The sequence below is a fragment of the Microtus oregoni genome, unplaced genomic scaffold (genome assembly GCF_018167655.1).
Source record: "Microtus oregoni isolate MIOR12 unplaced genomic scaffold, Mior012 000043F_ref0000047, whole genome shotgun sequence".
NCBI classification, from domain to species: domain Eukaryota; kingdom Metazoa; phylum Chordata; class Mammalia; order Rodentia; family Cricetidae; genus Microtus; species Microtus oregoni.
The window spans coordinates 116,874-187,426 of record NW_024543210.1 but is presented as its reverse complement, the minus strand read 5'-3'; the positions used below and the strand labels follow the sequence as shown (position 1 = coordinate 187,426).

The 70,553-nt window shown below is 48.5% G+C and overlaps 3 protein-coding genes across 5 annotated transcripts in view; 1 reads left to right on the top strand and 2 right to left on the bottom strand.

The window, feature by feature from the left end:
- Positions 1 to 1,051, bottom strand: part of Nudt14 (nudix hydrolase 14) — a 6,801-nt gene extending 5,750 nt beyond the window's left edge. Inside the window, exon 1 of the mRNA XM_041633333.1 lies at positions 900 to 1,051. Within this exon, the coding sequence (XP_041489267.1) occupies positions 900 to 980 (81 nt within the window). The 5' untranslated portion in view covers positions 981 to 1,051. The remainder of the gene's footprint in view (positions 1 to 899) is intronic.
- A 16,512-nt stretch (positions 1,052 to 17,563) lies between these two features.
- On the bottom strand, positions 17,564 to 70,006 carry Brf1 (BRF1 RNA polymerase III transcription initiation factor subunit). 3 transcript variants are annotated; one of them, XM_041633064.1, is made up of 18 exons: positions 69,492 to 70,006; positions 63,144 to 63,224; positions 56,318 to 56,491; positions 50,138 to 50,169; positions 46,393 to 46,465; positions 39,609 to 39,758; positions 38,431 to 38,524; positions 35,573 to 35,699; positions 34,951 to 34,990; positions 34,775 to 34,867; positions 28,107 to 28,370; positions 26,622 to 26,683; positions 25,917 to 25,998; positions 25,783 to 25,838; positions 24,746 to 25,002; positions 21,900 to 21,951; positions 21,240 to 21,411; positions 17,564 to 20,687 (listed from the first exon to the last, which is right to left on the bottom strand). In XM_041633064.1, the coding sequence occupies exons 1-18, from the start codon at positions 69,673 to 69,675 to the stop codon at positions 20,650 to 20,652; spliced, it is 2,031 nt and encodes a 676-aa protein (XP_041488998.1). In that variant the 5' UTR covers positions 69,676 to 70,006; the 3' UTR covers positions 17,564 to 20,649. The 3 variants fall into 3 exon arrangements, with proteins under 3 accessions (XP_041488998.1, XP_041489000.1, XP_041489001.1); XM_041633066.1 differs by having other exon boundaries at positions 26,622 to 26,680; XM_041633067.1 differs by lacking the exons at positions 46,393 to 46,465; positions 50,138 to 50,169; positions 56,318 to 56,491; positions 63,144 to 63,224; positions 69,492 to 70,006 and adding an exon at positions 42,913 to 43,135.
- Positions 43,109 to 46,480, top strand: Btbd6 (BTB domain containing 6). The gene is made up of 4 exons (XM_041633068.1): positions 43,109 to 43,485; positions 43,570 to 43,660; positions 43,766 to 43,884; positions 44,042 to 46,480. The coding sequence occupies exons 1-4, from the start codon at positions 43,109 to 43,111 to the stop codon at positions 45,072 to 45,074; spliced, it is 1,620 nt and encodes a 539-aa protein (XP_041489002.1). The 3' UTR covers positions 45,075 to 46,480.
- Positions 70,007 to 70,553: the final 547 nt, after the last annotated feature.

The window sequence follows — 70,553 nt, the reverse complement described above, 5'->3', positions numbered from 1 at the left end:
GGAGAGGAACTCTATGCCCTTGGGTGGATGGGTGGGGGGTACCCGTGCACAGCAAACACGAGAGGGCCAAGAGGATCTTCAAGGCTGGAAGCCACCACGCTGGTGAGAGGGACAGGTGTAACAGGGAGGTTTGGGGGTGGGGTGCTGGGCACACACCAAGCCCTGGGTGGTTTGACCTGGGCTGAAACCCCTGGCAGGGTTACATTGATTAGGTCAGGAAAGCGGTGTGTATCGGACAGCACAGAGAACGGAAACAGGCAGTGTGCCAAAAGCAGAGGTCTGTTAGAAAGGGGCATGCTGAGTAGAGGAAAAGGACCACCTCACTGGAAGATCACAGGGCGAGAGAAGAGAGAGATGGCAGCGACTAAGCTCAACAAATGTTTTCTGTGGGCCAAGTGAGACAGCTATCTACTGTCCCTGTTACTCTGAAAGCTGGGAAAGGTTGAGCGAGCTGGGAGGTTTCTGGGAGGCAGAAGCTTTTCCACTAAGGCTTGAAGGAGGAGCTGAAAGGAAGGCGCAAAGGAGGGTGTCTCCCATCCCAAGGTGGGCTTCTTTTCCCAGAGTCCTTCCTGCCCCAATATCCAGGGTAATCAATAGGTCCAACTGCATAAAAGCATCGATGGACGGTCAGAAATGGAAGGTCAGTCAATCTGCCTTAGAGGGAAGAGAGGTTATCCTCGAATGTCCTTTCCTGGTCATTCCGGGTTGACTAGAGTCTGAAAACCGGCGGTCAGGACAGCAAAGGGGCGGAGCTCGTGCTCAGAGAACCCACTCGGGGCAGAGGCGTGAGCCCGGGGGGCGGAGCCTAACCCTGGGGGGCGGGATCGCATTGCGGGCCTGTGGCGGGTTGGGGGCCTTGGAGGGAGTGAGCGCGGAAATACGCGCGCAGGGCGGATCACCTGGCGGTAATGCAGCGTGAGAGGCCGCAGGTAGGGCGAGCGGGAACAGAGGCCCACGGTCACCCCCTCGATGCGCTCCATGAGTGGCGTAGGGGAGAGTCTTCCGCAGACCAGAGCTGTCGGGTTTGTCTACGCACTTCTGGGCATGCCCAGTTCGCGCGGAGGGCGGGCCGGAGGGCGGGCCGCCGTGCCCAGGTAGCACCTGCAGAGTGCAGTGCGCAAAGGAGGAGCTGTCAGACTGGTCTCCAAGCCTGCATAAAGGGGGATGAGAACTGGGTAGAGTAGAGGAGAGCTTCATGGTACATGAAGCCTCCAACGAGTAGGAATCAAAGGAGATCACGCGGTAGATGAGCCGAGTGGGTGCCTGTCTGTCCCTGGTTAGTAACAACCCCCCTCTCCCCAAGCCTTGGGAACCAGGGCCGTCACTGGGGACAGTAGGAAGACTTATCTCAGAAAAAGTCAGCAGAGAAAAGGCTGGGGAAGGAAGGCCAGAGGAAGGGCCCCAGCCCAGGCAGAGGCTTGACTTGGCCTGGACTGCCCCCTTTGCTCCCCCGACCCCGTGACCCCGTCGGTTTGAGAGAAAGTGAGACTTGTCTCTGACGGTTGCTCTTCACAGATGCCATTCTGATCCTTACCACACTGCACACATTCTCCCAGCCAGCCAGGGCTTCAGACCTACTCCATTGCAATGTCAAAGTCCCAGGCCCCTCCAGACTCAAGGGGAGGGGAATTCACATTATGGAGTACATGGTTCACAGGAACCATTCTTGAAGACTAGCCAACACACACACACACACACACACACACACACACACACACCTACCTCTCCTAAAGAAAGCACTGTCCTTTCCAGCGTTAGCCTGTCCACAAAGCTCCCTGGAGCTCTGAGTGACCACCAACCAGGAGTCCCTCTAGAAGCTGGCCCCAGCCAAAGGTGTCTTCCTGCTTCAGAGGCCTCCTTGCAGATGGTCCTCCCTAGAGTGTGTGAGGATCAGTCACAGACTCACCGGTGTCACCAGCAGTTCAGGCAAAGGTGGAAGTTAGAGGGCCTAGTGTCATTGGCTGGGGGCACCCACCCTGGCCCCTGGGCCTGCCCTGCAAGAAAATAGGAAGACCCTGCAACTCCACAGAGCCTTCTGTCGCTTCTGGTGGGGAAATCACTTTTTCCTGTTAGCATAGACTGAGGTGGCTAGGGTTTCTGAGATCCCTGGGTCACAGCAAATGGTTACCTATGTGGAGGAGCAAGAAACACATCTGTCCCCGGGATTTTGGCCAGGGTCAAGAGTGGTGCTGATAGATGGGTGGTCATAGTCTCCTTGGGAGCAATGCAGGAGCCTGGATAAAGAGGGGTTTGTCAAGAGAGGGAACACGAGAAGACACCATGCCGCCTGTGTCCCAAGACAAGAGAAGCCACCTCTGAGTCTGGCAAGCCTCTTCCAAGAGTTCCAAAGCTCCCATTGAGCGCATGCCCAGACAGTGCAGATAGCACAAGACACAAGATCACGAGCCAGTGTCATGCCCTTACATCTGCTGGCTTTCCGCAAGACAGACTTCTACAAGGTCATCTCGGGATGCCCCTGGCCAAGGTTCAGGTGTCTCCAGGCTTGTGCCTTCAGGTACCAAAAAGGCCCACACTGTGGTATGTAGTATGTGTCCTCCCTTCCATTTCTGTCCCTGGTCTCTGCACTCTAACCCTTGCGTTCCCAGCTTCTCAGGACAATACAGTCACATCTGGGGCCCCTGGTAACTGAGGCCACTCTCACCTCAGGGTCTTGAAGCAGCCACAAATACAAAGTTCTCTTTGCCACTTTAAGCCCCAATGTGAACACAAAGCGGGCACACAGTAGGACATGTCCTGTGCCCAGGGAGCTGTAGGACACAGATGGTCTGCCCACTGCTGGCTTGAGGATGGGAGCTGCTCTTGGACAGTTTCCATCACCTGGATATGTCTAGGTAGGTGCCGGGTTCTACCAGGGTTCTGTGTTTTTCTAATGGGGTGACAGGCAGCCTATAGCTCTGGAGACATAAGAATCCCATACAGTGATACAGTGTGAGGATTCTAAGAGACAGAGTGGCTGGAAGGATTATGTCAAGGCTGGGAGACCAGGTAACTCTGGAACACAAAGGCCTTTTATTTCCAGTAACCTGACAGAGCTGAGGTCCTGCCCCTATCTTTCTGTGTCAGCTGTGGCAGAGCAGACAGATCTGGGAGAAATATTCACCCTCAGCTCTCTCCATGCCACCCCCATTCCAAGCAGAAGTCACACCTAGCACCCCTTGTTGGATGTGCTTATTCCACATAGAAGGGTGGCTGTAGTCGGGTACAAAACCCTAGCTGGGAGACGCACAGAGGCGGAGCGGCAAGGCGGCCAGACTCGGCTGCGCGGCAGCCAGACCAGCGGAGCGCACCGCATTCAGGAAGAGGCTTTGGGGGACCGGCGCGGAGGCAGAGGCAAGCGGCGGGGACAGGCATGCAATAAGGAGAGCAGATCGCCCTACTACAATTAAATCAAAGAGGTAGGCCTTTGGTTGGCCAGGTCACTGGCACACGGGGAGCCTGGTCCTGTCCTGAAGACCCTTCGGAGGGGTGAGAGGGTTCTTGGCCTGCGGCAGGAACCAGGAAACAGAGCGAGGGCATTTTGTAAGTGGAGCCCTTGGCCAGCAGGGAAACCTGATCCGGTTTTTAAAAGACCCATTAGATAGGATCAATAGGAGGAGATGGGCAGGCGCCAAGGCAAGAATTCACCCAATAATCTGAAAAACCCTAGCTGGGATTAGCTTCTTCCAGCACTAGGGTTGTTTGCTGTCTGATGATCTCCAGGGGCTATTTCCAGCCACCTGTAGGCCGCAGAGGCCTTTGTGGGACTCACTTCTGCCTGCTTCCCTTGTGCTGGACAAGAGCCTGCGTGCTGTGTTGGCCAGACCTTCCAAGTGCCTGTGTATTTGCTTGGGGCGGCTAGCTAGAGTTGCCAAGGAGCTGGGGATATAGGCCAAAGTCAAAGTGACTTCTAGGATAGAGACAAAGCAGTGCTGGCCCTGGTGGGTGGGGCTAAGGCTAGTGAAGTTCTCTACATGTCTGTCTTTTTCTGCATTTGTTTTTTTTCCAAATCAGATTCCACCCCACCCGCACTTCTCAGTGATTTTGAGGGTCTTGCTGTGTAGCCCAACCCCACATCACCTGACTGCGGCCTCTCAAGTGTTGGGATTACTGCTGTGAGTCACCACACTGGACTCGGAGCAGAGAAAGTTGTTCACTGTTCGATGCTGCAAGCCTGATGACCTGAGCTAAATCTCCGAACCCACGTCACAGTAGGCGAGAACTGACTCTCAATAGTTGTCGTCTATGTGATGACACCAGCACCCCTGTGGCCAACATCATACACGCTGTGTGTATGAATATACATGCCGCTCATAGTTGTTGGGCATCTTCCTCTCCCTCTGTCTACCTCCCCAAGGGCTGAGATTACAGACATGCACCCTGGTCTTTTTTGGGTGCTGGGATCTGAATGCAGGTCCTCACGCTTGTGTAGCAAGTGCTTTGCCCACGGAACCTTCTCTTTAGCCCCTCAGAATAGATTTCCAGAGGAACAGGTTCCACACTAGCAGCTGTGACCTCAGCCATCCCGAGCACATCTTGGGCATGCTCTTTGGAGAGTTGTGGCAGGCTTCTGTGCAGTTAAAAGGAGAGGGCACAGAGTCAGGATATTGCCCAGGTTTTCTGGCCCAAGCAGCTGGAAGGTCAGACGAGCAAAAGCAGGTTGTGGCGTTTTGCTGTGGTGTGGAGATTGGGTTTGGGCCTCTTCTGTGAGGCATCTCAGGGGACATGGGTGTCTATAGCAAAAGAATGGAGTTGGAGCCTTGCCAGGTACCAAACACAAAATTAATTCAAATGAATCAGAGGCTTGGATATAAGAACCAAAGTTTAAAACTCCAAGGGGGAAAAATGGGGGCAGAGACTCATGACGTTCAACTTGTTAGTGACAGCCAAAGGGAAGCAGTCAGATGGACTTCATGAAAATGCGAGGTCTTGTCGGGCCAGTGGTGGTGCACAGCTTTAATCCCAGCACTTGTGAGGCAGAGGCAAGTGAATCTCTGAGTTCAAGGCCAGCCTGAACTGAACTGCAGAGCGAGTTCCAGGTTAGCCAGGGCTACACAGAGAAAACTTGTCCAAAAAGAAGAAGGAAGAAGGAAGAAGGAAGAAGGAGGAGGAGGAGGAGGAGGAGGAGGAGGAGGAGGAGGAGGAGGAGAAGAAGAAGAAGAAGAAGAAGAAGAAGAAGAAGAAGAAGAAGAAGAAGAAGAAATAAAATCTTTGTGCACTGTGGAGCTAGGCGGTGGTGGCACACGCCTTTAATTCCAGCACTTGGGAGGCAGAGGCAGGTGGATCTCTGTGAGTTCAAGGGCCAGCCTGGTCTACAGAGCTAGTTCCAGGACAGGCTCCAAAGCCTGTCTCGAAAAACCAAAAAAAAAAATGAATATGATGTGGATAGATGAATGAATATACAGATGTATACTCTGCCATGCTATGGATTGTTGCTAAGCCATAAGAGGAAACTGTGGCACATGTTACAAATGATGAGCCTAAAGTAAACCAGTCAGAAGAACCATGTGCTTCCACTCATGTGAGGTTCTGGAGTGGTCAGACTCACAGATGCAGGAGATTGCCTGGGAGGAGTTGGGGAGTTGCATAGTGGGGACAAGATTTTACTTTGGGATGATGACAATGTTCTGGAATGAGCATAATGACAGCGAGCTTAATGCCACTGAACTATACACTTAATACAATTGCTACAATGGCCAGCAGTGGTGGCACTAACCTTTAATCCTAGCACTTGGGAGACAGAAGCAGCACATCTCCGTGAGTTCAGGCCAGCCTGGTCTACAAAGGGAGTTTCAAGACTGCCAGGGCTACACAGAGAAACCCTGTCTTGAAAACAAACAACAAAGTGGTTACAATGGAGCCTGTAACCCCACTGAAGGGGTGGAGGAGGCAGGAGTTCAAAGCCCCCATCTGCCACAAAACACTGTCTTAAAACAAGAACAAAAAAAATGATTACAACAGTAAATGTTGGGTGTACTTTAAGAAAAAAAACTCTCAAAGTTAGCCTTGAACTTTCACCAATCCTCCTGTCTCAGACTTCCAAATTTAAGTGCTGGGATAATAAGTATACACCACACAGACCTCATCACCAGTGGGGAAGCAACTGAAGGAGGCCCCAGCTGTGCTCTTTACTGTACACAGAGAGCACTCCTTTGACTTGGCTGGGCATGTGTTACCTCTTCAACTAAGAATCATTTAAAATGGTTAAGATGGTAAATGTATTTTATGTATTTTTACTCCCATTGCAACATTGAGGATGTGAGATGTGTGTGGCAGGGTGGGTTCTGTGTCAGAGGTGAGTGGGGGAACTGTTCAGAGAGATGTAGGGAGAGGTGGCCAGAAAGGGGCATGAGCAACATATCTCACGGCCTTTGTTCGTGGCCCCTCTAGAGGTACGGTGAGGCTGCTAAGGCCTCCCCATCATATCCGTGGGACTTCATGGCTGCCCCCATTCTCCTAATCTGTGCCAGGAGGCTCTCTTTGGGCAGGTATAGCTCTGAGTCACTCCTCAGGGCCACCTCTCATGTTGGATCTTTCCCTAGATGTCTAATCTTCTAATGCATGCTGCTGCCCCAGGATCCCTTTCAGGCCCCTCCAGGACACAGGACATGCTCCTGCTTTCTTCACTAGGACTGGGCTCTGCCCAGTGACCGCCTGTTCCTGTGAGTTGATCTCCCCACATGCCACTGTAGACTGGGTCTCCAGGAGACAGCTGTGTTGTAGATGGGGAACCAGGAGCCTCAGGTCTCCCTGCATGCTATCAGGCTGTGGACAGTTCTCACCTGCCCTCATTGGCTCTGTTGCTCTGTCCAAGGAAATGTGGTGACACCGAGTGGTCTAAGAGTATGTGTGCCCATATACAGGCCTGCACAAGTTAAGCCAAGCCTGTGAGTCTGTGTATGGTGCTGAAAATGAGCAGAGCTCTTGTGCTACTGACATCTTTGACCTGCAACCAAGGCCGTCCCGGCTCCCCCTAGCCAGCGTCGGAGAGTCCGCAGATGGGCAAGGATAGTATGAATACTGCAGACAAGTGGCCAGGATCTGGGCTGCAAGTGAAGCTTGGGGCATAAAACTCAAAAAGATTGCTCCCTCACTCTGCTGGGCTGCCCAGACACTCCAGAGCATGTCCAGCCAGAGAAGAGGTGTGGGGGCAAGGGACCAGCCCATTTGCCTCACTTGCTACTTCTATACTGCACTGTCCTAAGGGTGTTGACAGGGGGCGCTAGCATCCCCAACTTCCTATGAAGGGCCTTGTGTCTTAGGCCCTCTGTCAGGAAGTGCAGTCCTCAGTCGCAGGTGAGCATCTGAGGACCAGGTGACACTACCCTACCCTGCCCCTCTCCACCTTTGTGCCCAACCCCGACCCCCAGCCATTACAGGGCCACCTCTTGCCACAGGGCATATACTGACTCAGAACCAAAGTAATCAGAGGGCTGGGGTCTGCAAGACTTGCTGGAGTGGGCAGCTGCTGGACGAGCTACATGGTATGGGGGACAGCGGTCAGCCCTTGCTTCCCCTTCACTCCTGACCTCCACTCCCATGTGTAAGCAGCAAAATGCCTAGCTGATCTAGCCCCCACCCCCCTAGAGTACCCCTCTTGTGGACCTGCTCCTGTCACCTCAGACTAGTGGCTGGACCAGGGCCCCACATTCTTAACCTCCAGGCGCCCCTGGGTCTCAAAGGGAAGCAGTTCAGCCCAGGGCCCTAGCCTCCTGGTTTCTGCAGGAGCCCACCCGGAAAGCCCTGGTCGCGAACAATGCCTGCGTGTGACGGGCTTTCCCTCTGTGAGAGAAAATAGTTCCATAGAATGGCAGTTTCCTGCATTTGTGCCTGGGTCTTAAGGGGTGACTCATGCTTAGACCTCCCAGAAAGAAATGGCCCCAGAGCCCCTCCCCACCCCCAGCCCTCTTTCCCTGCAGCCCCTGCCCTCTTGGGCTTTGGGTCCCATCTCAGCACCACCATCACCTGGGCTAACAGAGGACATGGGAGCTTCCTACTGGAAGCCTAGATTCAAGTGCCAAGCGCTGCATGGAACCAGTAGGGAGATGCAGATAGATTACCAGGGACCAGAGAAGAGAGGCCAGTGGCTCCTGGCCCTGATAAGGCCACTGTTCTTTGGATGGAGCCCTGTGATGAGGACTGGCCACTGTCTGCGTGAGAGAGAATAAGGAGGGTCATAGGGGTGTGGACATCCCTCGACATGGGAAGGGTGAGCAGTGGCAGCCAGGTAGGATCCCATGAAGGGTCAAGTCACTATGAGTGGCATGTAGCCCTGGGAGACCTAGGTATAGTGAGTACAGCCTCGGGAAAGCGGGGGCTATGAAGTGGAGTCTTTTCAGACCGGAACTGTGAAGATAGAGCATGTCAGGGTACCTGGTTCTTCCAGCCTACAGCTGACACTGGGCAGCACACCTTACATCCCGACATACCAATGTGCTCCAGGAGACCACTGTCCTGGTTCAGTCTTCAGCCCACCAGGCTGCCTTTCCAGGTCTGTTTCTAATGTAGTGTAGTCTGCAGGAGGGTAAGGGACCCATGCTGCTCACTTCTAGCCTATTGTCCCTGTCGGGCCAGTCCTACCTGACCACCTATCTCTTAGGGCCTCTGGAACCTCACATAGCCCTCCCTTTCTTCCTTTTTTTAAAAATTTATTTATTATGTATACAGTGTTCTGCCGGAACACATACCTGCACACCGGAAGAGAGCACTAGATTTATTATTATTATTATTATTATAGATGGTTGTGAACCACCATGCTGGGAATTGAACTCAGGACCTCTGGAAGAGCAGTCAGTGCTCAACCCCTGAGTCATCTCTCCAGCCCAGTCCTCCCTTTCTTCCCAATTCTTGCCTTCTCCTAGGGGCACCGCAGTACTCAGAAATGATGCTTCCAGCCTCTTCTGGGCTGACTGTGGTCCCCTGTCATGCTACTGCCACTCTCATTTCCAAGGTCCCTGATTCAGGCAGGGCTCACCCTACCCTTTCCTAAATGCACATCTTGACTTAACTTGAAGGAACACAGAAGGTTCGAGCTCAGGCCTAACTGCTTTCCTCTCCCAGACCTTGTGACCTCTGGCTGCTCACGGGCTTCCATCCCTAGAGGACCCCGGCCTCTGAGAGTGCCTGCTGCTTTCGAAGGGCCACTAGGCTCTGTCATGTGGGATGCTGTCCGCCCATGCCTTCTTTCGTCAGCACAAACTTCACATCATGGCTAGAAAAGACTCAACAGACAAGACATGCCCAAGAGGCAAGGAGCTGGTTGGATGCCCATCAACTCACCTCGAACACTCTTGGCCCCACTCTGCACTGAGGAGAGTGCAGGGAATCTCTTCTCGACCCAGGGCAGCCTGATATCCCCAGCCACTTAGTTTGTGATGTCCTAACATCCAGGACAGGTTCGGGTACTCTGGGCAGCTCTGCCCACTTGCCTAAACCTTTTATTGCCAACTCCTTGTAGTATCAGCATCTATAGTATCAGCATGAGACCCAAGTTTTTGACAGGGGAGGGCAAGAACTGTTTTGCTCTATATTAGGTGGTCCTGGGTAGCTGGGTAAGCACCGCGGTGGACCGGTGGACTGTGGACCAGAGAGGGTGGATTCCCACAATGCTCAGGTGAGCAACAAGACAATGCTCAGGTGAGCAACAAGAGGACTCACACAGTCCATGGCATAGTTGAGTCCCAATGATTATTCTTGAGGGGAGGCAATGGGAACGGAGTTTACACGTCCAGACATGAGTTCCATCCAAAATGGCGGTTCTTCTCTGAGCCGGTGACCCTGTGGCCGGCATCAGGAGGAGGCACAGACCTGGAAAGGGCACCGCAGTCTGGGGACCTTCCTCGGCCCCTCCTCCAGCTCTATAGGATCTGATCTCACAAACCCAGCCCCCACAACCGCTTCTCCAGGAGACATTCCGGCTCTCTCATCTACCCAACAGGCCTCGAACGGAGACGAGCCCCCGAGACAGGACCCCAGGCCAGGCTGGCCTCCGAATCTTGGTTTCCTGCCACCCGCACCCTGCTCGGTCCTGCAGGAAGTGGCCGCCTCCTGAACAAAGGGGCCGGCGGACAATGGCCATTGAATTGGGCTGGGGAGCTCGTGCGGAGACAGACCGCCAGCTGCCTGCGCTGATAAGACCCTGCACGCCGGGCCCAGTAGGACGCGGAGCGGCGCGCGCGTTCGTCCCCTCCGTGCACCTCCACCGTAACCCATAGAAGCCGAGCGCGGCGAGAAGCCCAAGGCTCGCGGAGGCCTGCGCGTGGGTGGCTGGCTGGGGACCAATGGGAGTCGGCGAGCCCCGCTTTCAGACCAATCTCAGGAGCGCGCGGCGTAACAGAGCCAGGCACAGCTCACAGCTCGGAACCGCCCCTTCTGGCTCCGCCCCTACGGCAGCTCCGCGCTACTCCTCCGGTGCTGCCTAAGACCGTTAAGGAGCGGTCCTGTGTGGCTCTTGAGAGCTGGTGGGACGTTTTGATTTTTTTTTTTCCTCCCAAAGCCTCAGAAGTGGGACTGGAGAGATGGCTCAGAGGTTAAGAGCACACTGATTGTTCTTCCAGAGGTCCTGAGTTCAATTCCCAGCAACCACATGGTGGCTCACCCAAAGCCTCAGAAGTAATCCGTGTTGGTGCTGGGAAACGTCCTCGCAGGGCTACGCTTCCCTCACATTATTTGGGTTGCATGGGTGCCTGCGTGGCAGGCATGTAAGTATCGTCTAACCAGGCTAGCTGTGCGTGCTGCAGCGACTCCACTGATATGCGCACAGCAGGGGTACATCTATCTGCTCCAGACAGACACCCCCTTTGTCTTGCCCTTTACCCTCAATGTGAAGATACGGACATATCATAAGCCAGGCCAGATTCCTCCTACTGGTGACATTGAGGATTATCCAACAGATAGACGTTGTGCACCCTCTGGGACCATATCTGGAAAACTCCTTGGGTCTCCAGCTCCGGAGGCCAGGATAGTTCACACTAGAGCCAATTCCAGAGAGGAGGAAAGTTGAGACTGCCTTTTTCCAAGTCCCTAAGTCCCCACCCTAACCTGGGGCGGCTCTGCGGGAGCCCACAGAGCTGTGATTAGTTTAAGTATGAGGCAGGCATCTGTTGTAGCTGTCAGAATGACAGCCATGGGGGAAAGACAGGAACTGGCAGGAGCAGGGGCAAAGTCTGTAAGTCTGTGGAAAGTGAGACAGACCTCTCTGTTCCTGGTCAGAGTGAGATGGCCCATGTCATTTCCAGTCTTGGTAGACCCTGGGCAGATGGCGCAGGGAAGGGTCTGCTTCCCTTGGCACTGTACTGCTCACAGCACTTCCTGCTTCGGCTCCATGACCAAGCGGCCCCTCCCCCAACAGGTTCAGGCCTACTGGTAGGTTTTCCCCCTACCCCAACCCTAAACTGGGGAGGGCAGAATGCAGCGGGTGGAGACAGAGGGATCCGCAAAGACTGCTGAAGCCCTCAGCTCTGGTCAAAGAGAGAAGGGAAGGCTTTTTACAGAAGAGATGCAGCAGCAGCAGCAATGTAGACTACGGTCAGGGAAGAGCCAGGCGTTGGGGAAATGGGGAAAGGGTGGCACACGGGAGTGGCACAAGACTGTCAGAGTGCCAGTGGGCTTGATGAGACGCCCTTAGCCCATCTGCACTACTTCTTGCACTGTTTGAGACCATTATGTTGGCAGCCCTGGCGAGGCCAGCCCTGTGAGGGAGCATGCCCATGTATGTGGTGACCACTTGCTAGGGCCCCAGGAGTTGGGTGCAAGTGACTAAGACTGTAGTGCCTGGAAGACAGTCAGGTGTGTGGCCCTGCTGACGCCAGGGTCAGGCTAAGCAGTCCCTCTGTGGTTCTGTTGGTGGACAGGCTGAGTGGCTGTCACCATAGCATGGCAGAGTGCTGCACTCATTGGGAGGCACTGGGACACCAACACAGGCTTTTGGGGGAGGTTCTCAGTAAGCATCATCTGGAGTCACATCAAAGACTCAGTGAGTGTGTCCTTTCCGGGAGTGTCCCATCTCCTGGGGGCCTGTGCACTCCTGACGTAGCCTGCTTAGGCTGATACACCTGTTCCAGTCTTCTTTGCATCTTGGCCTAGCATTGCTCACCTTCAGCACGCTTCCCCCACCTCAAAGGCCCTTCTCCAAGCAGTTGCGTGAGATACTGTGTACCCGCAAGGTCATTTCTTGCTACGCTGTCCAAAGGTGCAGTTAGACAAGCCATGGGACAAATGTGTCTTGTTTTGTGAGCCATCCAGGCCAGGCTGTGGACACCTGGGCCTGCAAAGGCAGATGCCTGCAGGTCTCCTGGCCCTACCACTCAGTCTTCAGGAAGTGGGAAGCCCTTGGCTTCCAACCCTGCCCTTTATCAGCCTTCATGGCTTCCTGCTGTAAAAGTGGCCTGCTCCCCCACCTTGGCGCCAGGACGTCGGGTCAGTGGTGACTCACCCAGCGCCCAGCATGAAGACGCCTTGGCCCTATGTCCTTCTGCCTACCTTCACAGCACTTGTGCCTAGCCATTAGGTCTCAAAACAAGCTGGCTTCTTCTCCAAGAGCCTCACAACAGGGCACACCTCTGCTTCTGGGCCATGAGCTTGCCTCTGCTGAGTTGCTCCACTCTGCAAAAAGTGACACCCCAATCTCTGTGCACCTCTTATACACAGATACAGCATACCCATGCCGTTCCTTGTCATGGGTCCTGCCTACACCTCCCCACACCCTATGTCTTCATCACTCTTACCCTTACATGCTCTCTGTTGCCACCCAGGCCCCAAGTATGTGGAGACCTGCCTCTTCCAGATACTCAAGACTGTGCCCTGTTTGTGCATGGCTCTGGGAAGATGTGCCAGTGTAACTCGTATACATTTCCCACTCTAGGGCCTCAGGAAGGCTCTCCAAGTCCCTTTCCACCCTGAGTGCCTGCATTTCATGGGCTTGTCTCTGAGCATTAGTGGACTGCTAGCAGAACCCTGAGGTATGTTACCCTCCCCCCACCCCCGCTGGGAAAAACTGACCCTCCACCTTCACCACAGTGCACCCTTTACTAGTACATTCCAAGATCTGCTGTGTGTAAAGATGGGAGCTGGAGTCGAGGACACCAGAGTGCCCTTGGCCCTTACATACAGAAGGCTGGTGAAAAAGGGGGGAAGGAAAGGCTGTCTGGGTGGGCTCTTGCTTACAGGGAAACACTGCTCTCCTTTGCCTGTGAGATCTGTAATTCAGCCCTCAGGGCTTTCTGTCTCTGCCTGCTGATCCTGAGTGGAGGTGTGATGGTTAATGTGACACAAATCATTTGACTTCACTGAGGAACTGCTGTCACAGGTTTGGCCTGTGAGCATGTCTGTTAGGGCATTTTCTTGATTGATGTTTGATGTGGAAAGGCCCAACCTACTGTGGGCCATGGCATCTCTGGGAAAATGGTACTGGGTTGTCTAAGCAAGCAAGCTGAACAAACTTTGGAGAGCAAAATGGTAAGCAGTGTTCCCTCATGACTTCCTTCAGTGATGAACTGTGATCAGGACATGTAAGCCACATGAACCCTTTCCCTCTTCCTAAGGTGGGTTTGCTCAGCATTTTAAAATGACAGCAACAGACCGGAGAGATGGCTCAGCAGTTCTTGCTCTTACAGAGGACTTGGTTCGTTCTTGAGCACCCATGTGGTTCACAGCAATCTGAACTCATGTTCAGTTATCTGATACCCTTTCCTGACCTCAGCAGGCACCAAGCATACATATACCAGGCAAAACACTCTCACATAAAATAAATCTAATGAAAAAATTTTAAAACTCACAGCAAGAGGAAGCAAACTAGGACAGGAGTGTAACCCCACGTTCCTCCAGCCTGGACAGCCTGTGTGCAGCCCGAGCCCGCGACAATGCCCCCAATCCAACTTCTCAATCGGAGTCACTGCCAATGGACTGGGAAATCTTGTTCTTGAACAGCAGTTTGTCTGGGGGCCCACCTGCCAGGGATGTCCCCCAGAAGCCCTCCACAGGCTGCTGAGCCTGACTCCACCTCATCATCCTAGATTCTTCTGTCCAGAGACCTCTACCAGAACCCATTTCCCCGCACATCCCCGTGAGCCCTCTGTCGGAGTAGTCCCTGTCTTCTTCCACCTCATATCCTGTGCTCCTCCAGCCCTTCAGGTCCATTCCGTTCCCACCAGCCACAGCCGTTTTTGGAATAGAGGAAGACCAGCATGCTATTCTACTCAGGTCCTGCCTAGGTGTCCAGCATGGCTTCACTGCTCCTCTGCTGGCCTCTGCAAAGTCTCATCCTATAGCCTATGTTGGCCCTGAACTTAAATTGATCCTATCTCAGCTTCTAGCACTTTGCCACCCCTCAGGTGTCAATGGACAGATACAATTGTGTGCTAATCTCTCCCACAAGCAGCCTGAAGGAGAGGCCTGGCTGTTCCCTGCTGTGCCACTGGCACTGCCACAGTTTGCTCAGTGAATAACTCACAAATGACTGAGAAATATTTCGAGCCTTTTTGTGTTTGTGTGGTTGGAGTGACTATTCTGGTCAAAGTCCTGTGGGAGATGAAGTTCCTGGGGCCTCGGGGTGTGGCCTCTTGGCTGAGGGACACTGTCACTCAAGTGAGGTGCGTGTTGCTAACACAGGGGACACCTGATGAACCTGCTTTCCATTACTTTTTTTGTTGTTTTTTGAGACAGGGTTTCTCTGTGTAGCCTTGGCCGTGCTGGAGCTCACTCTGTAGACCAGGCTGGCCTCAAACTCACAGAGATCTGCCTGCTGGGGTTAAAGTTGTGCGCCACCATCGCCTGGCCTGTTGCTCATTTTTACTTCCAGTTGGAGTACACTGTCTCCTATGGAGTGAACCTGTCTGCAGGTAATGAGAGCAGTGGTGCCTGGATCCCCAGGAATTAGAGGTAGCTCAAAGCAGTGGAAATCACCAGTCCTCTCGGGCTCAGCAAATGCTCCTTTGTTGAGTGCTTAAAGGTGATGAACGTCACCTCAGCAAGCCTATGCCACTTCTGAACACAGGCACTCAAGACAGCATGCAGATTCTGTTTAACCACCATCCACTGTGTCATCAGGCAGGCCACAATCTCCCAGGCTCTGCTGAGCAGGTGTCTGGCTGATTGCTATTCATGACCTTCATATTGGGGAAAAGAGTTACACCATATGGCACAGTGGACACTGCCTCCAGCTCACCAGGCTTGACTAGACCTACTCTGTATAGACTTCCCCAACCTTTGCCCAAGCTGGGACCTCCTGGGCCTGCGAGACCTCTGTCTGAGCAGCAGGGCTGGTCTGGGAGCTCAGCTTTGCTGCCCAGATGCCAGTAACACCCTCTCCACTGTGCTGCTTTCATTGGGCTGCGATGCAAGGTGCATTATGCATTAAAACCCTTTGTAGATGTTTTGGGAGCACATCCATACTCCTCCTCATTCAGGGTCAGCTGGGATGGCAGGAACCAAGAGTTTGGCAGAATGAGGTTCAGGTCAGGCTAGACTCAAGGTCGGGTTGAGGGGTGAAAGTGAGTGATGGTTGAAATGGGTTGGGTCCCACCAGCTTGGGGCGACTGCTCTCATGGGTCTTAGCCAGGTCCATTGTTTGGGTACAATAGCTCTCCCGATTTAGGTTCCTCTCCCAACAGGAAAACCATCAAGTCTGCCCATTACTACTGCCCACAGCCCCTTGAAGTTCTGGGTAGACCTCAGGCGCCAAGTACAGCTTGGAACCTGACTTTACCCCTTTTCAGCCTGTTACAGCCCAAGCACCCTAGGGACCAGCCATCTCTCCAGGCATGTAGCTCAGAGTATAAACACAGGTTCTGATCACCAAGGAAACAGTGGCCCACCTAATAAGAGCTCAGTAACATGCAGAGGCTGAGAGACTCCCCCCCCCCCCCACTGCCTAAGAGTTCTTCCTGAAACCCCTTTTGGGCTGGAGACCCTTACCTGCATAGTTTACTCAGACTTGGACAGCACCACCCCCATCCCAACCACTTTACCTAAAGCTGAGTTGATACCTCAGGGTCCCCCAAGAGATCAAGGCACTTTTGCAGAGTGACTGAGTCCTGTGAATGGGACAGATGAGGGCAAGAGGGTTCTGGCTGTACTATCAGTACCTTAAGTCTAAGGAGGCCTTGGAGGTGTGCTGCTTCAGGAGCTGTGTGCCAGCACACATCCCTGCCAGTCCTCTAAGCTCAGGTTCTGAGGCACCACTATTTGTTGGATTGCAGAGTAGGGGGTGGGTTCAATGAGAGGGTCGGTCAACTGTATCACCCAAGCAGTGAAAAAACCCAGGTCAGCTTTGATGGCTAAAAGTTATATCCAGCAAAGTCCTTCAAGAAACAGTGCTGCAAGCAGCCACCAGAGGGGGCAGCTCAAGCCAATCAGTATGCTTGTGGACAAGAACAGTACTTCAATTCACCAGCAAACAGATATGTACCTACAGGTCCTGGATCTCTGAGGCTCAGTCTACTAAGTGTCTGGCTTCTCCTCCACTTACTGTGCCCCCTACTTCTGCCCAGTTGGCCTGACATGTGCTTCTACCTCACTTGTCTTGCTGTTTCCCCACCCCCATCTGGGGTTTACTGGGTCAGGGCAGTGTAAGCGAAGGGCTTGGGGACTGTGTGTTCTGGTCTGTGGCTCCACAAAGCAATGGTACTGAATAACTCCACCTAGCTAAGACCACCAGAGGCGGCTAGGTAACTACCATCTCAAGGAAGTACATACTCTCATGAGTGATCAAACTCATGCTTGCCTATCTCCAGGGCAAAGCACACAACCTTATAGTTCATGTGGGGAGCCCAGTCCTGACAGGGATAAGTAAACTTACAGCACCTCAAGAAGGAGGCTACCTCCTCCAAAGTGCTCCCAAGGCTTTCTTGGAGTAAGCCTGTTGTCCTTGGCTAGGCCCCTGTACTCTTGGAGGCTGCAGAAGGTGCAGAGAGGACAGGAAGGGAGCTTCAGAAGGTAATGATAGGGACACTCTCAACAGACATCACCATTGCCATATACAACACCAACCTGTATTGCGTACATCACCACCCTGGGTACAGCCATCAGGGGACCTCTTACTCTTGGGGTATGGAGAAACTTGGTCCCTCCACCTCAGCAGAGTAACAGAAATGGGTTGGACTAGGGGGAAGTCAAGCAGGTGTTTTGCTCCAATGATCACAGAGCTTCCTCTGTGGCTAGAAGGGGCCCAAGATTTCAGTCACTGTCACAGGCTTGCCTGAAAAGTGTTACATCCAAGGCTTCAGAGACTATATATGCTTCAAGGAGGGGCAAATGAAGTCAGACACCCCTGTCTACACTGACTTAGGATATTCAATTCCAGTTAGGGTGTGCCCAGAGCTTGCAAGGGTTGTGGAGGGGTTGTGGGCCTGCAGGGCTGGTGGCCTGCATCATGCTCTGGTTCCAGTAAGCCAGTGATCTCTTTTCTAAATCAAGGCCTTCCCTAGACTGGAAGAACTCTCAAGAAACCATCCTGCTGGGCGGTGTTGGCTCACGCCTTTAATCCCAGCACTCAGGAGGCAGAGGCAGGCAGATTTCTGAGTCTGAGGCTAGCCTGGTCTACAGAGCGAGTTCCAGGACAGCACTGCCTCAAAAAAACAAAAAACAAAAAAAAAATCAACAACAACAAAAATTCCACAAAATCAAATAGCAACAACAAAAAACCCAAACCCAGAACCAACTACCAACAACAAAAAGAAGCCACCCTTGACCCAGTTCCAGTTACTGTCTATAACACCATGGGTCAGTGCTTCTAACTCAGCCTAAATTGCTGAGCAGAGATCAATTAGAACCTGAGTTATCCACCATGCAGGCAGCAGCCTGTAGAGGGTACAAAGCCACTCTCAGGCCCCCTTTCTTCACTTAGTCCCTATCCTATGCCTCTAAGAAGGGAGGACAAGGAGGAATGCTGGGTTTAACAGGTGCTCCTAAGATGCATGCACCCCACTCCTGCATTAGCAACACCCATTAAGGCCCTGCTTCTTTGGCCTCTGGGGTTTCCTGTAGGGTCCCTATCATCTAGCCAAGCATCTGGTGATAGCTATTTTAAGCACAGAGGCAAAAATCAGAGGGTGGCAAATATCCATTTAGCTGAGCCCATGGCCAAATTATGTGTGGGAGAGGAATGGACTCCTACTGTGGCTGGAGCAAGGACAAGGTGTGTATGTCCCCTGGGTCCTGGGACAGGTGCCAAGATTATGACCAAAGGAGGTGACATGGTCAGAGCTCACTCTCCACCTTCCACAGGGCTTATTTCACTCCTGCTCCAGTAGGTATACAGTTGGGAAAAGCAGCTGGATAGGAAACTGGGGTCCAGGGTAGGCTGCACAAGCTCCTCCTGGGCCCAATAGCTCTGGATGGAAGAACTCCAAGTGGGAGCGCCACCCTGCCCCCCACTGCTGACTTCTCTCTGTGGCCCCACTCCTACAAGCAGTCCCATGACCTCTAAAGACAAGCACACATTCTGCTAAGCTCAGATGTGCTCGGTTATCAGACATCTTGCTAAGTGATACTGTCTTGCGCTGGTGATCACCAGCTTGCAAAGGACGGTGGTAACCACCAAGTACGAGGTTCCTCAATTCAGGCAGCTGGCAAGAAACTTGGATAGTGCAGCCTGCAGGCTGCCTCCCCTACACTCCCCCACTTGCTGGCAGAAAGGCAGTAGGAGAGGATAAAAGAGGCAGAGAAAGTAGGACTTCCTGTCTAATCAGCACTCAAATGTATAGACCAGACAGGATCCCAGTCTAGAATGCAGTCTAGAACCCAATGAATTCCCTCTTCTAAGGTTCAATGTGGTAAGGCCTGGTTCTGTCCCAGAAGACTGCGTAAGGCACTGCTCTGCACTCTGGGAAGACCGAGGCAAAGGGATAATGTGGTAATCTCAAGTCAGAAAAGAGCAGAGAAATGGACAAGTGTATGCAGAACAGGGTCATACAGACCCAATGCCTCCTTGAGCCTTACACTACTGCTGGTGGCAGCTCACACAAGGCTGTGGCCGCAGCCCAGAGGTACCCTTGCCCACTTCACGGATGCCCCCCACTGGGACCTACTCCTCAGTACCTGGGTCTCAACCATTTCAGGACCTCCCACTATGTTACTCACCCATCTTCTAGAGACAGTTTTCACTATCCCCCTCCCTCTGTCCTGACTTTCTTCAACCCTCTCCTTAGTAGTGTGGGACTCAATTACTCCAAACTGGCTCTTGCCCATTGTTCAGCCTTGACAACACCCTTCTTGCTGTCTCACAAGAAAAAAGGCACAGCTGGGGAGAGGCCTCAGCTCCTGTTCCAGGGTACTTGTTTCTATTCCTGAAGTTCTTCTTCTTCTTCTTCCTCTTTTTTTTTTTTTTTTTAGGATTTATTATGTATACAACATTCTGCCTCCATGTATGCCTGCACACCAGAAGAGGGCACCTGACCTCATTACAGATAGCTGTGAGCCACCATGTGGTTGCTGGAATTGAACTCAGGACCTCTGGAAGAGCAGCCAGTGCTCTTAACCTCCGAGCCACTCTCCAGCCCTATTCCTGCAGTCCTTACCAGCCACCCCTCATCCCTGTACTCTCTCTATGCCATAGATAAATCCTGTCACATGTAAGTATACAATCACCCTAAAAATACTCTGGACCAGTGTCATGGCTCCCTCCCATGGTTCGGACTTCACTCCTGTGAAGTTGGCCCCCACCCTAGGAAGGATCCTTGATTCCATAATTCCATACTCCAAAATCCAAAAGTATTTTGCAATCTTCTCCACTCCATATCTGTCCCACCCATCTACTTTCATCAGCAGCACCCCCACACCTCATCATCTCAACCTGGTCCCCACCTCTTGATTTGAAACAGAGACCAGTACTCCGCCCAGGGACTCACATCCAGGGCTGCATCTAGGAAAGGGAGACCCGAGTTAAGTGCACTGAGGATATAGTCCTGAGCTTTCTCGTGAGGAAACAGCTTGCGGGCCTTCTTGACAGAACTCCACATAGGTTGTGCTGGACATTAGCAAATGCATATGGTCTCCAGGTTTCTGCTTTCTGAGCGCTGCTGATGAACTTGATGAGTCCTATGTGAAAGGCTGAGGCCTGTAATGCTCCTGGTGGCTCCAGACAGTGAACAGACTTCAGAGATGGCAGAGCTCATGTCCGCCTCCACAGGAAGCTGCGGCTGTAGTAAAAGGCAGAGGCTCCAGACTATGGCTGCTAACCATACAGCAGTAACTGCCACACATCTTCTGCCCAACACCTATCCGTCCAGGGTGTGAAGGGCAGGCAGAACACTGGCAGCAAGCTAAGACCAAGGTTCTACTTCCTAAGTAAAGCCCCTTTGTATTTTGATCTCCTTATGACAGGAACACACAGAGCCTGCCTGAGGATTTCTGGAGAATCACTGACTAGTAGGGTAAAAGCATGACCAGGCTGTTCTCTGACCATGTTTCATTACACATAAACACACAGCTGGTTTCCCTTGTTGGGCAAAAATATTCCTTACATTGCTCAAAACATGATTCCCAACAGTATGATGGGGCCCCCAATGTGGCCATGGAAAGAGAGCTTCAAATCAAGTGGGGCAGTGCTTGACTGGTTGAGTCCAGAAATCATGCCTGTGAGCCGTGCCCCAGGGCCCATCTGACCCCCACAGATACACTTGGAGTCCAGCACCAGGATGCTGCCTTGAGTTCTACTTAGTAGCCATCATCCTCGTCACCATCACAGCCGTAATCTGTAAAACAGAGGACAGTTGTCAAAGTCCAGGCAGTCCTATGTTGACATGGACACCCACCTTCACGTTTCCAGCTCCCAGCCCCAACTCCATTGCCTTATCTCACAGGTCCCACCACCTGAAGGCCCACCATTTCAATATACTCCCAGAAATCTTTGGGGCTGGTAGACTGGTATGTGCCCTGTGTGGGGGCTTTGGCTCCTTCCTGGGCACTGTAAACAGTATGGCCAACCCAGACATTTCTCTACTGGTGGAACAGTCCCCACTTCTGACTTCTAACACACCCAGAAGCCTCATCTTCATAGTAGATGCTTCACCTTCCCTGTGGAGCTGGCCTTCCAGCCTTTGTCTAGCTCCTTCTAGCATACTCAAAAGCCTCAGATCAATATGGACAATTCTAAGTGTCCTAGTTCCCTTCTTTGAGAGAGGACTTTAGTTTGTAGCCATAGGCTCATATTTGGAAATAACTTGGGTGAATGGCTATATCTTTATTTCTCTGGATGCCCCCTCAAAGTTCTTGTAGTGTGCCCACAGCCGTGTGGCCCTACCCACCATTGCCACCCATCATCTGCAGAGCACTGACGCAAGGCTCTCCATCCTCTTCTTCAGCGTCCTCCTCATCTGCATCCTCGTCAGGATGGTAGGACACAGGGCCACTCTCCACCAAGACAGCTGATGGCTTGATTGGTTCAGTTCCCAGGGCAGGGGAACTTAAAAGCAAGGCCTGGAAAGAGAAGGCCTGTCTCTGGGACAGAAGCAGAGTATGTGCTGCCCTCCTGACTGTAAGGGACCCTCAGGCTTTCTCTTCAGAGCTCCTGCCCCACATCTGAGCTGGCCAGAGGATCAGTCTGCCCCCTAGTACCCACTAGTTCCTTCTGGCTTCCTGGGGCTATGAAGTTCCAGCCCTCCTTTCCCCAAAAGCTGTTATCAACTGAGGAAAGGAGGGCCCTGTGGCATGCAATCTAGCCTCTGCCCACATTAGTCCACAGTGGCAGTTAGCTTACCCTCAATCCCAGAGCAGCAGGCACAGAGCTTGCCTGTACCATTGCCTGCTCACTTCCGTGAGCTTTAGGATTCTCATACCCTGAGCTTTAGGATTCTCTGCTGGAGCCAGGCCAGCACTGGTGCAGAAACCAATTGGGCCTCGCCCTGCCAAGTCTGATAGCAACTTGAGTTCCCGAGGCCCTGTCCCAGCTGTGCAGGACAACATACCTCTCCCACAGCTGCCTTCTTAGCTGGCTGTGTAGACACCAGAGGCCTCAACCTGAAAGTATAAAAGCAGTTTCAGTTCAGGTAGATGTGGGAGAGAGAGAGGGTGAATGCGTGTGCATGTCTGTGTGTGTACCACGCAGAGACTGAGGCCCTGTCCAGGAAGGCTCATAGTCTATAGTCATAGTTCATACCTGCCTGCTGACCATCACTGACTAGCAGGACTGAGGCCCTTGACCAGGCAGATGCATGGTCTCATGGCAGGTCCAGTTGCACTCTGGAGCCCAGCCTTGTTACTCCACAGGTATACCTTTCCAGAGACACACAACTTTCACTACCTTTGCTACTATCGCACTGGTCTTACCTGAGTCTCTCTTCCTATCCTTAGGCTTCCTTCTGACCTTAGGTCTCACCTGTTCCTCAGTTTTACTACCGGGAACACCACTGTTACTGTGTTTGACCTGCTGTCTTGCATTAATCAATGCCTGCCATCACTCTGTCATTGATGGGACATATATAAACACAATATAAAAAAGCAAGTTCCAGCTGGATGGTGGCGGGGCATGCCTTTAATACCAGCACTCGGAGTTTGAGGCCAGCCTGGTCTACAGAGTGAATTCTAGGACAGCCAGGGCTACACAGAGAAACCCTGATAACCCCAGAATTGGAAGATTCACCAGGTGCCTCCCTTTTTGGCTATGTAGTAGGCACCCCAAGGTCAAGGCACTGAACTATCTTTCTACCCCTTGGACAGATATGTGAGGCCAGGAGCAGTGACTATGTGCAAGAGTCCATGACACCTTTCCTGGTCAATCTGTACCCAGGGAAAATGAGGAAGAGGGATAGACAGTTATGAAGAAGAGAAAGAGGTGGACAAACCTACACCTGCCCCCACCTGCCTCACAGAACCACCACTTCACTTTTACCAGCAGTACCTCCATCTTGGGCCTGCCTTCAATGTCCCTAGGACTTCCAAACACAAAGGTACCTTAGACATCACATCCACAAGGAACAGAAAGGGGGGAGGGGCCTGGAGAGATGACTCAGAGGTTAAGAGCATAGGCTGCTCTTCCAGAGGTCCTGAGTTCAATTCCCAACAACCACATGGTAGCTCACAACCATCTGTAATGAGATCTGGTGCCCTCTTCTGGCCTGCAGAAAGAACACTGTATACATAATAAATAAATCTAAAAAAAGAAAGGAAGGAAGGAAGAAAGAAAGAAAAGAAACAAAGGAAAATGGGTCACCCATTCCAGAGGAAGACAGGCACAATGCCATCTAGGTCAGTGTAAATGGGCTCTGGGCATGGGAGGCTCAAGACTTCTTTCTTCCAGGGCGCAACTATGTAAATAGGTAAATCATAAGCTGGGTGGTGGTGGCGAATGCCTTTAATCCCAGCACTCGGGAGACAGAGGCAGGTGGATCTCTGTGAGTTTGAGACCAGCCTGGTCTACAGAGTGAGTTCCAGGACAGGCTCCAAAGCTACAGAGAAACCCTGTCTCAAAAACAAAAACAAACAAACAAAAAAACGGCCTTGAATCATGCTCTGTGCTGGGCCCTTTGAGGCCCAGTCCTGCCCAGCTATGACTGGATATTCTGATGACACTGAAAAGAAAATCTCGTAGTAGGCAGATGGCAGAGAATACCTTAGCCAGAGAGCTGAAGCCTTCTTACAGGAGTTAGTGGCCTTTTTAAGCCCCATGTACACTCAAAAGCAGCCGGCCAAGCCTTAGAGGGGCCTGTGACTGCCTCGAGAATAAGTGCAGCACGCCTTACACAGATCAAAGCTTCAGATCCTGTAACAATCCCTATCAGCGACAGGCTGCCGTCAATCTTTCAGTCTTGACCATAGATGCTCCATTTTCATAAACACCCCATGTCCTACACACAGAGCAGGTGGGGGTTATATGTGGGGTCTGGGTACTGACTCTACTGAGCTGAAGCCTGCTTGAGTCTAACCTGGGAACGCCAAGAGGCTTTGTGTAAGCCTGGAGCACTGGATCCATTAGGGTAACGCCTTCCTAGAGGTAGATGCTGGAAACTGAACTTGGGTATCTCTTAACCACTATAACCATGGCTGGGCTTGAATTCACCATCCTCCTGCCTCACCCTCCTGGGTACTATAATAGCTTTATATTATTAAGGAAGAAAACAAAACTCTACCAACAGCAAAGGGGAAGAAACACAACAGAGACATACAAAGGATGTCTGCTCCACTAAGATAGAAGAAAGCACGCCTGACTTTCCTCCTTGGAAAAGCTATGGCTAATTCAAACATGGAGACTGAACAGGCAGCACCTAACAGTTTTGGCAGGTGGATGGTCCACACTGGATATCCAGTCTATCTCTAGAGACAAGGGAAAGTTGGCAGCTACCACCCAAGAGTAAAGAAGACCACATGCAGCCACCCTCAAATACCCCCTTGTCAAGCTGCAGAGGAACACTGACCCACCATGCTGAGGCCCTTGACTGGATCCCTGCCTCCACCAGAGATGTCACTGTGCCTGCATCCTCTCTCTCAACAGAGCCAATGGTGCAGCCTCAGAAGTACAGAAGGGGTGTGGGTATGGGAGGGCTGGAAGAACCCATTAGCACTAAGTGTCCAACTGCTTTCTGGAGATGGAGTAGATCCTGCTGCTGCCAGAAGCCTCTTAACTCTGGGACCCAGAAGTAAGGGTGGGGGGTCAGGACACCCACATCTGGATCAGATGGGCTTGTTAGCACTCAGCAGACAGTGGGACAAGTGTGGCTCCTGAAGCTCTGGCTGCAAACAACAGCCAAGATGGGAGCCTAGTCCTCTGCTGGCTTCTTTCCAGGCAGACACCCAGTCCAAAGGGGAAGAATAGTACCTCTTCCCCATGCTCGTCCCAGGGTCAGCACTACTCCTGCTAGCTGTTCTTTTCCTTCGTGACAACTTCTTGTTGCTGGCATGCTCTGGGGGCTGTGAGTCCTCTCTGGATGGGCTGCCCCCACCCTTGCTGTTAAGGTCCCGCAACACACTGTAGTTGATCTTGCTGGAGATTTTCTTCTGTTCCAGCATCTTTTCAATAGCCTCCCCAGCTGTGCTGGCCAGGATTGGCTCCCGGCGTTTGCAAGACTTCTTGGGCTGAATGAAACACACACACAAAAAAAAAATTCCTGTCATATGCTAGCTTCATACCTGCCATCTACCCTTGAGCCACAGCTGTTGCCCATCTGGACAGGCACAGAAAATTGGCTTGGATCTCTCCTGTATCTTGGCAGCTCCCAGCTCTGACACTGGTTACCCTAGTTCCTGCATATCTATGCTTCCTAGCAAAGTCTTTCTTGTCTACAGAAAAGGAAAGTACCTCATACAGCATGGAACATGATGCCTGTTAGCATGGAGTTTTGGGACCCACTTCCCTGCCAAGTCTCTAGTCTTCCTTTGAGGCAAGTACCACTCATTCTCTGAGCCCCCACCCTGGACCTCGGGTTTTGCCAGCATCACATCTTCTCACTTGGCTCCTAAAACGTTCAACAACTTACACTTGGGAGGCTGAAACCCCAAAGGGAGCAGCTGAGCCAAGTTACCAAGACTGTCCACCTGTTATCAAAGAATATAGGGACTCTCGTGTCCTCAACAAGGACCTGAAGCCCATGAAACAATCTGAGTCCAGTCCTACATCTCACTTCGGTCTCCTTAGCTCTTGCGCAGGATATCTCACTGTAAAGCTCCATGGTCCAACCATCTATGATGGAGCAAGCAATAATAATAACCTGGCAGCCAGGGATGTGGGTCCTATGGCTTCCACTGCCTGTCCCAGTCAGGCTCCTATGGACACAGGGGAGAGGTGTTCCCCAAATGGTTTCCTCCTGTTAGCCAACCCTAAGGCTGAGTTAGGCAGTCCTGTCAAGAGGTACCCACCTTGTGCTCCTTATAGATACCAAGCTCCTTTTCCTTTGCTATTCTTGCTTCTTTCTCTGTAAGATGAAAAAACAGTGGGCCTCAGCAAGGGACATATCCTGGGACCTGGGGAGAGTTCTTGGATGTGTACTTACCCCTCTGCTCCCGCAGGTACTCAGCATTCTCACGCATCCACAACTCAGCTTTTACCCGGGCTTCTGACTCGTTCAAGATGTACTGTGGGAAGCACAGTGAAGCGGCTTCAGATCTTTGAGGTTGAGTTCTGACATATGCCAAGATCTCTCAGCAACTAGCTTCCTATTTATATGCTTAAATTGCTAAAGAAAGGATGTGGGAAAGCCTTCCTTCAAAGAAACCTGTCAGTCCTTTGTCCTCCTCTGCCAAGTTTACCCTGCAGTCATAAGCCAGTATTCGTAGTTCCTAGGCCTTGTTAGATCTCTAAGATACATAGCCAAGTGTTAGGGTATAGTCTGGGGCCCCTGGGATTTGGGGATTAGAGACATCCAATATATTTGTGATGCAATGGGAGCCAAGGCCAGATGCAGAGCTCAGGGCCTTCCCAACATGGTCCTGGTTGGGTTGTTTGAGGTTTCAGAGGAAGGACACATGACAACTGAGGCTGCTTTGGAACGGAGCTTGGAGGAGAGAGTCCAAGGGTCATGTCTGAATCATAGGCACTACAACTTGAGACTACTCACCTATCATGGAATGTCTGAGAAAGCCACAAAGCTCAGAGAGGCTAAAGGTGAATAATAGGCCTGGAACCTAGTTCAACCACACTTTACCCTCCATAACTCTCAACAACTGGGGACAAAGGGAGCAGGGGGCGGGGGGCTTACTCTGTCAATTTCAAGGTCATCGATGCCACTGAGGTCCAGCTCCCCGTCTCCTGAAGTGTCTTCTAGAGAGAAGAACCCCATCAGTGTCACACAGGCTGCCCTAGTAGATGCTGCTCACCATGGGGATGCTTGGGACTCAGGGACTAAGGGCTGGGGCAAAGGGGCTGCAAGAACCTCCTTTGAGAGAATGTCACCTTAACACTTGCCCATCAAGAAAAAAAAAATCAGAAAAAAAAGGGGGGGCCAAGAGGTGGTGGAGCACATCTTTAATCCCAGCACTCAAGAAGCAGAAGCAGGTGGATCTCTGAGTTCGAGGCTGGCCGGGTCTACAGAGTGAGTTCCAGGACAGCCAGAACTGTTTGTTATATAGAGAAAAGAGAAACCCTGTCTAGAAAGAAGAAGAAGAAAGAAAACAGGTACAGGGAATATTTCCTGTGTCCTCAACAAGAAAATTAAGCTCAAGGACTAGGTGACAAGCTGCTAGAAGGGTCTAAGGTGGAATCCAGTATCTTACTCTTCTAGATGCCAGGCAACCCCTTCACCATCCCCACTTTCACCCACCTAATGGCCCACACAGCTGGGACTTTTGAGGTGTTGTCTTCAGCTCTTAAGGCTGAAACCCTGGGGTAATTCATTAGTGGTCAGACCACCCACCCCTCGAGGCTCTCTGAAGTCTGTCCCACTTCCCTTGCTTTTCTGCTCTGGGTTCCCTATGCTCAGGTTGACAAGTCCCTTTGTATTGCTCTAAATTACCTGCTCCCTCAAAGCAGACACTCAACTGTCCTCTACATACTTGGTCCACAGGTGAAGCATTTTGCCTCCCCAACTTAGGTCTACCCCTCATATAGCCCTACCCTCTAGCAAAGGTCAAATCTTCACCTGGTCAGGAGAGCAAAGCCAGATTACAAGGCCAGCTGGCACATACCCAGCTCTTTACCCTGTGTGATGGTTAGTTTTAGATGACATCTTGTCACACAATTTAGAGTCACCTGAGTATCAACTGAAGCAACATCTTTATCAGGTTTGCCTGTGGGCAAGTCTGTGGGGGCACTGTCTTGATTGTTAATTGATGTAGAAAGACACAGTTCATTGTGGTGGCGGCATTCCCCAGGCAGGGGGTCCTAAACTAGGAAAGACAGGAGAAAGCTAGATAGGCGTAAACCAAGCAACGATGTGTTTGGTTTTTGTTTTTTGTTTTTTTCCTTTTTGCTACTGAGTATGGATGTGATGTGATTAGCTGTTAGAGTTCCTGCCTTGACTTCCCTGAAATGATCAAGGATAACCTGGAATTGTAAGTCACAACTGTTCCCAACAGTTGCTTTTGACAAGATATTCACCACAGCAAGATAAATGAAACTAGCGCACCCAGGGACTGTTGACTATTGTGCAGGGGCCTAGCAGTGCCTCACCCAAGCCCGTAATTATGGTCCAATCCACAGCAGGGACCCTTCAGACTATAAACTTTCCCTGTCCCAGAGCACTCACTGGGGTCGCCACTTGGGGAGGAGATGCACTCTCGGATGGAATCGGAGATGCCCAGGCTGGCTGCTGTGGGCAATGGGCCAAGTAAGGACTCCAGGGCGAGGGGCCTGCTGCCCCCATCAGGACCTTGTGCTGCTTCCGAGCTGTCATCATCCCCCAGGAGCTCTCGATAAAAGTCCTTGTTCATGTGGCTGGCAGCAGCCTCCAGCTCTTCATCCTCCGTGTCTTCCTCACAGAATGGGCTGGATGTGGCGTCCTCACCGGAGCCTAGGGACACACGATTCGCACACCACCTGTCAACCAGGCAGAAAGCCAGAGAGAGCCCACTTTTGTAACAGAAACATTTTTTGCAAAGCTGCAAAATAACCAAGAATACAAACACTACCAAAAAGCATGCCTTTTTGTGCAACAGAGAAAGCGTGGTCCTGCCAGCAAATGGTGCTGGTTGCCCACAGGCAAGAATGGCCTGGCTTATTACTCATGCTCTGTGCAAAAGCGGACTTAAATGTGGTATCTGAGAGCGTAAGAACATTCAGGAAAGATAAAGTTTGTGATCTAGGTTTAGGCAAAGATACCTTCAACAACACTAAAGCAGAACCCATGAAACATAGATTAAAAGATTTTGAAATAATTATGATTTTTTAAAAAAAGAATTATAATGTCTGTCCTGTGAAAGACACTGTCAAGACAAAGGTGAGCTGTAGCTTCTTCTTAGATAATGTCTGCAAGGACAGTCTAGAACATGTGAAGAGCGCCAGTGCTCCGAAAACACAGAACCCAAGTAAAAAGACCTGCCAGTATAGAGCACATGAGGGGCACAACAGCAGGAGACGGCTCAGCCATGGAGTCCTGAAAGACACTCCAGCTAGACCAATCAGAACATGAGAGCTGTACTCTATGGTTTCAGTCTGTTGAAAACTCACGTTGGTGACCTCATCAGAGAGGATGGAGAGAAGACAGAGGTACTGACCTCATGCATGTTGACAGTGGAAGAATAGTGGTTACTGCTGTGCAAATTTTTTGCCAACACCACCTCCCAGACCCAGCAATTCCACTCTGCCCAATAGAAGGGAGATCAATATCAACAGGGACTGCATACAGGTTTATCTGGAACTAACCCGAATGCACTCAACAGGAATGGTAAGCACTTCACTGCACTTACGGCAACTACACAATACAAGGACCATGCTATCAGTGGGCAACACAAAAGTAATGCTGAGGAAAGACAAGGGCACACACTATGTCTATAAAAGACTTACATACATACAGATGATAAATGGGCTGACAAAGAAATCAGAGAAACATCACCCTTCACAACAGCCACAAACAGCATAAAGTATCTCGGAGTAACTCTAACCAAACAAGTGGAAGACCTGTATAGCAAGAACTTTAAATTGTTGAAGAAAGAAATTGAAGGGGCTGGAGAAATGGCTCAGCAGTTAAGAGCACTGACTGCTCTTCCAGAGGACCAGGGTTCAATTTCCAGCATCTCACTCACAACTGTCTGAAAATCCAGTTACAGGGGATCTGACACCTTCACACCAATGCACATAAAATAAAGATAAATAAATCATAAAAATTTAAAAAAAGAAAGAAATTGACGAAGACACCAGAAAGTGGAAAGATCTCCCAGGCTCTTAGATAGACAGAATTAACATAGTAAAAATGGCAATCTTACCAAAAGCAATCTACAGATTCAATGCAATGCCCATCAAAATCCCAGCAAAATTCTTCACAGACCTCAAAAGAACAGTACTCAACTTCACATGGAAAAGCAAAAAACCCAACATAGCCAAAACAATCTTGTACAATAAAAGAACTTCTGGAGGCATCACACAGTCCCTGACTTCAAACTCTACTACAGAGCTACAGTACTGAAAACAGCCTGGTACTGGCATAAAAGCAGACAGGAGAACCAATGGAACCAAATAGAAGACCCGGATATTAATCCACACACCTTCAAACACCTGATTTTTGACAAAGAAGCAAAAAATATCAAATGGAAAAAAGAAAGCATATTTAACAAATGGTGCTGGCATAACTGGATATCAACATGTAGAAGAATGAAAATAGATCCATATCTCGCACCATGCACAAAACTCAGGTCCAAATGGATCAAAGACCTCAACATAAAGCCAGCCACACTGAACCTTAGAGAAGATAAAGTGGGAAATACACTTGAACACATTGGCACAGGAGACCACTTCCTAAATATAACCCCAGCAGCACAGACACTGAGAGAAACAATTAATAAATGGGACCTCCTGAAATTGAAAAGCTTCTATAAAGCAAAGGACATGGTCAACAACACAAAATGACAGCTTACAGAATGGGAAAAGATCGTCACTTACCCCACATCAGACAGAGGTCCAAAATATACAAAGAACTCAAGAAATTGGACACCCAAAGATCATATAATCCAATAAAAAAAATTGAGTACAGACTTTAACAGAAAACTCTCAACAGAGGAATCTAAAATGGCTGAAAGACACTTAAGGAAATGTTCAACATCCTTACTCATGAGAGAAAAGTAAATCAAAACAACTCTGAGTGCCGGGAGGTGGTGGCGCACGCCTTTAATCCCACCACTCGGGAGGCAGAGGCAGGTGGATCTCTGTGAGTTCGAGGCCAGCCTAGTCTACAAAGGGAGTTCCAGGACAGGCTCCAAAGCTACAGAAAAACCCTGTCTTGAAACCCCCCCCCCAAAAAAAAACAAACAAACAAAAAAAAAAACAACTCTGAGATTCCATCTTACACCTGTAAGAATGGCCAAGATCAAAAACACTGATGACACAGGCGATGAAAGGAGACAGAGACAGAGACCCACATGGGAGCACCGGACAGAAATCTCAAGGTCCAAATCAGGAGCAGAAGGAGACGGAGCACGAGCAAGGAACCCAGGACCACGAGGGGTGCACCCACACACTGAGACAATGGGGATGTTCTATTGGGAACTCACCAAGGCCAGCTGGCCTAGGTCTGAAAAAGCATGGGATAAATCCGGACTAGCTGAACATAGCGGACAATGAGGAATACTGAGAATTCAAGAACAAGCGCAGTGGGTTTTTGATCCTACTGCACGTACTGGCTTTGTGGGAGCCTAGGCAGTTTGGATTCTCACCTTAGGAGACCTGGATAGAGGTGGGCAGTCCTTGGGCTTCCCACAGGTCAGGGAACCCTGACTGCTCTTCGAGCAGATGAGGGAGGGGGACTTGTTCGGGGGAGGGGGAGGGAAATGGGAAGCGGTTGCGGGGACGAGGCAGAAATCCTTAATAAATAAATAAATTTAAAAAAAATGAATGGTTATATCTCAATAAAAAAGAGTCCATCTTAAAATTATATCTAAAAAAAAAAACACTGATGACAACTTATGCTGGAGAGGTTGTGGGGAAAAGGCAACACTTCTCCATTGCTGGTGGGAATGCAAGCTGGTACAGCCCCTTTGGATGTCAGTGTGGTTTCTCAGAAAATTAGGAAACAACCTTCGTTAAGACCCAGCAATACCACTTTTGAGTATATATCCAAAGGATGCTCAATTGTGCCATAAGGACATGTGTTCAACTATGTCATAGCAGCATTGTTTGTCATAACCAGAATCTGGAAACAACCTAAATGGCCCTTGACCAAAGAATGGATAAAGAAAATGTGGTACATTTACACAATTGAGTACTACACAGGAAAAAAAAAATAACGACATCTTGAATTCTGCAGGCAAATGGATGGAGCTAGAAAACATTACTTTGAGTGAAGTAACCCAGACACAGAAAGACAATTATCACATGTACTCACTCATTAGTGGTTTTAAAACATATAGCAAAGAAAATCAGCCCACAAATCACAGTCCCAGAGAACCTAGGCAACAGTGAGGACCCTAAGATCTGATCTACCTGGGTACTAGAAACAGACAAAACTCCTGAGTAAATTGGGAACATGGGGACCTTGGGAGAGGGTTGAAGGGGAGGGGAGAGGCAGGGAAGGGAGCAGAAAAAAAATGTAGAGTTCAATAAAAATCAATAAAAAAAGGGTTATGTACAAAAGCCTAGAAAAGACTACTAATTCAACGACAGAAAGCAGCCATTGGTAACCTGGAGTAGGCGAGAAGGGTGGGATTGCTTTACAAAGCACACAATGACAGAAGCGGTGACAGGTCTAGTCTCAGTGACCGAGGTGCTGGCTTCTCCCTACACCACACATGTCCATAGGCAAAGCTCAAAAATTAAAGGCACTTTAGAACCAAACACAGTCTCTAGTATTTGCATTATACATTCTAATATTTGATCTGAAAGTCACACCTCTGCCCCCAGCCTGTACAATCTGACCCAGAATACCCTGCCTGTGTCCAGTGGCTTTCTGCTGTGCTCCAAAACCAGGATGTGTGTGAAAGGAACAGATAAAGTTTGAAAAAAAGTAATAAAAAAATTACACAAAGCCGGGCGGTGGTGGCGCATGCCTTTAATCCCAGCACTCGGGAGGCAGAGGCAGGCGGATCTCTGTGAGTTCGAGACCAGCCTGGTCTACAAAGCTAGTTCCAGAACAGGCTCCAAAGCCACAGAGAAAACCCTGTCTCGAAAAACCAAAAAAAAAAAAAAAAAAAAAAAAAATTACACAAAAGACAGGAGGAAAAACAGCTAAAACCAAGAAAACGCTACCAAAAATGCTTACTTCAAACCACTAAAGGAAAAAGGATGCTCCAGATTGAATCAGGCCACCAAACACAGTTTCTGCTGTGTTGGAGAAGTTCTCCAGGTAGACATAAAGTGAAAGAGGAGGACAAGCAGAGACTTAGTGACACAAAGGCCTATGTGTGCCCCAAGGGACAGGCTAAGTGCCCTGGTAGAAGATAAGTCTTAGGAATCACAGCAAGGCAGCAGCCATCTCTCTGTATATAAGAGAGCCACTGGGGGAAATCATAGTGAGGGAAGACCAGAGCTCTGAAGAAGAGCCACCATGTGGCAGGTTCTCAATATCTATTAATAGTGAAAGTGGGACATGTCATCTCACCTCTGTGCCCATGACACAAGGTGCCTCCCTGCAGTGTCTACGGATACGTCATGCTTAAGAAGTACCAAGTAGGAACATACCAGCAATACATCCTGATTACTGCACAATACAAGCAGCAGTTAGTAACCCTGTCAGAACACACCTTACCCCCAGAATTTCCATAGCTCCCTCACATGTGGAAGAGAGGAACTATCTTGAGGCTAAGAAACTGCAAACATGACAATTCTCACTGAAGTTCAGTGCCCCAAATGCAGTGCCCCAGTCAGCAGACTCAGAACAGAGAAGTCAGACAGGTGATCTGGAAGGTGGAGTAAAATGAGAAGGAAGGAAGAAGCCAGGCAGGAGTAAGTGACCTAGTAAACAGTAGGCAGCAGGCTACGTACATGCAAAGGACAGCTAGAAAATGAGACTATCCAAGTTAAGAAAAGATCACAAAGAAAATCACTACACAGAGAAATCAAAAGCAGCAAACAACTCTGTGAGCAGACAGGACCAAAGCCTTGGATGGGAACGAGTGCAGAGGCCACTGAGGCCCCAGTGTTGCCTTCCAGGAACCAGGGAACTCAATGGTGTGATAGTCAGGACACTGGATGACATTCACCCACTGTAAGAACTCTTGTGGTCTCCACAGATACTGGAATCCTCTGGAACTCTCATTTGCAGGGAGCTAGGAAAACTCTTGATGGCAATGAGTAGGCATTTACTCACCATGACAGGTAAGGGAACAACTTGCTTAGTGCATGTACTAGTCCATGGGAGCTGGAGTGAGGATATACTGCCGTCACCAAGATCAGCTAGATGCTGCAGGGCCAGGCAGCCTCAAGAAAGAAATTGAGAGCTGGTAGAGAACAGCACTAGAATCACTATGTGTAGATGACAGAATCAAGTACTTGGAAAATCTAATGACAAAATGACTGAAAACTAGTATGAGTGACAAGAGAGCTCACACTGCACACAGAAGTCAGGGAGGAAAGAGACTGCTTGTAACAGCCACACAGAAGGCACCAGTGTGGTGCTAACACAGGAGCAAAGCCCAAACAGGACAGAAAGACAAGCTCAGCAGCTTTCCCCAAGCTGACAAGTGAGGCAGACCGGGGGTTGAGAAGGGTGGCTAGGTGATACTAATGTGGACACGGGACACAAGCAAACACTGAGGGGAAGCACAAAGGACATCACACTTGCCTGGCATGGCACAACATGTTAGCACAGTGCCAGCATGATGGGCAGAGAGCACAGCCGAGCAATCAGAGGGATGCCCAGAGTAGCTTCACCAGACTACGTCCCAAGGAAGGAAGCAGACATATATACCTTTATTCTGAACAGCCCAGAAGAGAACTATCTAGCAACACAAACGGTTACAGCAGTTCTGAAAAGTCCACACGGAGATATGTGTTCAACAGGGGCAGACAGCACAGGGGCATGAGTAAGAGCCATGGCCTTACAAAATAGCTCAAACGGCCAGCAGGGCTCCCAGTGCCAAACATGCAGGGCTGTGGACAGATGGAGAAGACAGGAGAAGAGTGTCCTGGGGTAGTAACTTGATTTGTGATTCTGTGCTTCAGTGCAGGGAATGACAAGCAGACTGGGGTGGGGTCAAGTACCAGTGAGTAGGGCAGGTCAGGGCTGCTGGCCTAGGGCCCTCAAGGCCCTTAATGGCAGGGAGGACTCACCATCCTTTGACAAGTTGGCAAGAGCCCCTTTTGCCTTTGGCCGGCTGTTTTCTAGCTCAATTTCAATAGCATCCTGGTAACTGGATATTTCACCTAGAGTAACAAGTTAAGAGCAAAAAATAAGCACCGTGATTTTCTACCAAAAAAGAGCACACACGTGAGAACTGGTTAGTTACCTTCGACTTCTTCTAGCTTTTTTGACAGGACCTGTTCCAGCTGAAAGACAAAGGGGTCTTTGGTAAAGAGTCAAAGCCCAAGGCCTCATTGTTGACAAGGCTGTGGGGTGGTCAGAATGGAGCTGTAGACCTGCCCTCTCCTTTCGAACAGGCATATAGGTATTTAGAAAGCCATTTAGGTATTTAGAAGCAGTATTTAGAAAGCCACCTTGACCAGAAGGGTCAGGTCTGTCCAATGTGCAGAATGTATCCTTGAGTTACCCAAAACTCAGCTGCAACCCAGCTCTGACCCTCTGACCTCCCTGCTGACTGCAGTCCTAGTATGAGCACAGTCACAAGCTCAGCGATAATGAAAGGAAGTCTGGCTACAGTGGTAGCTGCCTTAGAGGACAAGGAATAAACCAGAAACAAAGCTTGGCTGTGGGAACAGGCTCAATGGGCCAGGAATGAAAAGCTCATCATGAGCCACAATGTGCTTCGAGGCTTTACACATGGCACATCTCTAAGACTCGTTCTCAAGGCCCAAGAAGACCAAGTTAGCAGCCCGGAGAGTCCAACAGATATAGGAACGTTAGAGAGCAAATCTTCCTAAAAAGCTCAAGTGTAATGGGTATGGAGCCACCTGCTTCATGCGCAGCTTCCTCTGTCCAGCTGTGTACGAAGGAGGGTCACATTCCTCTTCAAGGTCAATCTTCATAAACTCATCAATGGTGAGCTGACTAGTTGGAGTGTCTTCAAATTCTGTGAGCCTAAGACATAAAAGCAGAGAAAAGCCCATGGCACTCTCGCTACTTCCACGTGCCCACCCCTGGTTCTGGTGGAAGAGTCTCCAAGGAAGGAGGCCTACCCACCCATCAGCAGAGTACAACTCTTCTGGGAAGCCAACACAATTTAAATCTTACCAACTTTTCTGCATTTCTTTAAACTAAAAATGTTTAGTTCATTTATGTAGGGAGGGTGCTCACGTACACAAGCATGCATACATGCCACAACACACAAGTGGAGGTCAGGGGACAACTTGTGGGCTCAGTTCTCTCCTACTATGTGGGTCCTGGGGACTGAACTTAGGATGTCAGCTTTGGCAGCAAAGGCAATGCCTTGACTTGCTGTGCCCTCTTGATCTCTCCATCTTCAGGCCTCACCTCCAAGTACCGAGTATGAGCACATACTGTTGGCTAACATTTGTTTACTTTCTTTTGTGTGTGTGTGTGTGTTTTTTTTTTATTAAAACAATGAGTCTCAAGGAGCCCAGGCTGGCTTTGAATTGTCATGTAGCTGAGAATGTCTTGAACTCTTGATCCTTCTGTCTCGAGGTACCTAGAGCAGGAGTTATAGAAGTGCTTGGCTACATTTTTATTTATTTTTTGTTTGTTTGTTTATTATTTGAGGCAGGGCTTTTATTTGTGTGTAGCTCTGGCTGTCCTGGAACTCTCTATATATGCCATGCTGTCCTCAAATTCAGAGATACCTGCCTCTGCCTCCAAAGTGCTGGGATAAAAGGCATTCACTTACAATTTTTTAACATAACTTTTTATTGATTCTTTGGAAATTTCACATCATGCATCCCAACCCCACTCATTTCTCAGTCCCTCCATATCTGTCCCTCATCCCCGCAGCATCCCCCCCAAAGAAAATTTTAAAAATTAAAACCAAATCAAACAAACAAAAGCCCACTTTGTTCCTTCATCTTTCCCGACTCTTCAGCACCTCTTCATTCATCTCAGTGGCACTGGAAGCTGTGGTGTGTCACACCACAAACCCTTTTGTTACTCAGCTTTACTTGCAAATGTTCATTGCAATGAGTTGTTGGTCTGACTAGGGCCTCTGGCTCCTGGTACACAATCAATACTGGACTCTTGCAAAATTCCTCTCTGATACCCTACTGTTGCCTCAAGTCATGGAGATCTTGCAACTATGCTCATACAGGACCAGTCCCTTCACACACTCTGGCAGGTCATAGACGCAGTAGATGTTGAGGTAGCCAACTCAAAGCCCTGGCTGTAGGTCTGGGTGCTAGCTGATTTGGTTAGCCCGGGCTGCCGGTACCTCCCCCACTGCCTTAGGTAAGGTGAAGTCAGCTTTTCTATGGTCACGCCATTAGGGCTAGCTCTCCTACAACCGTGGTGAGGAGTGGGGACATCTCTCACAAGTGTGGGACCAGCTCTCCCATGAGGGGTGGGGACAGTTCTGTTACAGTGGCCAGCAAGAGGCAGGACCATCTCTTCCAGAGCCAGTGAAGGGTGATGTCACTCAATTTTTAATAAAATAATAAAATAAAATCAGCTTAACAAGATGGATCAACACTTAAGATATTAGCTGCCGAGTCTGATGATGTGATTTGAGCCCTGGCACCCCCACAGAAGGAGAAACAGTTCTGTCAGTTTGTCTTCTGACCTCCACATGAATATGCACACATACACACTACTACATTTTTAAAATGTTTTAATTTAAAAAAAAAAAGAGGCTGGGTGTGGCACAAGCCTTTATCTTAGCAGTTGGGAAGCTGAGACATAAGGATCTCTGTGAGTTCCAGGTAGGCCGGATTACAAAGAGAGAGACCTGTCTTAGAAAAAAACAATATGTGAGCCTGGCTCAGCATATAAAATTGCTACGGCCAAGTCTGATGACTTGAGTTCAATCCCTAGGAACAACATAGAAGGATAGAACTGACCTCTCCCACATTGTCCTCTGATCTCATTGTGTGCAGTGGCATATGTGTATATGCATGTGCACACATACACACAAATAAATAAATGTAATAACTTTTAAAAAGTAATTTTAAAGGTATTAGAGGCAAAATACTTAAAATGATTTTTCAATTTGCTTCCAGCAGATGCTCTCAGCAGAAATGGTCAACAAGTGTTGAAATCTGTGATATGTATATCAGCAATGACAAGCTTCCTAGCAATTCCTTGGCATGTTCATCTTGCTCAGGTTATCCACATGAGCTGGGAGCAACCTGTTGAAAGCTGTGCACAGAGTCTGTGGCCCATGACAGATATGGTGAGGTTTAACTAACTCTAGCAAGAAGTCACGCAGCCAGGGGCTGGAGAGATGGCTCAGCCGTTAAGAGCATTGCCTGCTCTTCCAAAGGTCCTGAGTTCAATTCCCAGCAACGACATGGTGGCTCAAAACCATCTGTAATGAGGTCTGGTGCTCTCTTCTGGCCTTCACACAGAAAGAATATTGTATACATAATAAATAAATAAATATTAAAAAAAAAAAGAAGTCACGCAGGCTCTCAAAGCCCAGAATGAAACAAACCAAATGGGAAGAGGAAGCCTCTACTGCTTCCAAAGCAGCTTTGCTGTCTACTTCTAATCAGTGGGATGGGAAGCCTCTTTAATTACAGCCTACTAATCTCAGGAGACATTAGGATGGGAAGCTAGGTACTTCCAAAGGGCAGAGTAACCCAGGCAGTAGCAGCTCCGATACAGAGATGGGCGCAGTAGCCATCACACTGTGAACTAGAATGCTTACCTCTTCCGTAGTGTGGACTCACACACTTTGACCACACTAATGACTTCTTTGACGGTTCTCCGGAAGTCATGCATTCTGGCTGCAACCAAAAGTGCTAGGAAAGAAACGAGATCACCAGAAAACTCACACAGACACGAAAGCAAACAAAATTCTCCCTGAACTCTGAACAACTGTGAGTGGGACACGTGTTTGCCTTCTCTAAACAGACCTGAGATGCAGACACTCTAAGGCAATAAGAGTCCCACTTTTATTTGGGTTAAAGCTGTACTACATTCTACTTTTAATAAGAAAAACAGAAAATGCAATAATATTTATAACTCCTCAAAACATGAAAACTAACTTTGAGGTTATGTATGTGAAACCCCTGGTTAGGATGGGAGTAGAGGATTCTGAGAATGTAGTAAAGCTGGAAAAGGCTGGGGCATGAGGCTCAAGACACCATCTGACAAGTGTGAATTATGGTAATGGTAAGCACGGGGCCCAAGAATCTTTAGAGTAAATATGGAAATCAGGTCTCAGATACAAGCAGGCTCAGGTAGCATTGCCCTAATGGGTGCATAAGTAGTACCTGGCATGGCAAAGAGGTAGGAAGGTGGAGGCTACAGAAGGAACAGGCCCCTGCTGGCCTGGAGCTCTTCCCGAGCAGGGGATTCTTGGTCTAGGCCACAGTCACCACCTGAAGATCTTACAGGTGAAGCCAGAACAACTATGCTGCTGGCTAGCAAAGACTCAGTGTCTTAGCAGAGAGGTCATCTCACTAACCATGCTGAGAGTGGCAACATTGTGTCACAAGTGGACAACATAGAGTGGAACAAGAGCTACCAACGGTCATTTCAGCCTCTGAAGTCCTGTCTCTCATCTCAGAACCTGCAGAAGCCAACAAGGGAAAAAGTGCCAGAGTCCTTAAGAAGTAAGAACCATGAAGGTCAGGTCAAAGGACACAGCTCTTATGTAAGGTGGACTCTGGAACCATAAGCAATAAGTCGTGGGCTTGACTGTTTAAGGCTCAAAATAGATGACTAGGGTTCAACTTACCTACTATGCATAGGACCCTAAATTTGACTGCTAGCACGCTCCCACACACATGCATGCATGCGCTCATCAAGCATCAGGAGAGAAAATGCTACCCAAGTGCTAGACTAAGCTGTCATCCCAGAGGCATATGGCCAATTCTGTACCTGCTCCACAGAGGCCAGAGGGGCGCCGCCCTGTGTGCATCCAATCCCTCTTCATTCTCTGTAGAAGCCTCAGGGCTGTCATGGATACTTCATGGTTCTTCTCCCCAAATTCCAGTAGATGAGCAAAACGTGGAATGTACAAGCACGGGTCTGTACAGTAGACACAATACCTTAGTGTGTATGTAGATATGTACACACAGCACTAAGCAACACCCTGCAACTGGGTGACTCTACCCACTTCTCCATGTACACAGGCTCTCTAAGGTCCCCTTCCCTGAAGCACAGCCTCTTTGACCTTAGCTATGCAGCTGTGTTTACTACAGCCAGAGAACTGCTGGCTTCACAGGACACAAATCTCGGCATGTATGGCAATAGGGGTGGGGTACAACTTCCACCTTCTCTCAGAGGGTGACGAGAGGTCAAAGAGCAGGACAGGTGTGGGCTCTTCACACACACCACCTTCTGAATTTCCTGAGTGGTTGTGTCAGCTCAATATCTAGCAAAATGAACACAGTGGGCACACAAGTACACACATATTCACAGTTGTTTCTTTTCCTAAGTGCCTGGCACTCTGCTAGATACTGAAGTTTCAGTCAAAAATTTATGGAGCCCATGAATGGGACAAGTAAGTAAAACCAAGTCAAAATTCAGTTCATTATTACCATACCATTAGTGCAAAGACACGACCTAGGGACAGAGGAGATCCTGGGACTTGTCCAGGAAGACCACTTATGCTCAGGGCTGAGAAGCAGGCAGCTTAGAGAACGCTAGCAGATAATAATGGAGGAGGACTAGGGAGGCTCACAGAGGTCTTAGAGAAACTGGGAGGGAGAGAATCAGTCAGTTCACCTCATCTTTCAAATAGGAAGGCAAAGGGCCTCAGCTACTGACTGATACCTAGCCCATCCTCCCAGGCAAACTGACCTTTACCAAGTGACTCCATGAGACCATACATACAAGGATCCAGTCCAGTTCACACGAAGACTCAGAGAAGAAAGCTGAGTACAGTGTCTTTTACCTGTAACCCAAGCAACTTGGGAGATGGATGGGGAGAAAAAGAATTTGAGGCCACCCTAAACAACACAGAGACTCCATTTGATAGAGACAGAGACCCACATTGGAGCACTGGACTGAGCTCCCAAGGTCCAAATGAGGAGCAGAAGAAGGAAGAACATGAGCAAGGAAGTCAGGACCACGAGGGGTGCACCCACCCACTGTGACAGTGGGGCTGATCTATTGGGAACTCACCAAGGCCAGCTGGACTGGAACTGAAAAAGCATGGGATAAAACCGGACTCTCTGAACATGGCAGACAATGAAGGCTGATGAGAAGCCAAGGACAAAGGTACTAGGTTTCGATCCTACTGCATGAACTGGCTTTGGGGGAGCCTAGCCTGTTTGGATGCTCACCTTCCTGGACCTGGATGGAGGGGGGAGGACTCTGGACTTCCCACAGGGCAGGACTGCTCTTCAGACTCGAGAGGGAGGGGGAATGGAGTGGGGGGAGGGGGAGAGAAGTGGGGAGAGGGGGAAGAGGAGTGGGGGGAGGAGGAGAGGAGTGAGAGGAGGAGGAGAGGAGTGGGAGGAGGGGGAGAAGAGTGGGAGGCGGGGAGGAGGCAGAAATTTTTTCAACAAAAAAAAAATTTTAAAAAACCAACTGGCCAACCAACCAACCAACAAACAAAAAACCAGAAGGAGATAGCAAGAGTTTAAAAGGGCAGTGAAGAAGGCCCAGAAGCAGTCTGAAACCTAGGACTGGATAGATTCAAGTCACATTCCACAGTAACCACCTGGCTATGTTGGGTACCAGTGTCCCTAGGTTGTGCTAAATCGTTGAGAATCCTAGCAGGTATCTTTAGTAAAAATTCAACAGTCTTGGGTTTTTTGAGACAGGGTTTCTCTGTGTAACCCTGGTTGTCCTGAAATCCATTCTGTAGACCTGGTTAGCCTTAAAGATCTATCTGCCTCTGCCTTCTGAATGCTGGGATTAAAAGCATGTACCCAACGATAAGAGAGAAATTTTAATATACACACACATACATATATATATATATAATTATTACATATATTGTGTATGTATACACACACATAATTGTTATGTTTCAGGCCTTGTGAATACAGCAACGAATAGTCTTGATTTTTAAAAATGTTTTCAGGCCTGGAGTAGTGGTGCAGGTCTTTAATCCTACCACCCAGAAAGCAGAGGCAGGTGAATTTCTTTAAGTTTCAGGCCAACCTGATCTACAGAGTAAAATTCTGTCTCAACATTGTAGACTCCCCACTCCTCCATGCACCTTCCCTAAATAAAAAGGATAGTGTACATGGTACCAAATGCCAATAATCCAAGCTGCTAAAGAGGCTTCAGTACAAGGACGGTCAATTGAAGCATGCCTGGGAAACATAGCAAGACCTCGTCTCTAAATAATAAACAGGTTTTTTTGGAAAAAAAAAAGGAAAAAGTCTAGACAACCTGACTGCAGTTCCAGGACAGGCTCTAAAGCTACAAAGAAACCTTGTCTCGAAAATAAAACAAAACAAACAAACAAACAAAAAGAAGAAGAAGAAGAAGAAGAAGAAGAAGAAGAAGAAGAAGAAACTTTGTCTCAAAAGAATCAAACAAAACAAGCAAACAAAATCAACCACCTTAAGAAACTTCTGAAGGGCTGGCTATGACTCAACGGTTAGGAGAGCTCATTGCTCTTACAAAACACTGGGTTCGGTTCCCAGTATCCACATCTCATATTCACGACCATTTATCTCCAGTTTCAAGGGATTCAATACCCTCTTCTGGCCTTTGCAAACACTGGACACACATGTGGTGCACAGAGACTCATGCAAACAAAACATCTATACACATAAAATAAAAATATTTTTAAAAGGTAAATGAAGGATGACCATTTGTTTCAACCATCTCATTTCTAGGTGAAGACATAAAGAATTACAATGAGGATCTGAGAATTGCACAACAATAGTTGTGCTATGTAACCCACTTGGGTGTTCACCCATCAGTTGGATGAACTGGCAAACAAAATGCAGCACAGTAGAATAATCAACTTATAAAGAGGACCTACAAAGCGAGTTTGAGGCCACCCTGGGCCATATAAAGTCCTGATTTAAAAAAGAAAAATTCTGACACACTACATGCAATATGTATTGTCTTTGATTTTATGTTCCGCTAAAGAAGCAAGACAAAAAAGGAGCTCAAGCCTTGTTTCGGAGACTCATTTCTTCCATGAGGAAAGCTAGCTGTGTCAGGTTCCTTTACTAAAGTTGAGCTGCTGTGAACAACTAACTATAGCACAAACCTGTACACCGGGCGGGGCTTCGGCACTCTACCGGAGGAGGGGCCTCGGCGTGAGCTGCGTCATGACGCACAGTGACGAGGGACGCCAGCGCCGCACAGGGTAGGGGCGGGACGGCGCCCCCTGCGGCCGGGCCGCGGGCTCGGTGCGGGGTGAGGGGTGCGAGAGGGTGGGCGGCAGGCAGGGCCGGTGTGGCCCCATGCTGCTGCCGCTGGCCTGCCTGCATGGGCGGGTGGCACAGTGCCTAACCTCCCTGCTGGTGCTCGCAGAGCCACTGCCCAGGCCCCGGCGCGGTGCGAAGGCGCGCAGCGCAGCGCCGACCAGTGTGGAGGTGGCCCCGGCTGGAACGAAGATGGCCTCAGAACTGTACCCGCCCGCCGGCGCCTCTGCAGCTACTGCCACCGACATCGCCAACAGCAACGCTGCGGGTGCGGCCGTGGGCAGAAAGGTCAGCCTTTGCTGCCCGCCCCGCCTGGCGCCCGCCCCACTGCCGCCCTTGCCCGCGCCGCCCGCGCCAGACAACAACAATCCCGAGAGCCCCAACTGGCAGTCCTTCCACCCGACGCTGCGCGAGAGGTGAGCTGCCGCCCGCCCCCGGGCTCTGGAGCTCCAGAGCCCGGGCGCGCGCTGTTCCAGCCCGTGTGCCTCTCCCCTTTACAGGAATGCGCTCATGTTCAACAACGAACTGATGGCTGACGTCCACTTCATCGTGGGGGCCTTAGGGGCAGCCAGGCGCGTGCCCGCCCACAAGGTGGGTAGGGGCGCAGCCCTGTCCCCTGGTGGGGTCTGGCTAGACGCAATATCCCCAGCCTTCTTAACAACCCTGTAGCTCAAGTGACTTTTCTTTTATTCACAGTACGTCTTGGCTGTCGGCAGCTCTGTCTTCTATGCCATGTTCTATGGGGACCTTGCAGAAGTCAAATCAGAAATCCACATTCCTGACGTCGAGCCTGCCGCCTTCCTGGCCTTGTTAAAGTAAGTGCTCTACTCTGGGGCTGGAAGGATGGGGTGGTTACCTTCCAGTTGTCCCCTACATGTTTCCTACAACCCAAGAGGTTGTGCATGGGAGCCCATGAGTTCCTCTCTGAGGCCAGCCCTTGCAGCTCCCCAGAAGAGTCCCTGCCTTACCCAGGTACATGTACAGCGATGAGATTGATCTGGAGGCGGACACAGTGCTCGCCACTCTGTATGCTGCTAAGAAGTACATTGTACCTGCATTAGCCAAGGCCTGTGTCAACTTTCTGGAGACAAGCCTGGAAGCCAAAAATGCCTGTGTCCTGCTATCCCAGAGCCGACTGTTTGAGGAGCCTGAACTGACCCAGCGCTGCTGGGAAGTCATTGATGCACAGGCTGAGATGGCTTTGAAGTCTGAAGGCTTCTGTGAAATTGACCGGCAGACTCTGGAGATCATTGTGACCAGGGAGGCCCTCAACACCAAAGAGGCTGTGGTCTTCGAGGCGGTCCTGAACTGGGCTGAGGCAGAGTGCAAGAGACAGGGCCTCCCGGTCACCCCTCACAACAAGAGGCATGTTTTGGGAAGAGCCCTCTATCTAGTTCGAATTCCAACTATGACTCTAGAGGAGTTTGCCAACGGTGCTGCCCAGTCAGATATCCTGACCTTAGAGGAGACCCACAATATCTTCCTTTGGTACACAGCTGCCAACAAGCCAATCCTCGACTTTCCCCTGACCAAAAGGAAGGGCCTTGCTCCACAGAGGTGTCACCGCTTCCAGTCTTCTGCCTACCGAAGCAACCAGTGGAGATATCGTGGGCGCTGTGACAGCATCCAGTTTGCAGTGGACAGAAGGGTGTTCATTGCCGGACTGGGCTTATATGGGTCCAGTTCTGGGAAGGCTGAGTACAGTGTGAAGATTGAACTCAAACGGCTAGGGATGGTCCTAGCTCAGAATCTCACCAAGTTTGTTTCAGATGGATCCAGCAACACATTCCCAGTCTGGTTTGAGCATCCAGTCCAGGTGGAGCAGGACACCTTCTACACTGCCAGTGCTGTCCTGGATGGCAGTGAGCTCAGCTACTTTGGGCAGGAAGGAATGACAGAAGTACAGTGTGGAAAGGTAGCCTTCCAGTTCCAGTGCTCCTCGGACAGTACCAATGGGACTGGAGTCCAGGGTGGACAGATTCCAGAGCTCATCTTCTATGCCTGAGGTGTAGGGGTTGGGGTGGACTTGCCATTAGGCTCTTCCTCCATGGAGTCTACCCAGTAAGTGCAGTGGAGGTGCAGGACACTGCCTACTGCCTTACTGATACCATTAAAGGTTTGGCTTACCATATCAGCCCGAGTCTGAAACAGATGACTTCTCTTTACAGATCTTTAGGAACTGATCTTAGGAACAGAATTATACATGTCCCTTGACCCTGAGATGATATTCCACAGATGGAGGACAGACGCGGGTCCAAGGTAGTCCCAGGTCCCTACCCAGTGGCACCCAAGCTTCAGGACCCTTCGATTCTCCTCCCACTCTTTTGGATTCTAAGCAGCTCTGGCTTACTTTAAGGCCTTCCATTCAAGCCACAAGTGGCTGAAAAGTCACTTAAAATAGTTCCATCCTTTTTAAGTGAATTTTCATAATAAAGGTTTCACGGAACAAGAGCCACATGTAAATAAGTGACTGTAGGAAATATTAACTGGGGCATTCTCTTTCTCATCCTGTATGTATGAAGTGCAGAGCTGTTAAAATCAAACCCTATCTTAGGAGAGCCCACCTATGCCTGTGTGGCATCTTAACTGTCTTCCTCTCAAGGGCTGTCTCTAGAATTCTGCAGAAGACCACATGTCTGGGTGATTGTGTTTGTTAAAGTACCTCAAGGTTCTACTGCAGAGGTCAAACTTAAGGATTAGGCTGTATGCTGTGCTGTCTGCTGTGGGGTCCTATGTGGGTAAGAAGGATCCCTAGGCCCAGGTCCAGGCCTCCCTTATAGTTGTTTTGCCCTGAAAAAGCACCTGACCTTCAAAGGCCCACTAGCAGGGCAATGTTATCTAGAGAGAGAGTATATGTTGTAGGCTAGTGTGCCTAACATCAGAACCCTGGCCCTGCTGGGCCTCAAATCTACCCTCCCAGACCCTCTGGCTCTAGCTCCCAGTTGTACCTCTTTACTGTGAGTTGATACTTAAGAAACCATGAAAACCCCATCCTTGCATATGAGAAGAGCCATGGCTAGAGGGTACCTGCTCCTGGAACTTCTTCCCTCAATTGTTAGGAGGCCCCTGCCTTTCTCAAGGTATCCACTAGGTTCCCAATGTGAAGTGTTATACTATTCCCTTTGGTCCTGAGCCACATCTGATAGGCATTGATGGGAAGCTTTGAGACTGCACCAGAAATAAAACCCTATTGCCTGTATTTCCCACAACCTTTAGGAGAAATTCCTTCGCTTTGGGGTTCTGTACTTCAGCTTGACAACCCTCTACTCTGAGCACCTTAGCATGTTAGTTTCCAGAGGTGGTATTGTCTGAGCTCAGCCTACCTATAGCCGGTGCGTTGATGCAGAGCTCCCTCGCCAAGAGCAGGAACGTCTTCCCCAGCACGTACACATTCACCTGTGCAAAAAGAACACAGCTAGGAATGCACTGGTATTCAAGAAAACATTTGCTTTTTTCTTTTTTAACAATTTGTGTGTGGGGTTTTTGTTTTGTTTTGATTGTTTTGGTTCTTGTTCTGATTTTCAAACAGGGTTTCTCTGCGTAGTCCTGGCTGTCCTAGAACTTGCTCTGTAGACCAGGCTGACCTGGAACTCAGAGAACTACCTGCCTCTGCTTCCTGAGTGCTGGGTAAAGGCAAGCACCACCACACCCGGCTCAGCTGCTGTTTTCTTAAAGTATCTTCAAAGAACCCATTGCCACAGCCCCTTGCTGGACTGTGGAAAATCCATTCCATGCCTCTCTGCTGGTTTCCACATCAAGAGCGCCAGCTTTCCTCCTATTTGGCTGCCCTTAATCTTGTCAGTGGCTGCTTAGAAAAGTTCTTTGAGGATACTTGCTAAGAGTATGGTAGGTAACACAGTACAGAGTTATGCTTAACTTCTGAACCAACACAAGACTGGTACACAACACAATAGCTACTCTTCCTCTTACCTTACAGTCCCAGAGATCTCAGTTTCCTTGCTGGAATTTCAAATGTTTCCTCCACTACCCTCATCTCAAGTCCTTATCTGCCATGTGGCCTATTGGCCACCTGCTCTTCTTTGCCAGAGGAAGTAAGCAGTGGGAATAAGTCCATTCTGGAAAGGCTGTACCAAAGGCTGGAGTGGCTGGAACACTATCAGTTGTCAGAAAAGCAAAGGTTTAGCCAGTGTACAGACCCCTAATGTGCAGTTCAGTACATCAGCACAGCACTGCATGGACTAGCCTGGGATTCTCAGGCCTACCCAACCCTAGAGTTTCCTCCCATCCTCAGCTCCCTGAAAGCCCCACTGCACTCATGCCAGGCTGTGTCTTATAGATATGACTGGTCTAGCCTTCTGCCTCTGGCTTCCTGAACGAACTCCCTCACCTAATTGAGCCTAACCTGTGGGCCCTCTGCTAAGCTCCTTTTCCTGGCATGAAGATGATACCCCCAGATGTTGACATATGTCAAGAGACAAAGCCTAAGGGATGATACACAATGGGGTCTTCATTACATGCAGGACTGGGGGGAGAGCGTTTGTGATTTGTTAACTTAGTTGAGTCAACCCAATTGAGAAGGCCAGGGTCAGCCTCCATACCCAATCAGCAGTGGGCTGGTCACCTTCCACCCTGGCTGGATACAGGTATCTTCCTGAGGTCTTCATGAGGACTGGTAGCTCAGAGAGCACTTTCTGAAGTAATTCTACCTTCCTGCGGTTTCAAGGGTCATCTAGAAAACTATGGTATGCATGACTACATGGCCTATGAGGGTATTCATATATGGTATGTAAATATGCATAGGTCATATAATATATAGTTTGTGTTCAAGTATGCAAATAAGTGTGCTCCCATAGCAGTACTCTGTTCCTGCAGCATCCTCTCAGGTTCCCACGGACATCCAGGTCCCCACTCTAGTGTTGTGGCCAAAGCTGGCCCCGACTTCCATCTACCCACCTCAAACTCCTTCACTATTTTAACCTTGGGTTCCAGATGGATATGTTTGATGATGAAACATGAATGCTACAGAAAGAGACTGAATAGACTTCCAAGTGTAAATTCAAAGTTTTCACACTTTCCAAGAGATGGCTCGGTGATATAGAGCACTTGCTTCCCATGTAGAGGCCTTGGGTTTGGTTCCCAGCACCCACATGGTGGCTCACACCTATCTCTAACTCCAGTTCCAGAGGATCCAACACCCTCTTCTGGCCTTTGTGGGTACCAGGGACACAGGTGGTCCACACACATATATGTAGGCAAATGCTCATACAAATAAATCTAAAAGAAAAAAAATCTCCTAAAGAACTTTCTAGAGATAGTTTTTAAGCATCTGGGACTACAAGTGTGTACCACTACACCTGGCTTCTAGGCATACTAATATTGGTAGGTACTGTTAGACGTCATCACATTAACAATTCATTCTCCTATTGTGGCTATCTGCCTTTGGTATGTATGTGAATCAGGAAAAAGTGAGGCTTTAAATTCAGGGTCTCCGCCAGTTCTACGCTGACTCCTCTCTTCAAAGCAGTCAGTTTCACCAGAGGCCTTTACTGACATAGGCATGAGCCCTACCCAGAGATAAGCAAAAGTGTCTTGTCTTAAGGTCAGACGAGGCCTGGCCCCAGGGATGTCTTGGAGGAACAAAAGAACATACTGTGGATGCTCCAGGGCAAGGACAGCCGTGTATGGTCTCCCGTCCATTTAACCAGCATGGCCCTACCAAGAAGAGTAGTCTGTGCCACCCAGACTATACAGCTGGCCCGACCTCAGCCTTTCCTGGTGGCGTGCCACCCAGCCTGACAGTCTGGGCTGTTTTCCCGTTTCCAAAGCTGTGAAGCCAAAGATGACTGGTGCACCTGTTTTCCTCTAAGAGGTGTCCAAGCTACTTCTGGTACTGCCTGGCCCTGGCCCCCATCTTTTTTGGGAGGGTGGAAACAGTCATGTGGCCATGCTCTGAACTGAGCACAATGCATTCAAAGGTGGAGTCAATGGATTATCACAATTCCAAAAGGTTATTTTTAGCTTGACCAAAAAAAAAATTTCAGTAATAGCTGCTGAGAGATGCCATTTATAAAGACAGCTGGGAGGACAAAAATACAAGGCACCATCTGACTGAACTCTGTTAGAGGTACTGAGGGATTAGCAACCAGAAGCAGTACCCTGGCCTATGGGCTCTTAGGACCCCTGGGTGCATCCAGATCAGGGTTTCCATTCAGGGTGAACTTGTGGTCATTCATTCTACTTCCTGGTCTGTAGTGTCACTGTGGACCTCAGGGAGAGATCTGGAGACTTCAGTTAGTTTTTAGCCAACTGCCGCCCACAGTGCCATCAATGGGGCAGTTCTCCATGTCCCTTTTTCCTTCACTGCCTTTGAAGGTGCCTAGGTGCATCTTCTCATAATGTTCAGTTACTTAGAAGTGAACAGTGCACTGACCATTGTGCCACATGACTTTAATCCCAGCACTGCAGAGGCAGAGGCAGGCAGATCTCTGAGTTCCAGGCTTGCTAGGGCTACATGAGACCTACTCTTAAAAAACAAACAGAAACAAGCAATGCAACAAAAAACACTTTATCTGAATCTAGAAAGCTAATGACCCTAAATAGCTTACGTAAAAAACTTACGAAGGTTGTTTTTTTGTTTTGTTTTTTTGTTTGGTTTTGAGACAGGGTTTCTCTGTAGCTTTGGAGCCTGTCCTGGAACTAGCTCTTGTAGACTAGGCTGGCCTCGAACTCACAAAGATCCACCTGCCTCTGCCTCCTGAGTGCTGGGATTAAGACGGGCACCAACACTGCCCAGCTACTTATGAAGGTTTTGCAGAGTTTGAAATACATGCAATGGGATCCAATATTCCCTTTAAGAAAAGAACTTTCTTTGCCTTAGATTGAGTTTCACAAGGGGCTCTCAAGTGATTCTAAGTCTGAGCCACCAGGCCCTGGATAATACTGTGACTGTGGGCTGCCTTCTCCTACTGAGGCCCCAAGCTCTGGCAACACAAGCTTCACCACCCTGAACACAAAGGCTGCCTATAACCACAGGCAGCAGGTGTAGGAAACATAGGCTGTGACCCTGCAAAGCCCTCAGGGCAGAAAGACTTAAGGAAAGTGATCTACCTGGAGCAGGTCGCTGAGGTCAAGGAGCATGTCTGCAGCCAGAGTTAAGGAGTGTTTGCATGGAAGCTACCAGGGTTATATACCCAGAGAGCTGGTCCTCATTTGTCAGATCCAAGCTCATCATCTGACAAGGGAGGAAAAGGCCCTGATGGAACTAACCAGTCCCTGAGGGAGACCGCTGGGAATCTACTTTAAGGACAGAAAGTTACAAGAGGGAGTGGGGAAAAGGGTCAGGGAAACCAGAAACAGGAGCTTCAGATGTCTACTGTACAATATCTTCTGTTCAGACAGCATAGAAATGGACGACCACACCTCAGCTCTATTCCTTAGGCACAGACTGGGGACTTCCAATCACCATTCTGAGTCAGGAGGGCAACTCCTAAAGGACAGATACAGATGTTACAGAAAGGCAGTGAGTACCTACACCAAGCATTGCCAGTGGGACTCTGATGTGAGATCTACCCCTGCGTGAGTATGAGAGTAATCAGCACTAAGAACAGATCTCAGATGAGTCCAAACTCAGATGGCACACAGACAGAATAAAAACAAGTCACTTGTCAGTGAAGTTAAGCTACTGGTTATAGGTGCAGTCCAGTAGTAAACTGTGCTTAACATGTGCAAGGCACTGCATCCATTCGCAGTGCTACACAGTAAAAAAATTATACAGGCTGCAGAGATGGCTCAGTGGCTAAAAGCACTTGCTGTTGCCAGGCGGTGGTGATTCAACACCTTTAATCTCAGCACCTGGGAGGCAGAATGCACATACAATGAAAATAAATCTCAAAACAATTTTTAATTAAATAAAAATTAATAGGCAGGCCAGGCATGGTAGCACATGCCTTTAATCCTAGCACTTGGGAGGTAGAGGCAGGTGGACCTCTGTGAGTTCAAGGCCAGCATGGTCTAGCTAGACCCAGGACAGCCAGGGCCACTAGAGACCTTATCTCAGACAAACGAAAACAAACAAAGCAAAGAAAGGTAGTTGTCACACATAGTTCCAACACCTAGGGGTCTGAAGCAAGATCACTTAAACTCTAGTTCAGGGCCAGCCTGGGAGAAACAGTTCATCTCTAGAAGATAAGGGGGAAGGAGTTTAGATGGTATAGCTAGTAAAGACATGTGCTATGCAAACCTGAAAACCTGAGTGTGACCTTAGGAACCCATGGTAAAAGAAGGAAAGTGACTTCTTAAAGTTGTCTTCTGAACTCCACAATGTCCATGTGATACACATGCCTGTATACATACACAGAGATACACAAATAATAGATTTTTAAATATACATAATTTTATAAGAATAACATAGAAACCAAAACATGGGCAAAGCTTGTGAGTAAAAACTTCATAAAGAGAGATAAACAGCTCATGCACACATGAAAAAAAAAAAATACTGCACCGAGGGATCATAAAAACCTATCAGGGCACTCGTAACACCAAATGTTAACAAGGGTATAGACACCTTTAGCCCCTACACTATCCACAGACTGACAGGGCACAGCCTATGGGGACAGTTTGCAGGTTTCTTATAAGACAAAGTACAGGCCCACCTCTAACCCAGCTATTCCAGTCTGATGCATTTACCCGAGACAAAATCATTCACCCACAAAAGACATGCATAAGCATGCTCACAGGAAATTCATTCAAAATAGCCTCATACTGGGACCAACGCAGAGATCCGTCAACAGAAGGCTAAATACTGTCTTATAAATACAGTGACTATAGTGGGGAAACAACATAACAAATACAAAGGTTGCCAAGTAACAAAAAGCTTAGAGCAAAGAGCTTAGGCCATGTGCCTATATTTAAAGTACATCCCAGCTCCAAAAGCCACTGTCTTGAAAAAAATAAAATTAAATTAAAAAAAAAAGGACATCCCAGAATAAGACAGCAAGTCTACAGTTGAAGGACAGAAGAATGATGGCAGCCTTTGGGGGCTGGAGAGGCAGGGTCTGACTGAAGGGGTGTAGGCAGACAAAGAGGTGTATAGACTGCTCAGAACTTACCAACTAGTAAAGGAAGAGCTACTCATTTTATTTTATGTCAATTTTACCTCCAGATCTAATCTTGTCTATCGGCAAGACTGGGGCAGTGGAGTGGGCTGAGCCCTACTGCTTGCTTTGAACTGTGTCAAAAATAAGATGCTAAAGGACATGGGGGCTGGAGAGATGGCTCAGAGGTTAACAGCATTGCCTGCTCTTCCAAAGGTCCTGAGTTCAATTCCCAGCAACCACATGGTGGCTCACAACCATCTGTAATGAGGTCTGGTGCCCTCTTCTGGCCTTCAGGCATACACACAGAAAGAATATTGTATACACAATAAATAAATAAATAAATAAATAAGTGGCAGAAAGTTGATGGGAGGAGAGGGTGGCTGTTCATGGGAAAGTTCAATTACTTCAACTCTGTTGTGTTTGAAAATCATTTAAAATTATATAAAATTTCTGCCATAACTTTATTGTGAATGATTTTATATAATTTATATTTTATATAATTTTAAAGATACTAGAATTCAACTTTCAACCAAAGTGACTGTTTTTCTTGGTAGGAAAAATCATCCAGCTGCTGGGAAGTCTATGCAGGTCCTCCAAAAAGTGACTAGAGGCACTATGTCCTCCTAGCCCCTCTACCTCTAACATGGATGCTGGAGTTTCTTAAGTAAAGAGAAGAGACAAGGTCTGGACAAGGCATGCAAGAACCCCAAATTCCAAGGGGTGGGACCACTTTGTGACCCCATCTGGGTCTATCACATCCTGACAGGTGATACTTGTGCTCAGCCAGACTCCGGCTCCAGCTGTTAAGGAGAAATAAACACAGCAGAGTGGGAAATGAAAAGCTGCTAGAGGTGGGACTTTCAGGAGGGCTAGGGAGGCCTGTGAGACTCCCTCAGGCCATCCATAGTTCTGACAGTCTTAGAGTGCCAAGGCAGTCAGTGTTGGAGGTCAGAGTCAGTTTCTCTGTAAACAGAACAGGCTAATGGCCAACCACGACCTCTGACTGGCTGTGCTTAGTGGAAGAACATTAACAGACAAGATCTGATTTAAACTGAGATTCTCCATAGGGTTCAAGTTTAGAGATTTAAATAAATGAAGCAGAACTAGAGCAAAATGGAATTTATTTTTTCTTTCTATTCCTTGCTCTCTTGCTTTTAGCATGGAGGCTTGAATCTAGGACCGGGCACATACAGCTCTCTACCACTAAGCTAAAGCCCTAGCCTATTCCCTATAGTTCACATTTGAGCTACATGCAGGGTCTAAGTTACCCTGTGTACTCTCTGGTTTTGTGTGTCAACTTGACACACACTAGAGTCATCAGAGAGGAAGGAGTCTCAGATGTGAGAATCCAGATCCAGCTGTGAGGCACTTTCTCAATTAGTGACAATAGGGGAGGGCCTAGCCCATGGCAGGTGGTACCATCATCCTTGGGCTGTTGGTCCTGGGTAAGAAACTAGGCTAAGCAAGTCATGGGAAGCAAGCCAGTAAGCAGCACCCCCTCCACGGCCTCCGCATCAGCTCCTGCCTCTAGAATCCTGCCCTGCTGAGTTCCTGTCCTGACTTCCTTCAGTGATGAATAGTGATGTGAAGTGTGAGCCAAATAAACCCTTTCCTCCCCAACTCGCCCTCCAGCCCCTGTTGGTTTTTCGAGACAGGGTTTCTCTGTGTAATAGCCCCAGCTGCCTTGAAACTTGCTCTTTAGACAGGCTGGCCTCAAACTCACAGAGGTCCACCTGCTTCTGCCTCCCGAGTGCTGGGATTAAAGGCGTGCGCCACCATTGCCCAGTTCCCAACTTGCTTTTTGGTCATAGCGTTTGGTCACAGTAGTAGAAACCCTGACTAAGATACCCAGACTATTCTTGAACTCATGCTCAGTTCAGGCTGACCTTGAACTTGAGATCCTCTTGCCTCAGCCTCCTGAAGCTGAGATTACAAGCCTGTATCTCCAGGCCCAGCTATGAAATTTGTTTATACAGCCTCACATATGAAATGTTTCTATAGATATCCAAAGACAGCAACAAGAGAAATAGCCCCTCTATGTGCAATCTGACAAAAAGATCTGTGTTCATGACAGCAGATGAATGGTTCAGTGGGAAACCACCCAACTAATACTGCCATTACAAGACCCCAAGAGATGACGAAGAAAAACTAGCCTAGCACTCACCATAGTCCACTTCTCACATCTCCTGGGCCCTCTTGTTCTAAATGACTGTTCCCTGCACAGTGCCATTCAGTAAGGTTCTTCTCAGCCCAACCACAGCACTTCCAGAGAAGGAGCTCTCAGGATGCTACGTCAGGCAAAGGCACTAAGAATGCAGCAAGCAAGCCTGAACTCTATCTGCAACCAGGACGAGCAACTCCCCACTCCCTACTAACAAGACTGAGTCTGCCATCTACACAGTATTGATGCCCAACAACCCAAAACCCTATTGTCTACATACTAATATCTGCTGTCTTGTTCCCTATCTATCACTGGTGCGTGCTGTCCATGCTGATACCCACTTTATGCATAGCACTGATACTTTGAGATGGTCCTGAAGATGACACAGTCACCTGCCAAGGCAACTACCATCACACTTCAAGTTCTGGGCTTCTAAGTACATTTGTGCAGCCTAGAATCCTGATGGCTCTGGGGACAGCAGCCCAAGCACAGTTGATTCTCCCTCCTGCCAAGGACAGCTGTGCCAGCTGAAGTAGGAAAGCCAGGCACCACTGCTCTTCTATTCCCAAGGTCATCTGCTGCTCTGCAGAGCAAAGCACAGATGACAGGAAAGTAACTTCAGTGAACGATCCTGACTCAAAAACGCAAGTGAAGAGGACAAGGCGATAACTCAGTGGGGAAAGGTACTCGCCACCAAACCTGACAACTCGAATTTGATTCCTGGACTTACACGGTAGAGGAAGAGAACTGACTCTACAAATGGTTCACTTCATCCCAATATGCCCTGAAGCACGTGTGCCACACCTCCCTGACACACACACACACACACACACACATCAAAAAAATAAAAGGACTGGGTTAAAAGATAAAGTCTAGGAACTGTCTCTAACCAAAAGGGTAAGTAGATGGATGAACAGGAAGCAAAGATTACTTAAAAGCCTGATGGGGCAGGCAGAGTAAACAAAATAGAAACCAACTGACCTAACAAGTTCAAGGTGCGAGGCAGCCAGAGGGAGGGACAGCAGCACACCAAGGTCCCTGGAATGATGGAAAAAAGTCACTATAAGCAGTGCATATATGACAGCAATGTATAGTAGAAAGCACTAGAGGAAGCTGGAGTTACTGACAGAAGACTCTGCAGGACAAAAGATGGAATTCCTGACATTTGTGCTGCAGACAGAGCTCAGGAATTAGAGTGTCTGGAAGAGCACAGGAGAATTAGACCTGAAACCTCAAGAAACAAAGCTGCAAAAGGGGGGAGGAGGGAGTCATGAGCTGTCCTCTGCCATCCAAAAGTGGCAGGGACTTAACAGTTTAGCCTGACTACACCCACCATGGCAGCTGAGGTAGTTTGAATGAAAATGGCCCCCACAGATTCAGGGAGTGGCATTTCTGGAGGTGTGGCCTTGCTGGAGGAACTATGTCACTGGGGGTGAGCTTTGAGGTTTCAGAAGCTCAAGCAGGCCCAGGGCACACACACACTCTCTCTCTGATGCCTACTGATCCAGATATAGAACTCCCAGCTACCTTTCAAACACCATGTCTGCCTATTTGCCACCAAGCTTCCTGCCATGATGGTAATGGACTAAACATCTGAACCTGTAAGACATCCCCAATTAAATGTTTTCCTTTAGGTCATGGTGTCTCTTCACAGCAATAGAAACACTAAGACCTAACTAAGACAGCAGCTTAGAGAGGGAGTCCTGCATCAGCTGGGACCAGACATCCAATAAAGGAATTGATGGGGGGCTGGAGAGATGGCTCAGAGGTTAAGAGCACTGACTGCTCTTCCAGAGGTCCTGAGTTCAATTCCCAGCAACTGCATGGTGGCTCACAACCATCTGTAATGAGATCTGGTGCCCTCTTCTGGCCAGCAAGCAAACAGACAGACAAAACACTGTATACACAATAAATAAATAAATCAAAAAAAAAGAAATTGATGTTAACAGCAAAGCCAAACTCCTGCAACTTCTAAATCAACATTTGAATCATCACTCAAGAACCAAGAGGGGCTTCCATAACAAAGGATATGAGGTGTGCCTTCAGTTCGGCAAACCAAGTAGAGGCAGGCAGCAATCACATGGGCCATTTTCCGTCCTCGGGTCAGATGCTTGCTTACAGCCATCTTGAAGAAGTTGAAGGCTGTGTCCAGGCAGTGCTGGTTCAGCTGCAGTTGGCTCCCCAAGTGGTGGATGTGGCGCCGTCCTAGGATGGAATCCAGAATGACCTCCAGTCACAAGTCTCAACAAGAGCACTTTACAGTTTAAGACTGGAGCAAAGACTGTTAGTGTAGACACAATCTACTTGAGAGATTGAGGGAAGAGGATCACAATTTCAAGACCAGCCTTGGCCAGGTATGATGGCTCATGCCTTTAATCTTAGCAGAGGCAAGCAAATCTCTGTCAGTTTGAAGCCAGCTTGGTCTACATAGTGATTTCTAGGACAGTCAGCACTAAAGACCCTGTCTTGAACAAATGAACAAAAAGAACCAGCGTAGGCTATCCAATGAGTTCAAAGCCAGCCAGAGAAACTTGGTGAGACCCTCTCTTAAAAAAATAAAATAGGATGGACAGTGGTGGCGCACGCCTTTAATCTCAGCACTCGGGAGGCAGAGGCAGGTAGATCTCTATGAATTTGAGGCCAGCCTCGTCTACAAAGCAAGTTCTAGGAGAGCCAAGAAAAAGAAACCCTGTCATAGATTTAAAAAAAAAAAAAAGTAAAACTAGGCTGGAAAGATGGCTTAGTGGCTAAGAATATTGGCTGTTCTTCCATACAACCCAAATTTGATTTCCAGCACCCATATGGTACACAGACATACATGCAAGCACATGAAATAAGTTTGTTTGTTTGTTTAAGTAAAATGAGGGTTGGAGATGGAGCTCAGTGGTAGAGAAATTGCTTAGAACACACAAGGCCTTAGGTTCAGTATTTGGTAATTCAAAAATGATAGATAGATAGATAGATAGATAGATAGATAGATAGATATCCTTTGTCCTAAGTTTTTTTTAACTCAGTTTGAACATTCTAATCAATTTTCATTATGAACACCAAATATTGGTTTCCTAATTTTTCACATGTCATAAAACCCTATTTGTTAGGCTGGAGAAATGACTCAGAGGTTAAGAGACTGGCTGCTCTTCCAGATGTCCTGAGTTCATTTCCCACAAGCACAGGGTGGCTCACAACCATCTATAATGAGATCTGGCGCCCTCTTCTGGTGTGCAGGCAGAACACTATATAAATAAATCTTTAAAAAAACAAACAACAAAAACAGAACAAAAAAACCCAAGGGGCTGGAGAGATGATAGTGCAGCAGTTAAAAGCACTTGACTGCCCTTCCAGAGGTCCTGAGTTCAATTCGCACAACCACATCAGGTGGCTCACAACATCTGTAATGGGTGCTGATGTGCATGAAGGCAGAGCACTCATATACATAAAATACATGAATAAATATTTTTTAAAAAGAATTGTTGCAAGGTGATAATACTGATACAAAACAGAATGTATTATAGCCAGGCAGTATGGCACACACCTTTAATCGCAGAACTTGGGAGGCAGAGGCAGGTGAATCTCTGTGAGTCTGAGGCCAGACTGGTCTACAAGAGCTAGTTCCAGGACAGCTAGAACTGTTACACAGAGAAACCATCTTGAAAAACCAAAAACCAAACCAAACCAAACAAAAAACCCCACAAAACAGAAAAGCCCGTTCCTCATGTACCACATTTCACTTTGGAGCAGTACATTCACAGTGGCTATGCCTCTTCTGGAGATTCCTTGAGGCCTGGAGTGTTTGGCAGGAATGAGTCTCCCACAACTATGTGCCAAGCACTACCTTTGTCCTAAGAGCACAAGACTCAAGCCATCTGCCTGATCCTTCCCAGAATGGCCTCTCTGCCTAATCCAGCCCTGAACAACCCTTGGTCAGGCTTTCCTCCAAGAGCCAGCTGCTTGGCCAGACTAACAGCCTAGTGATCTGTCCCCTGCACACCGGCAAAAGGAGGAGCAATGGCAAAGTCAGGCACACTACAGGAGATTTTGAGAGCACCAGGCCCTTCTAGGGACTGCAGAAGCACTGTAGCCAGGACCTGTGTCTGTATGTGCACTGCACTGCAGACAGGAGACTCAGCATCTCCACTTACAAACAGAGCAAAGGCATCCCAAAAGTCCAGTGGTATAGATCTGTGGGAGAGCTGCTGACCTGGTGGGCACCAGGAATAGAGAGGGCCCTCCGGACACAAGATATACCCTAGGATATGGAGAGGATGTGGATGGCAAGAACTGTCCCACTAGCATCTTCAGGACCCTAATCCCTTTCCTCCTCTGACACTATAGGCAACTTCCAATTCATCCACAAAATGTTAAATACTGGTTTCTCTGATTCTTTGATAAGAACTAAGGGCTAGGACACTACTCACAGCCAACAATAACAATAGCCCATTTCAGGGCATGGCCAACACCTGACCAACTGCCAATAATCAGCTAGTCTTATCAGCATACAGTAGTAGCACACCAGAGAGAGGCAGAGCAAAGGCTACTTTGGGCCCAGAAACCCACAGTAACAGAAGACTACACTGAGTTTAAGCCTGCCACCCACTATCTAGCTAGTGTTTGGAAAATTCCACAAAATAGCTAAGATAGTAGTCTTTAGGGTCACCTGCTCAAGTTTAGACCTATTCTCAAACTCTACACTCCTAGGCCAGGGCTTGCCAGCACACCACAAACAAACAGAATCCATATGATCACTGTAGTAGATACAAAACCACAAATGACATACTCAATGACATCATTCCTATAAGCAAAACACTGACCCTTTTACACCGAGATCAGCAATGAGTCAAGCCTACCTAGCCTCAGCAGTTTTGGGGAGCCCAGCAACATATGAAAATAATACAGCAAAGTTTTGAGAATAAGTAAGAATAAAGGTGGCAAGCAAGGACCAATAATGTCTGCTCAGAGCCTGTGTGGTTGCTAAAATAAGAAACTTTACAAGTTTACATTTTAAGATCAACATAGCAAACTCCTATAATTTGATCTACAGATTCAATGTAACCCCAACCAGAATCTGGGCAGTTTTTCCATTGGAAAGTTAACAAAATAAATCCAAATCTGAAACTCTAAAAATTCAAATTAATGAAAAGTTAATCCCATAAGACTTAGGACGATTCAAGTAACCATACTCCCCACAACAATCTACAGATTAAGACAATCCTCTCCAAACCCCAGCTGATTTCCTGGCAGAAACTGAACACAGACTCTAAAATTCCTACTGAAATTCAAGGGATGTGGTGGTACAGGCCTTACAAGCCCAGCACTGGGTGAGGCAGGGGGATTGTGAACTTTAGGCCAGTCTGTGATACACAAGACTCTTACTGCAGGATATTTGATCACACTGTAACAACCCAAGATTGTATTGATAAAGTTAACATCGAATCCTGGGCAGAGCCAGCGACTAGTTGACAAAATTGGTCATAGAGAACATGGAGGAACCAGGATACGGATAGAGAGATACAAGAAGGAGTGAGGAGGGACTTGGAGATTCAATGGCTTCATCCCTTTTGGTCTAGGAAGTGCGGAGCGAAGGTCAACTGGTCATTCCTCCACCCCTACTTTGATCTATATTAGGTTTTCACCCCAATATTTGACTGAGTCTTTCTAGACTTATAAGTATAAATTTATAGAACAACTAAGGAAAAATGACAGACTCTGTCTCAAAAAAGAAAAAGCAGGAAGGAAAGGGGAGGGAAACAAGCAACATAGCAACTCAGAATAATTGACACAGCACTTCCAAGAAAGAATTCTAAAAGGTATATACACCTCCCAATATCAAATTCACCACAAACCTAATAAACAAAATCCATACAGCCCAGCAGAACAGAACAGAGGGCCTGGAAATGATTCTCAACAAGGAGGGTGCCAACTGGTTTTCCACAGAAACACTGGATATGCACACATAAAATGGAAGCTGGACCCAGACTCTTACAAGGAACAACCTCAAAACACAACAAGCAAGCCAGATGGCCAACCCCAGACAGCAGAAGGTATAATCATAGTTTGGGGTGTGAGCCTGCACATTCACACCAGTGATAACACCTGTGAAGGCCAGAGATAGACACAGGGCAAGTCCTCTAACACTCAGCTCCTTATCTTTTTGATAAGGTGCCTCTTACTAAGCTTCTCACTTTGGCTAGTCCGGCTGTCCACTGAGGCCCTAGATTCTACCTGTCTGTTTCTTCAGTGCCTGGGTGGCAGGTTCACATCACCATGCTCAGCCTTTTATATGCTCAACTGGGGACCCTAAGTCAGGACCTTATACTTATACAGCAAGCACTTTACCCATTGAGCTGTCTCCCCAGACCCCTAAGAATCAGTGACTAACAAGATAAGGCATAAAATAAGCTGGACACCATCAGAATGAAAAAAGAAAATGTGCCTCAAATGACAGCACCAAGGAGCTGGAAAGATGGCTCAGCTGTTAAAAGTGGTTAATGCGGGCTGGAGAGATGGCTCAGAGGTTAGGAGCACTGCCTGTTCTTCCGAAGGTCCTGAGTTCAATTCCCAGCAACCACATGGTGGCTCACAACCATCTGTAATGAGATCTGGTGCAGAATACAGTATATATAATAAATAAATAAATCTTTAAAAAAAAAGTGGTTAATGCTTTTGCAGAGTTCCTAGTGTCTACACAGTGGCTCACAAACTTCTTTAACTCCAGTTCCAGATCTGAAACCCTCTTCTGGCCTTCCAGAGCACCAGACACATGCATGGTGCACAAACATGCATGCAGATAAAACACCCATAAACATTTTAAAATCAATTTTCTTGGTGTTGGAGAGATGACTCAGTGGTTAAGAGCACTGGCTGCTTTTCCAGAGAACCAGGGTTCAATTCCCAGCACCCACATGGCAGCTCACAACTGTCTGTAAATCCAGTTTCAGCGCATCTGAAACCGTCACACCAATACACCAATGCACATAAAATAAAGTTAAATAAATTATAAAATATAAATAGATAAAATAAATCTTTTATTTTATACCATCAGATAATGAGATAAGGAAAAGTAGTGAAAAGACAGCTCATGGAACACGAGAAATTTTTCTGTAACATATATATGGTAAGAGTCATAGGAAGCATGAGCAGGGAACTCAGGACCGCGAGGGGTGCACCCACACACTGAGACAATGGGGATGTTCTATCGGGAACTCACCAAGGCCAGCTGGCCTGGGTCTGAAAAAGCATGGGATAAAACCGGACTCGCTGAACATAGCGGACAATGAGGAATACTGAGAACTCAAGAACAATGGCAATGGGTTTTTGATCTTACTGCATGTACTGGCTTTGTGGGAGCCTAGGCAGTTTGGACGCTCACCTTACTAGACATGGATGGAGGTGGGTGGTCCTTGGACTTCCCACAGGGCAGGGAACCCTGATTGCTCTTTGAGCTGACGAGGGAGGGGGACTTGACTGGGGGAGGGGGAGGGAAATGGGAGGCGGTAGCGGGGAAGAGACAGAAATCTTTAATAAATAAATAAATTAATTAATTAATTAAAAAAAAAGAGTCATAGGAAGATGATAAGATGGCTCAGTGGGTAAAGGTACTTGCTGCCAAAATGGATGATCTGAGTTCAATCCCCAGAACTTACATAGTGGAAGAAAGAGAACCATTTCCTGCAAGTTGTCCATAAATATGCTATGGTAAGCGCGCGCGCGCACACACACACACACACACACACACACACATACACACAAATAAATAAATAGTGTGTGTGTGTGTGTGTGTCTGTGTGTGTGTGTGTGTGTGGTTGTGTGCGTGTGCATGTGCACACACCGGGTAGTGGTTGCACATACTTTTAATCCCAGAACTCAGAAGGCAGAGACAGGTTGATCTCTTTGTGTTTGAGGCCAGCCTGGTCTACAGAGCAAGTTCCAGGGGGCTCCAAAGCTACAAAGGAACCCTGTCTCAAAAAACAAAAACAAAACAAAACAAAAATAATAAAAAAAAGTGTGAAAGTGTATGTATTTATTTTTTTTATAGATTTGTAGCTAAAACCATGTTTATTGGTGCATGTCCTTAATCCCAGAATTTGGGAGGCAGAGATAGGCAAATCTCTGTGAGTTCAAGGTCAGCCTCATCTAAGGTAAGGACAGGTACAGCTACATAGAGACCCAGTATCAAAAAAACAAAACAATAAACACTGTAGCTAAAATATATAAAGAACTTTTTAAATTCAATAAAGGCAAACAACCTAATTAAAAACAAGTAAAAGATCAGAATGGACATTTCTCTTCTTAGTTGTGAACTGATGCTTTTTTGTTGTTGTTGTTTGCTTTTTCTAGACAGGGTTTGTCTATAGCTTTGGACCCTGTCCTGGAACTAGCTCTTGTAGACCAGGCTGGTCTCGAACTCACAGAGATCTGCCTGCCTCTGCCTCCCAAGTGCTAGGATTAGAGGCGTGCGCCACCACTGCCTGCTCAGCTTATGAATTATTGATGCTTTTATAAAACAATGAATTGTCACTTCTGCCAGTGATATGGCTATAAATTTGCTGGTTCTATGTCTATCTTCTGGAAACCAGGAACAAACAACTATAGGCTGGCACCATCTGGGGGCCCTTCATTACGGGAGACTGCAAAATGTTTCCAAGAGGGAGCGGGAGCACACTTACCAGAGCGCTACAGGACCTGGCCTATGAGAGTAGCAAAAAGTAGCACACCACAGGGTAAGATGTGGGGTAGGGCAGAGTGGGTGCTCCAAAACAGAAGCAACAACTGAGGACTCATCTGCTTTTACCTCACCCTAGTACCCTGTTCCACCTCCCCCCGTCCTACCCATGGCCAGCAATGTTGAAGTGGGCAATACCATTCTGTAGGGTCTGTGCTCTTGACTCCTTTCCCAAGTTCACATGGAAGCCACCACCTAGGCTTGGGGTTTTGCCAGCACCTGGAAACATAAAAAACAGAGGTTAGCCAGAGCCTAGGAAAGAAGCCTCGATGCCCCTTTCACTGACTGTGAACAAAGGAGAACCTAGCATTCTAACAGGAAGAGCAGCAGGCTAAGTAGAAGACTTTGCTCTGCTTGGCAAACAGATGTTGGCCTTGACCAGAGGCATCCCAAACCTTTACATGAGAAAAAAATAGGAACTGATGAAATGACTGAGTAGCTAAGAGCTCTTATCTCCACATTTGATAACTGGAGCCCACAGAAGAAGGAAAGAACTGATTCTACAAGTTGACTTCTCCAAACATGCACATGACACCTCCCATAAATAAATGTAATTTTTTTTTTTTTTTTGGTTTTTTGAGACAGGGTTTCTCTGTGGCTTTGGAGACTGTCCTGGAACTAGCTCTTGTAGACCAGGGTGGCCTCGAACTCACAGAGATCCGCCTGCCTCTGCCTCCCGAGTGTTGGGATTAAAGGCATGTGCCACCACTGCCCAGCAAATAAATGTAATTTTAAAAAATATCAAGAAAACACATGGGGCTGGAGAGATGGCTCAGAGGTTAAGAGCACTGCCTGCTCTTCCAAAGGTCCTGAGTTCAATTCCCAGCAACCACATGGTGGTTCACAACCATCTGTAATGGGGTCTGGTGCCCTCTTCTGGCCTTCAGGCATACACACAGACAGAATATTATATACAAAATAAATAAATAAATAAATAAATAAATAAATAAATATTTTTTTAAAAAGAAAACACATTCTGTTGCTCTAATTAAAGTAGATATGTACTTTTAATACAAGTCAATCATGGGATCTGGAGAGATGGCTCAGCAGTTAAGATCAAGTACTGCTATAAAAAAGGATTAAGATAGGTTCCCAGTCAAGCAGTTCTCAACCACCTATATATGACTCCAGTTTCAGGGAAAGCCAACAGCCCTGGCCACTGTGGGCACCTGCACTAATGTGTACATACCCACACACAAATGCACACATAATTTAGAATAATAAAAATAAGATCCTAAAAACCAAAACTTAAATTACATTTAAAAAGAATAGTGGGGCTGGAGAGATGGCTCAGTGGTTAAGAGCACTGGCTGCTCTTCCAGAGGTCCTGAGTTCAATTCCCAGCAACCATAGGGTGGCTCACAACCATCTGTAATGAGATCTGGCGCCCTCCTCTGGCGTGCGGGCGTACATGGAGGCAGAATGTTGTATACATAATAAATAAATAAATAAATAAATAAATCTGTTTAAAAAAAAAAGAATAGTGGCTCTAGGCGGTGGTGGCGCACGCCTTTAATCCCAGCACTCGGGAGGCAGAGGCAGGTGGACCTCTGCGAGTTTGAGGCCAGCCTGGTCTGCAAGAGCTAGTTTCAGGACAGGCTCCAAAGCTACAGAGAAACCCTGTCTCGAACCCCCCCCCCAAAAAAAAGTACATGGATCAGGAGCTGCAGGCCAATGTGAGATACACAGCAAGACCTAACTTCATTCCCTAAATTCCCCCATCCCCATTCCACTTGAGATGAATGCTTACTGCAATCATTGCACTTCTTCACTCCAGCTCCACAGAGCACACTGCAAAGTCACTAATCACTGCCACTTCCACAGGCACAGTCCACCTCCCACACTGGGACCCCCACACTTCTGCCTGGGCTGTTCTACTTTTAGTGACTCTAGGAGTCACCTTCTGATTCTTGTTCCTGCCACCCCTCCACATGTGTGCAGCAAGAGGAAACGTGGTATGAAAAGCACTTACTCAGCAAATGTCACATTAGGTTAAGGTGCTGGCTGACTCAGGCTTCCTCAAGTATGAAAGAAGAAAGGCCAAATATGACCTCTTGATGGAACTGCCAACTACAAATTTGCCTAGATCTTCAAATTTCAGATGTTCTCTACTTCTAAAAACATTGGGTGTTTTGCTTTTCTTTCCTTTCTTCCAGACAAAGTTTCACTATAGAGCAAAGGCTGATCTAGAACCTAGCCTCCCAAGCACTCAGACTATAGATGTGCACTACTATGCCCAGCGGACATTTGGTACTTTCCACAAGTTTCTGTAACAAAAAATACAGGCTGAAAGTACAGCATAGATGGGCTTGGCAGAGTCTGCCCCCTTGTGGACAATGAAGAAGAAATATACAATCACAGGTCTCTTGCGGAAGAGCCTCAGACTTAGCAAAGAGCAGAGAGGGTTGAACCCAAGACAACATGGGTATAAACAGACTGGAGGTACTTTGGAACAGACAATGCCACCCTCATATGCTGGATTAGACCTAGGTTTCCAGAATAGAAAGTCTTTACAACTGTACTGATTTGATATAGAAGGCTAGATAGAAACTTTGAGGCCAGCCTGGGCTACAGAGCAAGACCCGCCCCCCTTAAAAAAAAAGCCACCACTCCTATAATCCCAGCACTCAGGAGGCAGAGGCAGGCAGATCAATAGATCTGTCATCCTGATCCATAGAGCAAGTTCCAGGAAAGCTACACAGAAAAACCCTGTCTTGAAAAACAAAACAAAACTAAGAAAAGGTTCTCTGCAGGTGAGACGGCTCAGCAGCTAAAGGAGTCTGCTGTCCAAGTTAAGATAGCTAAGAACCTAGATGGTGGAGAGAACCAACTTCCTTAAGTCAGTCTTTGAATTCTACACACACGCAGAGTGGCAAGCACATATACACATAAATAAATGTAATAAAAATGTTAAGTTCTGATTAGTGGGCTCGGAGTACCTGCTCAGCACATAAGGCCCTGGGTTCTACCCCAAACAGCATAAGCAAGTCTGATTATTGGAACCTCGGGGAGTACATTCAGCCTACTAACAAGGTTCACTGCTCCCAGGACAGGAGAGGATGAACCCTGAGGAGGCAAGAGCCACAGGTGGATTGGTGCAGGAGCACTCTCTGCAACGAGCATTCTGAGAATAGTCCCAAGTGTTGGGAAGGAGAAGAAGCACAAGGGTCACCATTCACTACAAAGGAGCCTCAGAGGATATGGTACATGCTGGGAAGTGTGTATTATGGAAAACCCTGCTTTGCCCTATCATCCTTACTCATTAAAGGTAAGCCCAGACTCTCATAGTATGGCTCAAATTCCAACTTCTCCAGCTACCCACTGCCTTGTATTTGGGATCTGAACCTGCAGTCATGATGCCCAGTACTTCCCTTGGCACAGGCTTCTTGAAAAAGTCTCTGAAATCTAATCACGAGTATAGGGTGGTAAGTTTCCATAACCAGGAACCTCCTGTTGCAGGACCCTCATCACTCACTTTAGTGTATTAAGCACATATTCTAGAGTAAACTGTGAAGTGTGCAGCTTAACTTACTGTAGGCAAAGATATCTAGAAGAGAGACAGATGTTTTAGAACCTACAAGACAGCCACCAATGAAGAAACAGTTTTACACTGAAGCTAGAGGAAGACCAAGATGAGCAAGGAGCACCAGGGACCTATGAGGGCAGGAAATGGGACAAGTCTGTTTCCTGCCTGTGTTATCATGCTGATTTGGGGAGTGGGGTATACAGGTAGTCATGTGAAAGATGGCTGTTCAAAGCAGCTGACACCTCCCTCTTGTATAACTTGCACCTTCTACTAAGGTTAAGAATTCATGACTCCAGCCGGTGGTGGTGGTGCACATCTTTAATCCCAGCACTCGAGAGGCAGAGGCAGGCAGATCTCTGTGAGTTTGAGGCCAGCCTGGTCTACAAGAGCTAGTTCCAGGACAGGCTCCAAAGCTACAGAGAAACCCTGTCTTGGAAAAAAAAAAATCATGACCCCACAGTGCATTCCCCAGGGCATCCACGGCTTGTTGCTGGAGTGCTTCTCCCTGGAGATGCCACCTAAGAGCCCAACTGAGTTTCACTTAAGACTTTGGAGCATGATCTCCAGGATGCATGGTAAGACCTCACTCTACCCTGGCTCCACACTACTTTTCCTAATGTTATGAGGGCACAGTTAGCATAACACATTGTTACCAAGCCATGGATGCACCTAGGAAAATGCCTTCCCATGGAGAGCCCTAGACATCTGTTCCCACAGTGATCTGTTACTACTGTTGTTAACACTCCAGTAGGCATTAATATTTTGGCAGCTATTTAGGAGTGTAAACAATGCAGTAGAACCACTGTGACAGCAGTCCTGAAGACACCTTTGGGAAGTCACCTACAAAGAATAAGAACCTGTGTAGCAGGTGAAATATACCACAGGGAAAGGCAGAAGGGAAAGTTCAAAACCAAGTCAACGCTTTTTGGAAATAACAACAAAACTGATAAACCAGCAAGAAAAACAAAGGGAAACACAGACACAACACTAACATCCAAGGAAAAGAGACATCTTACAGGCATCTAGGAGATGGGCTCATGGGCTGGGGATAAAGCTCAGTGGTAGACCACTTGTTACACAGTGAAACTAGGAAAGAAAAAAAAAGCAAGAGTCCATTGGACACAGTCCCTTCCAGAAAGAAACAGGACATTGCTCACTTGTTTCAGGAGTGTATTACTTGGACACCCAAGGCATTAAACTACAGACCAATATCCCAAGTAAACAGAGACTAAAATCCACAAGCATGTCCAAAGGATAATACCCCAAGTGAATTTACTTCTGGAACTCACAGCAGACTCAAGAATCTGCCACAGGAGTTGGGGAGATTGCTCAGTGGATTAACTGCTTGTTGTGCAAGCATGACTAAAATGCAGACCCCAGAACTCACATAGAAGTTGGTCTGGTATGGCAGCCACCTATCACCTAGACTTGGGAGGCTGAGAGGGAATGAATCCTAGGGCAAACTGGCTACAGTAACCAGTTCAGCAAAAGACCTTGCCTTAATAAAGTGTACACTTATCAAGGAAGGTACCTGATGCCAACTTTGGGTCTCCTCACTCAAGCACCCACACATGCATGCACGCCTGTACATACATATATGTTCACACACACACAGGATCAGCCATACGGGGGCTGATGGTGCACGCTTGTAATCCCAGCACTTGAGAGGCTGAGGCAGAGAGAATACTGAAAGTCTGGGCCAGTCAGTCTACATAGTCTACCTTGTCTCAAAACACAAAAAGAAGTGAGGTCTGGTAGTACAGGCTCATAAATCCAACTACTTAGGAGGCTGAAGCAGGAGAACTACAAGCTCAATGCCTGCATGCACTACTGATTAAGTTCAATGGCAGAGCACATTAAACTTGATTAACATGAGCAAAACTGGGTTCTAGTCCCTGAACCACACACACACACACACACACACACACACACAATTACTCTACAACAGAAGGGAACAGAAGGGAAAGTGACTACAAATCTACTATTCTAAAAGGAAGACAAAAGCTGGATGGCTCACAATATCTGATCTCAAGACATTAAAATGTAAACAAAATGTAAGGATGGATGCAAAACAGAACCCAGAATCTGACCCACAAGACTGCATACAGTGCTCTGCTGAAGGTACAATGGTAATTCCATGTAAAGAAAAAAACTTTCAGCAAATTGTGTGGAAAACGACCTCCACATTCAAGCAAGAAAGGAACATCATCATTTTCCACAAGGCACAACTCAAAATGTGGCCCAGGCTTCCATTGGCATAGGATTGGGGAGTGCTTAGTATGCCAGTGGCCCTGGATTAGATCCCCAGTATACAGAATATAAAAACAAAACTACATTACAATGTAAACAATAACTTTTAGAATACAAATGTAGTGACTCAAACAAAGACATTTTAGATTCATGGCAAAAGAACAATCAAAGAAAACGACCAATTGGAGTGTTTCAAAATGTAAAACCTTTGGTCAAGATGAGTAACTTCTGCTCGGTGAATCATATATACAAAGAAGGACTTAGAAGTAAAATTCACCACAGACTCTCCTCACTCAACGGTTAGGAAACAACCCTACAATAATAAGGACTAGGCAAAGAATTGAGGTAGGGCATACCTTCTTCTAAGCCCTTAGGGCAATGCACACCTGTCAGAGTGGCCAACCGGGAAAACGGAACGTGCATCAGATGCGAGCCTGAAAACCGAGCCTACCAGATTCAGGGACCCTGCCTGACGGCCTCCGTTGAACCAGACCGCGACGCTTGGACCGGGAGGTTCACGGAACTCACGTCAGTGTACGGGATACAGCGGGAGATTGCCTGCAAGTTCCTGGCTGGTCCCTGCCTCAGTTTCCCTGCCTGACTGCTCTTGGCAGGACGATCTGCTTCAGTTTCTCCGCTTGCCTCGACTTCTCACTCATTTGGCACAGTCAGCCCTGCCCGCTCCCGTTTCCCCGCGCAGTAGGACCTACCGTCCAGCGACACGAACTGGCCGACCGCCGACGAGCCGCCGCCACTGTTCTCCACGAACTGCACCTCGGACACGATGATGTTGTCCTCGAGCACCGAGCCGCAGCCCGTGCACACTGCATCGCCGCGCGCCGCGTCAAACTCGATATCCGTGCCGCCGCACCCGCGGCATACGCGGCCCGTCATGGTGGAGCCGCGGGGCCCTCCCGGCCCCCCGCCGCTCCGCTGCCCGCTCTCCGCCCGCGGCCCTTAGACCGCAAGCCCCGTCGCACCGCCTCCGTCTGAGCCGCACTCTCGCGAGGTCGCCGGCGCCACGCCCGCCGATTCGTCGTGGCAGATTCGCCACGCGCGTCTCAGCCTCGCCGCCTCCAACGGCTGAGCCGCGAGACCAAGAAAGGAACTCGGAACGCGTCGGGACAGTGGGACCGAACCGCCAACCTCAAGGTCCGCCTGGAGGGAACGTCCGTAAGGCGGACCACCAGCCGGCAGAGGGGACTTGCGGTTCGGCGAGGAGGGCGGGACGGAATCGGTTAGCGCCGCCCAGGACCAGACAAGGGCCGTGGGAGGAGCCTGAGAAGAGTCAGAACTGTGGGAGGAGCCTGTAGCGGGGGCGGGGCTTAGCGTGATGGGGCCCGGATAGCACTGTGGGCGGGGCCTGGGAAGAGCCCCAAGAGGTATGGGAGGAGCTTGAAGGCGGAGCCGCCGTCAAGAGGGCCGTGGGCGGGGCCTAAGGGGAGAGAAACGTCTGAAAAGAGGGATTCTGGAAACAAAGTAGTGGGAAGGGCTTGTTGGCGGTGCTTGAGCGCTTCCAAGGCCTGGCCCAGGGTCGTGGTGGGGCTGCTTTGGTAGGGACAACGGACTGTGGGAGGGGCCTGGAGGATCGACGTCGTGGGAGGAGCCTGGGGCGTAAGCACGCCCTAAGGCTGGACCAAGAACTGCGGGCGGGGCCGAGTTATGAGAGGTCCCAGGGAGTGTTCTCTCTGACTCCGCTGCACCCTGGTAAGGTGGACGCTTGGTCCCCTCAGCGCTAAATTATCTCTAGCACTCCCTGTTCCTGACAACGA

What these genes read in the sequence shown, in the direction of transcription:
- Btbd6 (XM_041633068.1), top strand. Translation starts at nt 43,109, where the DNA reads ATGCTGCTGCCGCTGGCCTGCCTGCATGGGCGGGTGGCACAGTGCCTA. An exon ending in CACCCGACGCTGCGCGAGAG is followed by an intron (nt 43,486 to 43,569) that starts GTGAGCTGCCGC and finishes TCCCCTTTACAG; the next exon opens with GAATGCGCTCATGTTCAACA. An exon ending in GGCGCGTGCCCGCCCACAAG is followed by an intron (nt 43,661 to 43,765) that starts GTGGGTAGGGGC and finishes TTTTATTCACAG; the next exon opens with TACGTCTTGGCTGTCGGCAG.
- Brf1 (XM_041633064.1), bottom strand. Translation starts at nt 69,675, where the DNA reads ATGACGGGCCGCGTATGCCGCGGGTGCGGCGGCACGGATATCGAGTTT. An exon ending in CCAGTTCGTGTCGCTGGACG is followed by an intron (nt 63,225 to 69,491) that starts GTAGGTCCTACT and finishes TTATGTTTCCAG; the next exon opens with GTGCTGGCAAAACCCCAAGC. An exon ending in GAGTCCACACTACGGAAGAG is followed by an intron (nt 35,700 to 38,430) that starts GTAAGCATTCTA and finishes TTTATGTCTTAG; the next exon opens with GCTCACAGAATTTGAAGACA.